Source organism: Urocitellus parryii, chromosome 1 (genome assembly GCF_045843805.1).
Source record: "Urocitellus parryii isolate mUroPar1 chromosome 1, mUroPar1.hap1, whole genome shotgun sequence".
Lineage (NCBI taxonomy): Eukaryota > Metazoa > Chordata > Mammalia > Rodentia > Sciuridae > Urocitellus > Urocitellus parryii.
This window is the reverse complement of record NC_135531.1, coordinates 168,361,821-168,433,909: the sequence shown is the minus strand read 5'-3', so window position 1 is coordinate 168,433,909 and position 72,089 is coordinate 168,361,821. Positions and strand designations below refer to the sequence as shown.

Genomic DNA, 72,089 nt, shown 5'->3' with positions numbered 1-72,089 from the left:
CACCCACACTGGATGAATGGAGGGTTTCACCCCCACTGTAGTGAGCAAGAGAAGAAAGGATAAGTTGTTAGCTCCAAGGAAATGAGGAAGGATTTTCCAGATGGTGTTTGACCACTTGGTTACACACTAGTATAATAATTTGAATTCTTTCTCACAACCATAAAAAACAAGTTATTGGGGGGGGGGACAGAATTGTTCTACATTAATTTTCACAAGCAGGAGAGTTCAGACTCCTGCGGGTCAATCAGTAAGCCCAGGTCCATTGGCCTGGAGGAGCAGAGCCATTGACCTCCTAAACAGCATTCTCTCTCTTTCTCTCTCTCTGTCTCTCATTCCCAGCCTCAGGCCTGGCTCCTCGTATGCATGTTGAACCTGGTCCCAGTGGGAGTATTAAGCTGACTTGCATGTCCCCAGGGTGGTACCCGGAGCCAGAGGTGCAGTGGAGTGGCCCTGGAGGACTCCATCTGGAACCTGCCTTGGAGACCAGAACAGTAGCAGGAGATGGCCTGTTCCATGTGGAATCCTCTCTCTCTCAGTCGGGGAAAGTTCCAGAGGACACGTGTCTTGTTCCATCAGGAACCCTGTCCTTAATGAGGAGAAGGACACCCACATGTCCATGGCAGGTCAGTTCTCCCCAAGGTGCCTTCCAGTGCTGATCAGGAAGCTGTGATGAGTGGAGATCCTTAACACAGACCCCTATGAGTGTCCAGTGGGTGCCTTTGTCACTCCTGAGTAGGGACCTCCTCAGATATACCCACTTCCCCTGTGCATGCCTGCTGAGGTCAACAAGGTCATTATTTCACAGGGTAACATGGCTGAGAGGGGTCTGTCAAAGTCCCTAGGAACCTTCCCAAATCCTCCTGCTCAGACTTATCCATGCATAACAATTGAGCTTATTCTCTTGCTTGTCAAACTTACCTAAACTGCTGGCCACAGCCACCTCTGTGACCTTGGCAGATGCAGACTCCCCCCTCCCCCCGCCCACAGGTTACAAATATTAAAAGGGCTAATAAGTGTGTGCTCATGAGGTTGTAGTTCATCTTGAGACAGAGAGGACCAAGCACCCAGGTGTGCCCTCCACATACCTAGAGTGACTGTCCAGAGGACACAGTCTGGCCCCAGCACTGCCCTGCACCGCCCTCTCCCTCTCCCAGTCAGGGAGCAGAGTACAGCCTATGCTCCAGGGTGGCCTCAGGGCCTTTTCTCCTCAGCTAGTTCCCACCTTTCATTTTTTTTCTCCCTTTTCCTGGTACCTCATATTAGTCCTTGGACATACCTGGCCTTTGGTGCTCATGGGCACTGGGGTCCACATTCTATTTTTTCCCTCAACTGGCATTACCTGCTCATTCTTTAGCCCTAACCCAGGAGCTGTCTTTTCAGAAATCACCCCACCTGTTTGCACCATGTGTCTGTCTGCTTCCCCCACATTACCCTGATTGCATGTTTGCATCCTCTCAGGCTGGGTGTGAGCCCCTGAGGACAAGCTCTCTCAGGCTTTGAACTTCCCACTGCCTAGCAGACACTTGCTCCCAAGAACAGATTGCCTGGTGGGTGTGTAAGTGAACCTCTGCAGGAGGTCATCAGGGACCACCAGATCTGGTGCCAGCCGCTTTCCCTTGTGTGGGTCACGTGTGTTGTAGATCATTAGAAAGAGAGAACTGGAATAAAGTTTGGGATTTGAGAAGATAAAAACACTTGTTAGAGGATAGAGTTCTTTTTTTTTTTCTTTACCTAATTGTCATCCTTGGGAATACAAATCTCCAGGAGGGAAAATTATCTGACTTCTCCTTAGATTTCAACAATGAAAAAAGTAGTAGAGAAAACTTGGGAGACACTGGTGAGTCAGGGCTGAGCTTAGCAAACCTCAGCAACCCTCAGGACCTCACATGGAAGGTCCTGAAATCCACATGGAGGACGTGAAGGAGAAGGGCCTTCTTCACGTGAGTGCAGGAGGTCTGCTGAGCTGAGCATTAACTCACCCTGACGACCAGCTGAGCTCCGTGGTGATTTCCTAGCCATCTGGCTGAAGGACTGAATGAAACAGCCTGGAGTGAGGGCTGCTCAGGGCCTCTTCTGCAGATGGGTGTTGGCCTCAGAGCCACTGTTACTGACCTCAGTCCCCCTCCAACTCTGTTTCTGGGACCTGGCCAGGAGATGTGCCTGGACTAGGCGCTGACACCTCACAGTTCCTGCTCAAATCTGAGAAGAGCTCCAGAGGATCTCAGTCCTCAGCCTGTCCTTAGACTCACATCCACGTGATAAGGAGGACAACTGGAGGAACAGGCCCATGATGAAGGCAGTTGGGGCCTCAGGAGGGCAGGGCAGGCAGGTGAAGGAGGGGCTCTGTGGCATCTGCAGACTGTCCCTTAGGATAGGAGTACTTACTATAGGAGCACTGGGTGTCGCCCGCATCATGTAGGCTTTGGTGAAATCTGGAGCTGGTCACACGGTACCTGCTGCGTTACTTTCCTCTCTTCAGCCTGTCCACACCCTGGTTTGACAGGGCAGCTCAGGGCCTGCCCAGGCTGGGAGGAGGCAGGGAGTGGAGGTCCTTAGGAGTGCTGGGAGGGCTAGTGAGGCTTGGGGTCTCTGCTGCTTGGTGACGTCTCCATGAGGAAACAGGAAGGACTCATCCCTATCAGCCAGGCCACCTGCAGTCAACCTAGATCTCAGCGCCATGATTCTGTATTCCAGATGACCTGTTCCCCAGGGTCAGCCCTTGAACTGTGGTGCTGGGGGTGCTCTTCAGCCTCTTGACTCTCTGCTTGGTGGTCACCAGTATTGTCCTCCTGAGAACCAGAAAAGCCAAAGGTAAGCTTGAACAAGGGGGCTGACATCATTTGTGTAGCAATTAGACTTACATGTAGATCATAAGTCTACTTAGGGTTTTTATCTTTTACTGTTGACTAGGAAAACATGAAGAGTAGGGATGCTCCATGGACACACTCTTAGGTGCTGTGTCTGAACTTCAATTCGCCTTTGTACTCACTTTACCCACTTCTTGACTCATTTCTTTCTTGATAATTTCTAGAAAACATGCTTTCCGTGCAGGATAGAGGTGAGCTGCTTATTAAGGAGGGTTCTGGTTGCTCTCCAGGACCCTGTAGCCACCCGTCCTGTCCTCAAGGCATATCACAGAGAGCTCTGTGTATGGACAAGAGGGGACCATCCACCTTCCACTGAGCACCATCCACCAACCACCATTCACCATCCACCACCTGCAACCTGCCATCTGCCATATCATCAGTTATCCACTATGTCATCTGTCATGTGTCATCTGTCCTTCATTTTTCTCCTTTTTATGCTACTACAGATTGGCACTGCGGCTTTAGGCCCTGTAGGCCAGCTCCACCTCTGAACCATACAAGAATACCCATCTTCCTTCTTTACTATTTGTCCCAGCGGCTTTCCCACTAATCTTGGCATGGCCCCCAGTTCACAAATATCTGATGTATGATAGAATGACTTTTATTAGCATTTTTCTTCCTTTCTCTACATTTGGGGTGTGTATGCATTTCCAGGTTATACTTGTCAAAATAGTCATGAGTTTGTTTTTCTCTGGTGTTCTGTAGGTTAAATGTCACATGACATTTAATTCCAAAATCTCTCTTGTCTTATAATTAAACTCCTCTCTGACTTGATCTCATAATGACCTGAACCTCATGCCTTGGGTTGGCCTTCTCTGAGACAAAGATAGCCCCAGGTAAGAGCTGTGGCCAGGGCTGCCTAGTGCACCTGCCCATGGACACCCAGTCAGGCTTCACCTGACTGAAGGAGAAAGGACAGGAGGAGGGGTCTTATGGCAGTCCTGAAGTATTCAGTCCTCCCATGGTGACATAAGTGGAGATGGACCATAGGGGAACACCCAGGAGCCCACTAAATGTCCTGCAAGGACCAGATTGATCTTAGGCCTCTAAGCACACAGATGATCCTCCTGTAGGGCTCATACTCTCCTTCCTGTCTGAAACCTCCCTGTGCTCCGTCTTAAGCTTTCTGACCAAGAGGAACCAGGGAATCCTGAGAGCTAGAGGAGCAACAGACCAGGTGGAGGGGGGGAAGTGTGGGCAGGACCACAGCCCCCACATTCCATAGAGAGTGGGGTCTGGGTGGGAAGATTGTTTAAAGGGCTAATTGGAGAGCTATTGAGTCTGCTCCTTCTCAACCCCCTGGCTTTCAGGTGGCTCTTAAACCGTCACAAAGGCCAGCATGGCTGTCATACAATCATATGGACACCAATCTGGTATAAAAGCCTGTTTCCATGGGTTGGGCACAGTCCTGAAACATACTAGATAGTTTCTACTTTGGAACTTGTGGAAGGGCTTCTGAGGACACGTGCTGAAACCTGTGGCATGGAATTCCTGCATGGAGAAGCTGTCTGAGGTGTTGGGGGATATACATGGACAGTGTAACTGACAGTGGTTCTTTGGCCATGTGGAGCCCATCTGGGGGCAAATGAGTCTGGGGATTGGATTACATGAGTTGCACTGAGGCCACCTTCTGTGGCTGATGACACCTGGGCAGGATGCACTTGGGGACATTTTAAGGTGTGGATCAGAAAACAACAGGAATATTTTTTTAAAGCTGTGGACACATGAAGTGCATTTTTCTGGACATACAGGCCCCTTGCTTGCTTTTCAAGAGGAGCCCTGCTCATTTGCCCAAGGGAGGATGAAGCAGTCCCTACCCAGTCCTCTGTCCAGTGATATCTGTCCCTTAAGGAAGTCCTCACTTTGAATTATTCCACTTATAACGTGGAATTTGTGTGTGTGTGTGTGTGTGTGTGTGAGTTATAAATTCTCCCCAAAATACTCTGGTGAGACTGAGAATCTTGAAGCTAGTTTCATACAAATCTCTGAAAACCCAGAGAATGATGTGCAGAATTTATAGATATTAATACCTATTTTCTCATCTTTGGGACTTCAGCCAAAACTTGAAAAGAGAAGGGATCCTATTCACTCTCCCATCCTATTTCCAAGTAAACACAGTTGGAAATCTAAAGGTGGTTTCCAGTTTGTGACATGGTTGTTTATTCAGAAACCTGGAGTCCTCTCTGTGCCTCTCCTGAGCTGGGCTGATAAGCCTGGGCCTGAGGCTCTTTCATCCTTGGGGCTGAGTGGTGACATGGGTCTCGTCTACTAGGGAGAGGAGGGTGCTCTCCATCACGCTTGTGTTGAGGTTGCTGTTTCTTTCCACAGAAGCAGTGGACAGAGTGAATGATGTGATTACTGAGGTTGGACAGGCAGTGTTGGACCTTTAAAACCAACATTGCCTCGTTCATGCTCTTTTATTATTATAGGAACACCAGAGTCCACATAGAATTGAATGTGCCTCTATGACCCCAGGCACGAAGCAGCCAACATATATTTCTCTACAAGTATTTGCCACAGGGAAGTTGTTCACCAATGTGCAGTGGGAGAGATGGGCTGGTTTTCCGGGAGCCGCAGAGCTTGCGTATGTCTATTAGGGGAAAGTTGGTTGTTCCGTGAACTTAGCACAGACCACCTGTTCTGTGTGGTCATTAACAAGTAATGAAGGAGGTGCCATTAGAGCTCATAGGTGTGAGGCTTGGCCTTGTCACCTGGCTGTGGAGCTGCTGAGGAGCTAACACTGAGCTGAGCTCAGAGATAAGGACGGGGCTGGGGACAGCAAGGAAGCAGCAGGACTTGTGAGGAAAGGAAGTCCCTGAACCCTGGAGTGGCTGAGCCCCTGGTTCTAGCAGAGGAGATGAACAGTAGACAGGAGACAGACTCAGAAGGCTCCAAGGCAGACTCCAGGGCACATGGCATTTTATCACTTTGCTAAGGATTTAGATGGCGACAGAACAGGGAAGGTTCATTCAGAAAAGGGCTTTTGTGACTGGAGTGACTTTGGGACATGGCATTCATTCCCTGGGAACAGGATAAGTGACTAGGGTGCAATTTTCAGGAGGAAGTCAGGAAGGATCCATGGAAGGGTGGTCCTATTGTCAACAGAGTAAATAGAGCTAAAAGTCATGCTTGATCATTCACTTGTCAGTGTTCGGTCTTCAATACGACGACGACTTCTGTTCACTCCTGGTTCATTATGAAGACTAAGTAGTGTGTAACCCACTTAAGGACTAGAGGTAGAGCCAAAGGGAGGAATCCTGTGTAACTGAGTGCTTCATCTTGCTGTGGATGGCTAGATTCATTGTTCATTCTGATGTGCCACAGGAAGGAGGGGAGCAAGTGACGATCAAAGCACCTTCTCTGGAGCAGAACTTTCTGGATTTAGGTTATATCTCTACCACTTAGTAGCTTCATCCATTTCTCAAAACATTTACAACCTTTTGCACATATTTTTGCCTTTGTAATAAGGCCACAATCATGCTAAGACGGGGGTTACAGTTAGTTTTGAAAAGATCATGCATGTCCGGGCCAGGCACAGAGCTTATAATTTGGTAGAAATTTGCAGTTATTGGGTCTGGGAATAGGAGATGGTTTTATATCTACATCTGGGACCTTGTGAGTCTAAAATGAACTTTGTGCAACTGCTTAGTTTTGACCTTTATGTGCAAGGAACAAATTGACTCATTTAAATCATCACATAGAAAACAAGGTGTCACTGGACAGAAACTTCTCTCATGTGACTGTTCCAGCTGCATAGCCCAACTGATGGTGGTGATAACACTGAGCCTGTGGCATTGCTGTGTCACAGGACCCTAGGCATCTTCTGGACATATGGAATAGAGAAGGGATTTTTGATATTGGTTACAATTTTATTTTCACTAACTCAACTCTTTTTTTATTTTTTTTAATTTTGGCTAGTTTTCTTTTCAGCTAAAGTCTCAAAGAAAAGTGATGTCTTTTTTAGTTTTGGCATATTATATTAATCAGTTTCTGTTAGGAGGATGAATCGATAGGTAACCCCATGAACATAATAATTTGTCCAAGAAATGTCAGTGGGCTAGCTTCATAACCCACAGTAAGGTGTCCTCCTAATTCCAGAGCACACTAGCCCCAGTGTCAGAGACATCAGCATGTGGGCAACAGGTTCCAGTTACCTGTCCCAGGCTTCCTTCATCAGAGCCAACAATGTAATGTGATTTTGTTTTTTCAAATTGGCCACTGTACCCTCAAATAAAGCTCCCTTTGGTGGCAGATATCAAGAGAACCTATTCCCTGGTTTTCAGAAGAAAGAGCTAATTACATGCACTGCTTCTGCAGTGACCCTAGGGCTGCTCTACCTCCCACAGTGCCACCAGGACACAATGCCCCACCATGCAGGCTGTGTCACACTCTTCAGAAAGATAGAGCTGATCCACTGCAGACCCTGCTGGGCCCTCTAAAGCTTGTCCACCTTGTGCAGCTGCATCGTGAGATGGTTCTGGGGTGGCTGCCAACTCCACAGAGTGAGCAATCCCCTCCACCAGAATCCTGCTTCTCCTACAACTTTTCCAAAGTGGGCTTCTCCATGCTCAAAAAATCTGTGAACACATTTGTGGTACATTAAGAAAAAAAATGTAAAAAAACCCCACCATCTCAAATGTTGTGTGCACAGCCTTACTTGCCTCAGACACCTGGCATAGTTCTGATCTTGGCCCAGCCCTGGGAGCTGGCGCTCTCTTAGCTGCCCCTGCCTTTTCTCAGTTTGAAGTCACACTCAGATACAGATTGTCTGTAGAGAAGGATCTTTCTCCACAAAGAAGCTGTCCACCAGCGGTGAGCTGCCTTCAGTAGGTTTGCTGGACAAAACCTCATCCAGGCTGGATGCAGCATAATCCGGGAACTGATCCCCATCTCAAAATGATGCCTCTACTTCTTCACATTCTCTGTAATGCTGCTCAACCTGTTTTCCTAGAGTTGAACTAATTCTCATGTGCAGTGAAGGAGAAGGTAAATGCATCAAAAAATCAAATCTGGAAGAAGAGACAATTTATCAATAATCAATCTAAGGGAGTCACATGAAATCATTCCTGACAAGAAGTTTTTTTCAGCAATATCAACATCATTTTACACCTCATATAAAGCATCTCATGTGCAAATATTGTATTGTACAGTGTACCACGTAGGTAGGCCATTTGGAAATAGTCCTCAAGCCTGTATATTTGATGTTCAAACAGAAATAGCAAATGTTAAACAAATGAACTGTGGAAGAACCAGCAGAGGACATGGCAGAAGGTGGATCGCAGGGTACTTCATAGGCCACATTTGGAGTTTAAATATTTATTCCATAAGTAGTGAAAATTACCAAAGGATTTGGAGTGAGAGTGGTTTAACAAAATGCGGACTAAATTAAGCTTTATTTCATTTAATTGGTGCATTACAATTATACATATAAGTGAGAATCACTGCAATATATTTGTAAATGCATGTAACATAATTTGGTCAATTGTATTCTCTAGTATTTCCACTTTCCCTCCCTTCTTTCTTCCCCTAGTTCACAGTTTCTGCTCTACTGATCTCCCTTCTTTTGTCATGCGATTCTTTTTACTTCTCTCCCTAGTTTCTGCATATGAGAGAAAATATTTGACTTTTGACTTTCTAAATCTGTCTTGTTTCACTCTCCCTGAGATGTTGTGCAGTTCCATTTATTTTCCTACAAATGACATAACTTCATTCTTCTTTATGGCTGAATAAAACTCCATGCATATATATCACAATTTCTTTATCCATTTTTCTTTTGGCAAATACCTAGACCCATTCAGTAGCTTGGCTATGGTATATATTTGGGCTTAAAAAGATTGCATTACAGAATTCTTTGGTGTGTTCAAGAGAGGTCACTGGGAGAACAATAAAGGTCCTCCTCCATGGCTGACAATGACTCAAGAAGGCAGTGAAGATGGTGGGAGGGAGGGGAACAAGGTTCTGAGGCCCATGATGAAACTAGCATCAAAAGGCCATGGTGAGGAATGCAATGTGGATAGTGCTTTGGGAGCTTATGGAGAAGGAGGTTCAAAGAATTTGTCCCTGTTTCTGGCTTGAGCACCTGGATTCATTGATTTCATTCACTTGGGTCTGCCTGAGGTTTTAATTCAAGTAGTGTCTGTTTTATATACTTAAGTGAACCAACATTTCAGACATAAATATTTATTATTATTATCTCCTCTTAAGTTTTCTTTTTACCAATATGAAGTGAATTTTGATTCTTCTGATTTACTTTGGCTTGAAGTCTGCCTTGTTTAATATGAGACGGCTACTACTACTATTTGCTTTTGTTTTCCATTTGTATTTGTATCAATTTCCATTATTTCCCTTTCAGATGATGATTGTCACTGCCTATAAGGTGACTCTCTTGCAAACAACATACAGTTAGGTCTTTTTAAAAGTCCAGCCTGCCAGCCTACATCATTTAATTGGTGATTTGAGACCATTTATATTCAATATTATTATAGAGAGATGTTTATTAATTACTGCTATTTAGATTTATTGTCATGGCCTCATTTGATCCTGTTTCTCAGTTACTTAACTACTCTTTGAATGAGATTTGTCCATTTGTATGCTCTGAGATTTGTTTTTGATTTTTTCTGTGTGTAATATTTTGTGTGTAAGTATTTTCTATAGTGCTGGCTTGAGTAATGATTTCTTTTAGTTTCTGCTTATCTTTGAAGAATTTAATTTCTTCTTTGATTCTGAAAGATAGCTTTGCTTGATAGAGCAATCTTGGTTGACAATTAATTTCTTGCATGACTTGGCAAATATCACTCTAAGCCCTCCTGAAATTTAGAGTATGTTCTGAGAAACTGGAAATAATTCTGATTAGCTTGCCTGTAAGATTATCTGATGTTTTTCTCTTGAGACTTAAATTTGCATTCTTGTTTTGTGTGTTAATTAAACATTTTAATTATTATGTGTCATGAAGAGGTTCTTCATTGTCTCTTTGGGAATTTGAATGCCTCCCTCCTGCATCTGGAAGAAATCTCATTCTCAGATTTAAAAGTTTTTTTCTATTATTGCTGAGTATGGTGGCTTACCTGTAAGCCCAGCAACTTGGAGGCTGAGACAGGAGGATCACAAGTTCAAAGCCAACCTATGCAATTTAGCAAGGGCCTGACCAATTCAATGAGAAATTGTCTCTAAATGAAATATTTAACAGAATGGATTAGAATGTGGCTCAGTGGTAATATGCTCCTGTATTCACCCCCAGTTAAAAGAAAAAAAATTGTTATTTTTTTAAGAGATTTTCTGTGTCCTTAGCCTGAATCTTGCCACCCTCCTTATTTCCGGTGATTTCTGAAATCTGGTCTTTTAATGTTGTCAAAGTATTTTTGTATATTAAGGTTAGGGTTCCTTATTTTCTTTTTTTTTTTTAACACTTAACACTTATGAATGTTCAAGGCCGATCACTTTGTCTTCCAAAATGATGTTCTGGTGCTCTGATATTCTGTCTTCAGTATGATCTACTCTATTAGCAAGAATTTTAATTGAACATTTTATTTAACTTATTATATCTTTTATTTCTAAGATATCTTTTTCAGTATCTGTGCCACATTATTGAATTTTTTATACATATTCTGTACTGAGTTTCTTAATTCATTCAGTTGTTTTTCTCTGTTATCTTGGAATTCACTGATAATTTATATAACCATTCTTTTGATTTCTTTCTCTGGTATTTAATCCACTTCAATATTTTTGGAGTCAGTTGCTGGTGAATTATAAATTTTAAGAGGTGCCGTGTTATTGTTTTTCATATTTCTTGTGCTTCTTTGATTCATTTATGCATCTGTTGGCATGGATTTATCTTTCACTCTTATCTATGGGCCCTTGAGTTCAGTTTTCTTTTCCCAATTGTTTTAGTGTGACCTAGATTGATATCCTCATAGGTGTAGTGTCCATAGCCCTTGTGTTAATTCTCTCTATTTTCACTTTATAAGTGAATATTCATGAGCGGGACCTGAGGTTCTTTTTAACCAATCCTCTGGGACCTTCTCATTTGTTTAGGGTTATTGTTACTTCTATTCTTTGTTTTCGAGGGCCAATGAAGTTTCATTGTGGTTAATATGTAGGGACCAAGTTGCACTGTCCCTTGGCCAAGTTTATCTCAGGAGCAGGTAAACTTGGAGGAGACTCTCCTTCTCTCTGACTTGAATCCCACTTGGCACTCTCTGTGCCTATTTCACTCACATTCTTCTAGGTACACCCTTAGCCACATAGTAGGTGCTTTCTGGGACAGAATGACAACATTTTTTATATTCTCCTGCAGCAAACTTCAGTGTGACCTTCTCCAGATGGCTCTCACTTAGCTTTCCACTTGCCAGATGAGCATTATTTAGACATCAGTTCACTGTGCAGCCTCTGGTTCTGCTAAGTTTAGGGTCCTTTTTTTTCCTGCCAAAATTGTTCAACGATTTACTCTCTCTGTAACATTCTTCCCCTCTACAGTGAACCAGCACCACTGCCAATGCCACTGCCACAAACGGCTTGACTGTAGGTTATGGCAGGGACATTGGCAGTGGTGCCGGTTCACTGTTCAATGCACCCAAACTTCTGAATCTCTAATAGACTCTGATTGCCACTTATTGAATTTTAGCGAATTCCCTCTTTCACTAAGCTCACTGAGAAGCAGTACCTGCTGCTTGAATACCACATGACAGAGCAATAACAAATGCAGCTCTCCTCTAATCTTCCATCTTGAATCCCATTTGCTTTTAATTTTTTTTGCATTGCTTTTGGTCTTTATTATTCATCAACTGAATTTTTACATTTTAACTTGCCTGACTCCCAAGGTTATTTTTCCACATTAGTTTTCTTTCTATTTCCTCATTTTTATCATGAGAAATATAGATGTATTTTCTTTTATTGTATCAAAATAAGGGGAGAAGTCAGTAAATAACCAGAAATAACTACTTTATTCTACTTTATAATTTACAAAAATAAATACTATTTAGCAATTCAATGATGTTATAGAAGAGGCTTATTTTCATAATAAGTATTGAAAATTGCTTTTAAGATGGGTAGAGCAGATTATGACAATACACTATAGTTTAATCCTTTTTTTTGTCATTGTGGGGCAATAATATCCTAATAGTTATTTAGAAAATTAAGGTATTAAAACTCTAACTGAAATCTAATAGGCATATCTGTCTCTTCATGTGATTTGTTTAATAAAATGAACACAATGCTATTTTAAAAATTATCATTTGTAATTAAAAGAACATAAAATCCTCTATCAAAATCTTCAGATCTCATTTTGTTCTCTGCAGTCGTCTGCTCATAGCATATGAGCTATAATTGACAGATGCCTTTCAATGGCCCTTTGTGGGAGAGTTCCTACCTTGCTGTACAGGCTGATATCCCTAGTATGGAAGGCAGACGCTGGACTAAAGTGGGTCCTCAAAAGTGTTTGCTGGCTGGGCATACTATAATAGTAGTGGCTCAGGAAGCTGTGCAGGAAAATTGCAAGTTCAAAGTCAGCCTCAGAAACTTAGCTAGAACCTAAACAACTTAGCCATATCCTGTCTCAAAATAAATAATAAAAATATCTGGGGATGTGGCTCAGTAGTTAAGTGCCCCTGGATTCAATCCCTGGTACCAAAAAAAAAAAAAATGCTTGCTGAGTGGGACAGGAAAGAGTGGCTGTGGCCTCAGGAATATGAAGACAAACTGAACCAACATAGTGGTCACTGATGAGCAGTAGACAGTGATGGACATAAGAAGCAAGTTGTACAAGAGTCAGAATATTCCGAATCTAAAGACCAGGGTGGAGTCCAGAGTGGGAACATAACACGTGCACATCAAACTCCAGAAATCTGACTCACATGTTCACTGGAATCCTAAAAAGATATAGTCAAAGACTAGGATGAAATTTATTGGAATTTCAGATTACCACTTAACCTTTATTTATTTATTATTAATTAATTAATTTATTTTTCTCTTTTTTAGAGAAAATCATTGAAGAAATTGGTAAGTTTTATCTTTTGTTTTTTTCCATGCAAATTTTGAAATTCAGCCTCCATGTCCAAAGTGCAGTTACTATCTATGTGATTGGTTGCAGAACAAAGAAAATTTTGGGGAATAGAAGGTAAGTAATGTTACAGTTCACACCACTGATACACCACAAACCATGACCTTCAACAGTCTGTGCTCAATCACCCAGCTAACAGTGAATTTGTCTACCTTGTTGCAGGTCTGAAGGAAGCTCGAAGATTTGCAAGTAGGTACACAGAGAAGGAGATGTGGTTAAGAATGACCTCATGCCTGTCCTCCAAACTCTGTGGGACAATATCATGGAGGAAAAGTCTTCCCAAATGATCTACAGGATACAAGTGGGCAAAGAAAATCCTTTGAAGTTGGATGCAGGGACCTAAGTTGGCTATGGGAGAGGTAGTCTAGTAAGACTGCCATAAATGCATGCATGAGCTCCAGATGGCACAATCACTGTGGTCTCTCCTAACCCTAACATGTAGCCTCTAGTCTGTAAGGAGCAGGTCCCCTCCATCCTCTTGACACCACCACAGGACTCTCTAGAGTGATGAGGGAGTGTGGGTTGGTCTCTTCTCTCTCCTCTCCTTTCACTTCAAGTCCTCCATGTCCATCAGCTCATTCTTACCAATAGGAACACACACGTTTATTTCTCCCTAGTTTTCTTAACAATAAATAGCAAAGTCCATTAATACAGTCTTTCCATTGGGCTGTTATCTTGCTTCTTCTCCCTTTCCAGAAAAACCTCATTAGAAAATTGTGAATCTCATTCTTAATTTGGACCCTCTGCTGTCTTCCCACCCCAGCTCCATAAACACCCACAGCCTAACAATGGCCCTCCTGGGCCTGAATGGTCCTCACTGCGCTTCTTGCTACCTCCTAAATCCACCTCCTCCCTCTTCCCCCTCCTGCTGCACTGGACAGTTTCATGCCCTCTGAATACACTGCTGAGCCTCTGCCTCTGAGCTGAGCAGCGGGAACCTTCTCCTTGACCTTTTTCGACCCTTCTATTGTGTTTTCACTCTGTCCATGGAGGGCCTGATATTCTTAGTGGTAACACCAAGGTGACCTTCTGAGAGTCAGAACATTAATAAAGACCTTTCCCAAGGGGGTTTCCAAGCACCATCCATCTCCCATCAGGGCAGGTCTTGGGAGCTCTCGGGTTACAACAAAAATAAGTTCCCCAGATGGAGCAGTCTGGAGGTAGTTTCCTGCAGGAAATGAACTTCAGATCAGTAGGTGGAATGGTGTCCTGAGTATTGACATACTTGTATTTATATTGTCTCTGTGTTTATAAAAAGGGCCTCTAAACACATGTCCCTTGTTCTGCTTCCCTCTTTTGACCTTGGCATAGAAGTTTAAGGGTCTTTTCATATTGTTTACAAGTAACTGATGTCTTTCCTTCCACAGGGAACATCATACTGGATGCAGAAACTGCTCACCCTTTCCTTGCTGTGTCACCCGATGGGAAGGTAGTTCAAAGGCTCTCTGTAAAACAACATGTTCCTGATAATCCTGCTCAATTTAATGCCATCTGTGCTGGGTCGGAACAGTTTCTCTTGTGGCAGTCACTACTGGGAGATAAAAGTAGCAGGAAAGAACAGCTGGGCTATAGGGATCTGCTTGGATTCCGTGGACAGAAAGAAAGCTTACGACTACTCTTGTCCTGAGGATGGATTCTGGACCCTCTCCCTGCAGGATTGTGATTACAAGGCCCTTTCAATGCACTCTTATAATATTGAAGTCCCAGTACCTCCACTAATAGTTGGGATTTTTCTGCAATATGAAGAAGGCTTGATCTCTTTCTATGATGTGACAGAACTTAGCATTCTCTTTACTCTCAAAAGCAACTTCACCCAGCCCCTGAGGCCATATTTCTACCCTGGACCTCTTACCCCAAGAAACATCAAGGACTTACAATCCTCCCAGTGCCAAGTGATTCTGATTCACCCTAGAGCAGTCACTACTGGGAGGTTGAAGTAGCAGGGTGGATATGTAGCTAATAGGACTCTGCTTGGAGTCAGTTATATGAAAAATAACTTGTACTTATACCTTCCCTGAGAATGGTTTCTGGTCCCTTTCCCTGAAGGATGGAAAATACTAATTTCTTTCTGTCCCAGTTTAGTTAGTGATGTTGAAGTACCCCCTAAGATAGTGGGGATATTTTTGCAATATGAGAAAGGGTTGATCTCTTTCTGTGATTTGAAGGCATCTACCATTCCCTGTACTTTCAAAAGCAAGTTCACCCAGATTCTGAGGCCATATTTCTACCCTGGACCTTTTATCCCAGGAAACACTAGTGGCCTTACCATCGTCCAGGTGCAAGGTGGGTATGATTCTCTCTGAAGCAGAATGCAGACACATTCCCCGGGGTCATCCAATGGACCATGAGGGCAGTGACCATTCCCCAGCCAGGGCGCTTCAAGGCTGAAGTGTGAGGATCAGTCAAGGGCCTCGGCTCCTCCCTGTGCTGAGGGACCAAGAATGACCCTTCTCAGTGGGCCAGCTCCACTGCTCATCAAAACCTGCCATCCTAGCTGGATTCACTACTGAAACTGATAAGCTTCATTTCTCAACAAATATCTCTCTTATGTTTCTCACCCTGCCAAACAGCCAATTAAGAGCCATTTGCTTTCAGTAAAAACCTATTGGTTCTTGAGAGCTAAGCACCAAGTGCTGATTATTTCCATGACTGTCTTTGAGCCAAAATCAGTAACTTGAACCCAGTGTTATACTCAGAGCCTTTACCTGAATAAACTTGCCCCTTGTAGCAATGGATACACCTGTACTCAAAGATCTTTTCATGCAGGAGCTGCTGTAGAAGCCCCTCCAAGCCCTACATTCTATCACATATTTTGTTATCCTCATTATCAATTTTTATATATTTAATTGACAGATGTTACTAAATCTGTGGCATACAATCAATTGGGTATGTGTGACCTTTGTGTAATTTTTACAACCATCACATTAAATAATGGACACAAGTTATATATTAAATCTCCACAGCCTGTTCACTTTCCAATATAGAGTGCATACACTTGACCACTACTCTCCATAACCCACCAACTGCTCCAGGTCCAGGAAACCATGCTGTGGCCTCTGCTACCCTCAGGCTGAGTTTTGCATTTATTTTGTAGATTCCATGATCAGTGGTCAACTGGAGCTTCCAAAAGTAGGTTAAAAGCCATGGTCACCACAGCTAGAGTGTCAGTTATGGGACTTCTCCTTCCTCTCAAAGTCACAAGACTCCATAATCTGAGCCTCTAAGAAACAAACTGAAATACCTGCCTTCAGAGTCCATGATATGAAGCTCTAAGTGTCCCAAATGCCAACCATGGACTAGTTCATATTATTGCATAACCCCAGGGAGGTCACAGAGAAATTCAAACTCGCACACATTTCAGGTTGGAGAGCAAAATCACACAGTAGCTCAGGGAAGGTTGGAAGCAGACTTTCATAAAGGTAACCAGTAATAAATTACATTTACTAACCATAAAGGTAATCTTTATTCTCCTGACCATGGACTTAGGGGTTCTTGTGACAACCCTCAGAACTCAAAGAAGCATGATGTTTAACATCCAGTTTCATCACTGGGGATATAATGTGGGAAACTCACATGCAGGAGGTCCTCAGGGCAAGGTAGGTGGGGCCCTCCCTGGTGAACTCTGGTGCACCCCTGGCAGTACCTTGCTGTGTTCACCATGTGGAGGTTACCTGGCCTGGCTGTTTCAGAGGTCATGAAAGTTTCTTCACAAAGGCCTGGCTGAGCCAGTCATTGCCCACTGGGGAGAGAACTCAGTCTCCAGGCCCCTCCTGTCCCTGGAGGCTGGGGTGTGGCCCATAGGTCAAACCCTCACTTCCCAAGCCACCCTCTCCATGTCTAAGGACAGCCAGGAGCCATCCCATTAGAATGAGCCACAGAGTGGTCAGAGGGGACAGTAAGAAGTAAGGAAAAAGAGTACTGGCACTCTTTTTTGGATATGCCAAAGCTTCTATTGTCCACTAGAGAAAACTTAAAGAACAATGTGAAGCCTGTCTTGAAGATTAAGCCTATCATTATAGACAGGTGATGACCCTGCAGGCCATTACTGAATTTTAACTAGGTAGATTTCCAGAACTCCTCTTAAATGGTCTTCTGGGGCTTTGGGAGGGATGGGAGACTTCATGTAAGAAAGAACAAGGCAGGAGTTCAGATCCCTGTTCTCACGTGACGAAGAAGGACTGGACAAAGGAACCATGAACTTGGGTTTGGCTAATTTTCTTTTTACATGATATAATCCCCAATGATTTGTTTTTGTGCTTTGTCTGAGATTTCTGTGCAGAAATTTCTTTTTTAATTTGTAGTTTAACAACTCATTCATATAAATGGAATTTTAAAAATGTTAAGTGAATTGAGGACTAGGAAAGTAGTGCACATATCTTTCAAGGCTTTTGATAATTTATTTTCAATTTTAATTGATTTTATCTGGTACATATCAACATAGATATGTATATTTTCATGTTGTACAATATGATGCTTTCATATTTTTATCTATTGCAAAATGTTAACTCAGGGTAACTATCTGTGCCTCCTCAAACACACCACCTGTCATGGTGAAGTCTTCAGTACCTTCCTTCTGCTTCTGAGAAGCACAGTGGGTCGCTATTGCTTGCAGTACTCTTGCTGTGGGCAGCCCACCACCTCCCATCACCCAGAGAGCTGCGCCCAGGGCCCACTGCGCAGCCTCCAGGTAGCTCCTCCCTCTCTCCCACTTGTGCCCATTCTGCTCTCAGCTTCCCGGAGCTCCCCCTGCTGGGGTGCTGGGTCGGAGAGCAGTCCTGCAGAACTTCTCCTAGCCTGGCTTCTTTCACTTCACCTGAGGATCTGCAGATCCCACCCTGTTGTCCATAAAGGACAGATTTCATTCTTTTTTAAGCTGGAATAACTCCATTCTGTGTATGTGCCAACTTCTCTTTAATTCAGTCACGTATTACTGGAGACCTGGGCTGATTTAGTATCCTGAATACTCTGCATAGTGCCCCAGGAAACTCAGGAGCATAGAAGTCTCTTTGGTATTGGAATTGGGGTTTCACTTCATTAATTTTAATTTTTTTAACCTTTCCACCCAGGGACACAGCACCACTAAGTGAGGACACACCACCCCCAGATTTTTCTTTTCTTTTCTTTTCTTTTCTTTTCTTTTCTTTCTTTCTTTTCTTTTTTTTGGAAAGGGGTCTTGATAAATATCAAAGCTTGTCTTGAGCTTGAGATCCTCCTGCCTCAGCTTCCCCAGTCACTGGGAAGACAAGTGTGCACAACTGTGCCTGCCAATTTCATATCCTTTGTCTATGTATACAGTAGAATCATTACTGCCTCCTGTTGTAGTTTAATTTAATTTTTTTTTTTTTTTTTTTTTTTTTGGCGGGAGGTACTGGGGATTGAATTCAGGAGTACTCAACCACTGAGCCACATCCCCAGCCCTATTTTGTATGTTATTAGAGACAGGATCTCATTTAGTTGCTTAGTGCTTTGCTAAATTGCTAAGTGTGGCCTTGAACTCATGATTCTCCAGCCTCAGCCTCCTGAGCCACTGGCATGTGCCACCATGCCCAGCCTAATTTTAATAATTTTCAGAACCTCCATGATGTTCCCTATAATGGCTGGGCTAATTAGCATCTCCACAACAGTGTGCAAGGGTTCCATTCCTCCACATCCCAACCAACCTTCTTCTCTTTGTCTTTTTGATGGTAATTGCCTTTTCATGGAAGTGAGGTGATATCTCATTTGGTTTTCTCTTGGAGTCACACTGGGAGGTGACGTTGCAGGATCCTATGTTTTTCTTGTTTGCCAAAGGCTGCTCCAGCACATTCCCAGCACGAGTGTGTAAGGGCTCCCTTCCTCCACATCCTAGCTGATGTTTCTGCTCTTTCTACAAAAGCCTTTCCACTTTGATTTAAAGGGAGCATCTCCTGGTGACTTGGTTTGCTTTTCTCAATGATTGATAAAAAATCTTTCCATATTCTTGCTGGTCATTTGTTTGTTCCTTGGAAAATGCCTACCCATATCTCTTTATGGTTTTTTATTAGCTTATTTTTCACTGTTCATTTTCCTGAGTTTTGGCCTCTGACACATCTGTGGCTGGCACACCTGCTTTCTCCTCTCTGGGTGTCCTTTGGCTTGTCTCTGCTGTATGAGCTGGTTATTTGATGGTACCCGCCGGTTCATTTTGGGTTTTATCCCCTCTACTTTTTGTGTCATATTCAAAAATTATTGGCAACACCAATTCCAGGCAGCATTTTTCATTTTCTTATAAAAATGTTACATTTTGGGTTTTACACTTATTACCTAACGCAGGTTATCTAACCCTAGTGTGCAGAGGGTCAGATTTTACTCTTCCACCTGAGGATATTCAGTTCACTCAGCTCTGTTCATTAAGCTGTGTCCTTTCCACAGTCCACATTCTTGGACCCTTGCTGGATTTATACCACAGCCTAGGTGTGGGCTGAGCTCTGGGCTCCTTGTCCCTTGTGCTGATGTGTGCCTGTGTCCATGACAGCACCTAGTGCTCTGCTCACTCCAGAACTGAGGTCCTTAGAAACCAGCAGCTGTGCTCAGGCTGCCTCACTCTGCCTGCTGGAGGGTGTCCACTCTTCATGAGCTGTGCATTTCCACAGGGACATTCAGGATTTGGAATCTATTAATTGTGAATAAACCATTTTACATTTAATTTTTTAAAAAATCAATTTAAAACACTGTGCTGTGTCCTACACAGTGTGTGCTGAAAATCACACACTGTGTAATGGTTATGTCCACTTAATTAGCAACCACCTTGCTGCACATAGTGGTCCTTGTGTGGAGAGACCTCACAGCTACACTTGAGAACACAGTGTGCCATCCTGACTTGTGGGCACATTGGTTTACGCCAGAGACACCAGTGCTCATGTTGATCTCAGTGGGCAGTAGGAACTTTTAAAAATATTAATTAATCTTTTCAATCCATAAATACTGTGATACAGTTCCTTTTATTTTTGCTTCTTTAATTTCCTCCACTAGTGCTTCACAGTTTGGGAACAAACTCAGTCCTGGTGATGCTGCCCCTGGGTGTGGATCCAGGGCTCAGCTCATGCTGCTCTGGGGCATCTCCACCTCCAGGAAGGCTCTCAGCCTCAGTGTCTCAGGCCCTGCTGCACCTTCCCAGCCTGTGGCCTTGGGATCCTCCCTGAGGAGACACATGGGGCTGGAGCAGCTCAGAGCCTGAGGTCTATCTAGAGCCAGGCAGAGCTGCCCTCCTCTCCACCTGGTGCTGCTCTCTCCAGCTCTGGGGTGAGGTGACATGGGCACAGCCAGCACAGGAGCTGGAATGTGTGACCTGTCACCCTGATCTTATACCTGAGAAAATATTCTGTCAGTATTATTTTGTAGCATAAAATTATTCTAATTGCTTTGAAAATATATTTTAAAATATATATGTAGAACATATATAGTTGTAGAACAAATATGTATGAGCATATATGTAGAATATATATCTTAATTCATCGAACTTATATTTTACTCCATTCTTTAAAGCAAAGAAACATAGTATACTCATTACTATAATGCTTGCTTTTCATCTTAATAATTACACACAATAGGTCAAGTACCTGTATCACCCATTGGCTGATTCCCTCATATCTAAAATCAGAATGATCTCTGTAACACATACACTTCTTATGGGAAATCATAATGGATTATATGAACTTACTTCCCACCCTAGGCCACTGGAAGAGCAAAGTTGAACATCTGCAGGTTTTCCTGAGGTGCCATCAGCATCTGGGCCTCTCTTGCCTCCTCTGCTAATGTCGCCAACCTGCCTGTGTTAGGTCAGCTCATGGTGCTAATGCAGCTGGTCTGCTTCTCTCCTCCGTACCAACCATGTCTGCCCCAGACTGAGGAATGACTTCATCCTGCTTTCTCTCCATCACTTGCAGGGCAATTCCAGGTGATGGGACCAAGATCACCAGTCATTGCCATGGTAGGGAAAGAGGCTGTGTTCTCCTGCCACCTCAAGCCAGCCATGGATGCGCAGCACATGGAGGTGACATGGCACAAAAATCATCAGTCGGGCCTGGTGCACGACTATAGGAATGGCCAGGAACACGTGGAGCAGCAGCAACTAGAATATTGCGGGAGGACCCAGTTTCTGAAGGGGAACATCAGCCAAGGGCAGGTGGCCCTGAGGATCCAGCCCATCCGGACTTCAGATGGAGGGGTCTACTCGTGTTTATTTGCAAGCTCCACAGGGTACAATGAAGCACAGTTCAAGCTGTTAGTCACAGGTGAGCCCTGGCATGAATACTCTGAGACATAGTGTGTTGTAGTTTTTTTCCTAACAGCACTCTGTGGTGTGCATGGCCAGAGGTGGCTGAGTCCACACAAACAGGGAGCTGGAATCCAGAATGCCAGAGCTGAGCCTCACCTGGGCGGCCCACTCTGGCTGCACCATGTCTCAGTAGAAATCCACTCTCCTCCCTTTTCTTTCTCTGTGTGACTGCTGAAGGGGAGGTGTGAGCAGGGAGCACAGTGTGTCCTAACTCTGAAATGTCCTAGAGACACTTCTTGGTCTGAAGATGTCACTCTCTTTTCCAAAACCCAGAAGCAGCTTGATGTGCAGGAGGGTTCTGAGCAGCCCACCAGCAAGCCTGACTGTCTGACCTCATTCCAATGCACACAGACGTGCCGCTGAGCAGTCGGACATGGTGTTGTGCACTCTTCTTAAACACCCTTGTCTGTTCAGGTCACAGCTGTGTTTGTGCCTTACATCCCTCTTCTACAGAGATGTGGTTTCCCTCCTGTCCTGAGTGGCTGCAAGACTGAGGAAGGTTTCTTTCCTAGACACTGGATTTGCCAGATCCCAGATGCTTCTGCTCTGGTTCAGAGGACTTCTGCCAGCAAACAGAAAACAGCTTCCCACAGCTGTCCCACTTTGTCCCTAGATCCCTTCCAAGCACACACCTTTCCCCTTGAAGCTTGGCCCAGGATACCAGGGCCTAATGCTTGCACATGTGTGTTCTGAGCTTCAGCAGTGGGTCACTAATGCATTCCCAGCAATCTACATTTTATTACATGATTGCAGGAGAGGTTCTCCAATATACTACTCCTCAGAATTTCTCCTCAGCAGAAGAAAACGTGGTATATGTTTTTGTTACCGCAAAACACACAGAATTAAAAGAAACCAGGGCCTATATTCAGCTTTCGAATTTGAAGTATGTGCATATATTAGGCACAACACACGGGAACCCACTCAACACTGTAAGAAGCCAAAGTATCTCCAGCATATCCAAATGTATAGTTGAATTTATAGTTTACCATGGGCAGTAGAAATATCCTGAACTTTATTCCCCACTAAGGACAATATCACACCCTTATCTCCCAGCTGTAGCTGTCTCACAACCATCACTATGCTTCAGATCTAGAGGACAGAGATAGCCTGAGGGGAAGCCACACCCCCTTTCTCTATTGATATTGTCTAGAGCATTTCCATTCAGACTTGTCAGCATCTGAAGGCCACTCCATAGAGCAGGAGATGGGAAGGTGCTCCACAGCTGGGTAGGCACTTCCCTAGCTAAGAAGTTCATTACCCCAGAATGCGCTGCCCAGGTAAGGCAGCTACCTCCTGCATGTGGCCATGCAGGTGCAGCTTAACCCCTATAAATCATACAGGAATGCCAGTCCCACAGCCACCTGGCTAGTGTGTCTCACACAGAGCCCTGACCTATTGCACCAGACAACAGCCCCAGGGCTTCCCCCATGAGAAGAATTTCTGCAGGAGGCCTGAGCAGGAGGAGGGTGAGTGAATGTTGGGGAACAGTTGCTCTTCAGTTCTCAACCATGATGGATGAATGGATGGAGAGTCTCAGCCCTACTGTAGTGAGCCTGAGAAGAAAGGATGAGTCATGAGTCCTAGGAAAGGGGGAAAGAAAATGGTCCAGATGGTGTTTGACCACTTGTATATGCACTGGTCTAACAAATTCAATTTCTTTCTCAAAAACATAAAAAACGTCTTTTGGATGCACAATTTTCATACTCCAGCTTTCACAAGCAGGAGAGTTCAGAGCCTGCAGGTTGACCAGTAAGCCAAAGTCCATTGGCTTCAGGGGGCAGAGCCATTGGCCTCCTAACACAACAGTCTCTTTTTATCTCTCTCTCTCCCTCTCTCAATCCCAGCCTCAGACCTGGATCCTCATATTCATGTTGAAACTGGTCCCAGTGGGAGCATCAAGCTGACCTGCACATCCCCTGGGTGGTATTCGGAGCCAGAGGTACAGTGGAGTGGCCCAGGACAACTCCAACTGGAACCTGCCTCAGAGGCAAACTCAGAAGAAGGAGACGGCCTGTTACGTGTGGAGTCCTCTCTCTCAGTAGAGGAAAGTTCCAGAGAACATGTGACTTGTTCCATCAGGAACCCTGTCCTCAATGAGGAGAAGAAGGGCCACGTGTCCCTGGCAGGTCAGTTCCCTCCCAGGTGCTCATCCAGAGGTTCCAGTGCAGATAGGAAGCTGTGAGGAGCAGAGACCCCTGACACAGACTGCAGTGAGGGTCCAGTGGGTGCCTTGTCACTCTTGAGTGGGGACTTCCTCAGATGTACCCTTGTGCACTCCCGCTGAGGTCAACAAGGTCATTATTTCACAGGGTAGAAGTGGATATGCCAAAGCCTTCAAGGGTAACAGGGCTAACAGGGGTCTGTCAGAGTCCCTTGGAACTTTCCACTGCCCGGACTCACCCTGCACAACAATTGAGATTCTTCCCCCACTTGTCAACTTTACCTAATGTGCTTATCACAGCCACCTCTGTGACCTTGACACATGCAGACTGGTTTGTGCTCAGGTTCCAACTAGTAAAAAGGGCTAATAATAGTGTGTCCTCCGTGAGGTTGGAATGAGGGTTAATGACATAGTTCTTTTCACAGGCAGAGAGGACCAAGCACCCAGGTGTGCCCTCCACCTCTGCAGAGTGACTGTCAGGGAAACAGCCTGCCCCCAACTCTGCCCTGCACCACCCCTCCCTCTCCCAGTCAGGGAGCAGAGTGCAGTCTGTGCTCCAGGGTGTTCTCAGGCCCTTGTCGCCCCAGCTCGCCCCACCCTTCCTGGCACCTCACATCAGCACCTGTACATACCCACCCTCTGGTGCTCATGGGCACTGGGGGGCACTATCTTTGTATCTCCCCTGAAGTGGCATTTCCTACTGGTCCTTCAGTACCTAAATCAGGAGCTCTCTTTTCTGGAAAACTCCCCCACCCAGTGTGCACCTGTGTCCCTTCAGTCCTCAGCCTGCCCTTAGACACACATCTATGTGATGACGAGAACAACTGGACAAATGGACCCATGATGAAGGCAGTTAGTACCTCAGGAGGGAGGGGGAGGGCAGGTAAAGGTGTATTGAATCTGCAGTCTGTTCCTCAAGAGCCGGCCCCAGAGGATCTCACATGATTCTGAACTTCCTGCGGATCTTACCCCAGGTGGGCTCTGCGTGGAAGCACTGTTAGGGGCATTGGGATGCCCTGGCACTTCCCTCAGGCACCCTGAACAGCTCAGCCCTCGTCCCAGGCAGGCCAGCGCCATCCTCAGAAGCCCTGAGCAGACAACTACCCAGTGGGCTTCCCAGCGGGAGCACTGCATGTGGAGCTGGTCTCACAGTGCCTGCTGGGTTACCTTCCTCTCTTCAGCCTGTCCACACAGCTGCCTGTTTGACAGGGCAGCTCAGGGCCTGCCCAGGCTGGGAGGAGGCAGGAAGCGGAGGTCCTTAGGAGTGCTGGGAGGGCTGGGAAGGCTTGGGGTCTCTGATGCTTGGTGACGTCTCCCTGAGGAAACACAAAGGACTCGTCCCCATCAGCCAGGCCACCTGCAGTCAGCCTAGATCTCAGCGCCATGGTCCTGTTTTCCAGGTGACCTGTTCACCAGGGTCAGCCCCTGGACTGTGGTGCTGGCTGTGTTTGACGTTCTTGTGGCTATCAGCTTGGCGGTCATCGGTGCTATCCTCATGAGGACCACAAAAGCCAAAGGTAAATGGAAAGAGTGGGGCTGACATCATTTTTGGAATTTTCATGGGATTGCTATAAAGGTAACAGGGAAATGGACTCGGGATCCTTTATCATTACAATTGCAGAGGAATCACCTGAGGAGGAAGAGGTCATTCACCTGCACAATGAAATCTTGTGCTTGACCTCATCTTGGACTGTGTGCTTGCTTTAGTCTGCCCATGCAGACTAGGAGAACCACTTGTTCAGGAGGGATTGAGTCCTCTCCAAGACTTCTCAGCCCTGCCTCACTAACTCTCACATCACATGGAGCTCTGTGCATGTGACAAACCAGTCTATGTGATATGGTTCACAGCAGCCATGACTCCCTCAAGGTCACAGTGCATGGCTCTGTGCTTGTGACCAGATGGGGCCATGTGACCTTATTCACTGCAGCCATTCCCTAACATAGAGGAGTAGTAGACCTTGGTTGCAGGTGAGGGGCTGCATTGGTGGGACCAATTCACACCCTCATACATTGGGAGAGCTGGATCTGTGATGTCTGCTTAAAGAGCTAATGGGCAGAGCTGATGAGTTTCTCATCCTGAACCCACAGGATTTCAGGTGGTTCCATAAACCAGTCACAGAGGCCAAATGCCTGTCATTTAGTCACATTCATACAAATCATTAACATTCTTCTGAGGATGGCACTGGCCTGCAGAAAATTTTATGTGTAATTCAAAATGAATAGAATCACTTGCTAAGTCTGCAGGGGAGCAGAGGTATTTGTTCTCTGTAGCCCATGCTCCTAGCACTGAGCTATGATTGACAGGTGTCTCTCAATGGCCCTGAGGGGAAGAGACCCTATTTGCTCATGGTGATGTCCCTAGTACATAGGGCAGCAGCTGCACTGAAGTGCGTCCTCAATAAGTGTGTGCTGAGTGGACAGCAAAGAGTGGCTATGGCCTCAGAAATGCCATGGAGATAAACTGACCCAGAGCAATGGCCACTGATGAGCAGCAGACTGTGGTGGACATAAGAAGCAAATTGTAAAGGCTCAGGGCATTCAGGATTTTAGGTGCTGGGCATGTCCAGTGTGGGAACATAAGACAAGGTGTCCTATCAGTCTGTGCCCCTCAGAGTCCAGCAACATGGCCCACACGTTCAGTGGTCCCTTCCCATCACATAACAAAACCCAGGATGAACTTGATTGGCATTTCAGAGACTCATCTCCATTTACCTCTGTGTTTTCCCTTTAGAGACTCTCTCTGAAGAACTTGGTAAGTTCTATGTATCTGTTCTATGCTCATGTAAAATTCCAGCCATTTTGTCCTCCAAACACTGATTTCTCCCTGTGATTGATTACAGAGGAACGAAGTTCAATAGAAGAGATAGGTAAGTGAAGCCCATCCCCCTTGTCCCGCATGCCCATTACTGCAAAAAGTCACTGTCCCCGTCACCCAGCTAACCCTGGATGTGTCCATCTCATTGCAGATCTGAAGGAAGCTCGGAGATATGCAGGTAGGTGCACAGAGAAGGAGGTGTGGCTAAGAATGGCCTCATGCCTGTCCTCTAAGCTGTCCGGGATTCTATTGTGCAAGAAAATTTCTTCCCAAATGATCCAGAGGATGCAAGTAGGCAAAGACAGTGCTTAGACACTGCATGTAGGGACCTAAGTTGGTTAGGGCCCAAGTCCCGCTATGGGAGAGGTGGTCTAGCTAGACTACCATAAATGCATGCATGAGCTGTGGGCAGCACAGACACTTCTGACCTGACAAGCAAGCTCTGCTCCATGAGGAGCAGGTCCCCACCATCCCCTTGTCACCACCACCACAGGACTCTCTAGGATGATGATGAAGAGATGATGAAGGATTAGGTCTCTCCTCTCTCCTCTCCATTCAAATCAAGCCCTCCATGTCCCTCAGGTCATTCAACAGGAACACACCCTCTTTTTCCTCCTTAGTTTTCTTAACAATAAAGTAAACAGCAATCTCAGTTAACCCAGTCTCTCCTTCGGGCTGTTTTCCTACTCCCCTCTCCCTCTCCAGAACAGCCTCATTTCATACTTGTGAATCCTCCTTCCTAATTTGTACCCTCTGCTCTCTCCCACCCCAGCTCCACAAATACCCACAGCCTGACAATGGCCCTCGTGGTCCTCAGTGTTCCCCACCACCCTCCTGCTGCCTCCTAGCTCCACCTCCTCCCTCTCCCTCCTCCTGTGGCACTGGCCAGTCTCCTGCCCTCTGAACCCACTGCTGAGCTTCTGCCTCTGAGCTGAGCAGGGGGATCGTCTCCTTGACCTTCCCCGACCCTTCTGTTATGTCCCCTCTGCCCATGGAGGGCCTGGTGTTCCTAGTGCTAACACCTGGAGACCTTCTGAGTGTCAGAACCTTGGTAAAGACCTTTCCCAAGGGGTTTCCATGCTCCACCCATCTCCTACCAGCTGAGGCCTTGCAAGCTCTGAGGTGACAACAGAAATCTGTTCCCCAGATGGAGCCGTCTGGAGTACTTTCCTGGAGGAAATGAACTTCAGATCAGTAGTGGGGATGGTGTCCTGGATATGGACAGAGTGGTGTTTATTTTCTCTCCGTGTTGAAGAAAAGGGCCCTTAAGGACACGGGCCTTGTTCCTCTTCTTTGCTTTGACCCTGGCTGAGAAGGTGAAGAGTCTTTTCTTTTTTTGTTATATTTTTTTTTATTTGCTCCTTTTAGTTACTCATGACTGTAGACTATATTTTGACAAGTTAAACATACCTGGAGTGTAACTTCCCCTTCTTGTGGCTGCGTATGATATGGAGTTATACTGGTCATGTGTTCACATATGAACACAGGAAAGATATGTCTGATTCATTCTTCTGCCTTTTCTATTGCTACCCATGCTCCCTCCCCTTCATTCCCCTTCATGTAATCCAGTGAACTTCTCTTTTCCCTTATGTTGTGTTAGCATCTGAATATCAGGGACAACATTTGGCTTTTGGTTTTTTGGGTTTAGCTTATTTCACTTAGTATATCATAGTCTCCAGTTCCATCCATTTACCAGCAAATGCCATAATGTCATTCTTCTTTATGGCTGAATAATATTCCTTTGTGCATAAGTACCATGTTTTCTTTATCCATTCATCTTTTGAAGGGCACCTAGATTGATCCCATAGCTTAGCTATTGTGAGTTGAGCTGCTATAAACATTCATGTTGCTGCATCACTGTAATATGCTGATTTTATGTCCTTTGGGTATAAATGAGGATTGGGATAACTGGGTTCTGCTCTAAATTTTCTGAGGAATCTCCATACTGCTTTCCAGAGTGGTTGCACCAATTTTCAGTTCCCCAACATTGGGTGAGTGTACCTTGTCTCCCCACACCCTCACCAGTGTTTTCTCTCACATGTATTCTTGATAATTGCCATTCTGAGTGGAGTGAGAAGAAATTTCAGTTTAATTTTAATTTTCACCTCTCTAATTGTTAGAAATATTGAGCGCTTTTTCAAATTTGTTGACTGATCATATTTCTTTTTCTGTGAAGTGTCTGTTCATTTCTTTGCCCATTAATTGAAAGGGTTATTTATTATTTTCATGTTAAATTTTTTGGGTTCTTTATACATCCTGGAGATTAGTGTTCTATCTGAAGTGCAGGTGGCAAAGTTTCTCCCATTCTTTCTCTTCACATACCTGATTGTTTCCTTTGCTGAGAAGAAGCTTTATAGTTTCATATCATCCTATTTATTGATTCTTGATTTTACGTCTTACACTTTAGGAGTCTTACTGAGGAAGTCTGTTCTTAGGCCACCATGATGGGCCTACTTTTTCTTCTAGTAGGTGCAGGGTCTCTGGTCAAATGCCTATATCCTTGGTCCACTTTGAGTTGAGTTTCATGCAGGGTGATGAATACTGTCTTAATTTCATTTTCCTGCATATGGAATTTCAATTTTCCCAGCATCATTTGTTGGAGAGGCTATATTTTCTCCAATATATGTTGATGGCACCTTTGTCTAGAGTGAGATAACTGTGTTTCTTTGGGTTTGTCTCTGTGTCTTCTGTTCTGTACTATTGGTCTTCGTGTCTGTTTGGGTGCCAGTATCCACCCTTTTGTTAATATAACTCTGTAGTGTAATTTAAGGTCTGGTACTTTGATGCCTCTTGCTTCTCTTTCCTTACTCAGGATTGCTTTGGCTATTCTGGGCCTCTTATTTTTCCAAATTATTTTTATGAATTCTTTCTATTTCTATGAATAATGTCATTGGAATTTTAATAGGAACTGCATTCAATCTGTATAGTGCTTTTGGTAGTATGGCCATTTTCACAATATGAATTCTATCTATCCTGCAGAATGGGAGGTCTTTACATCTTCTGAAGCCTTCTTCAATTTCATTTCATAGTGTTCTGAAGTTTTCATTATATTTCATTGTCCTTCATCTCTTTTGTTAGATTGATTCCCAAACATTTTCTGAGGCTATCGTAAATGGGGTAGTTTTTTAATTTCTCTTTCAGTTGATTCATCACTGATGTAGGGAAGCAATTGATCTTTGGGTATTAATTTTTATATCTCGCTAATTTAATGAATTCATTTATGAGTTCTAAAAGTTTTCTGTTGCTGTTTTTGGGGGGTCTTCTAAAAATAGAATCATGTCATCAGCAAATAGTGGTAGTTTGGGGTTCTTATTTTCCTATTCATAACCCTTTAATTTTTTTCTTCTAATTGCTCTGGCTGGGGTTTCCAGGATTGTTCAATAGAAATGGGGAAAGAAGGCATTCCTGTCTTGTTCCATTTTCAAAGGAATGCTTTCAGTTTTTCTCTTTTGGCATCTATCAAGTTAACCATGTGATTCTTTTATTTAAATGTATTGATATGATAAATTCCATTTATTGATTTCCATATGTTGAACCAAAGTTGAATCCCTGTGATTAGCCGCATTTAATCATGGTGCACCATTTTTTTAAAATATGTGTTTGTAGGAAATTTGCCAGTATTTTATTAAGAATTTTTGCATCTATGTTCATCAGGTATATTTTTCTGAAGTTTTCTTTCCTTCATATGTTTGTCCAGTTTTGGTATCAGAGTGATACAAGGTTCATGGTATGAGTTGAGAGGGTTCCCTCCTTTTCTATTTCATGGAATAATTTGAGGAGGATTGGCGTTAGTTCTTCTCTGATGGTCTGGTAGAACTCCACTGAGAATCCATCTGGTCCTGGGCTTTGTTTTGTTGGTAGGCTTTTGATGGCATTTACAATTTCATTGCTTGAAATTTATCTGTTTAAATTTTCTATGTCCTGATTCAGTTTGCATAGGTCATATGTCTCTAGAAATTTTCTGATGTCTCAAGACTTTCTATTTTATTAGAGTATCCATTTTCAGGATAATTTCTGATTATTATTTCTATTTCAGTAATGTCCCCTGTGATAATTCCTTTTTCATAGCAAATAATTAATTAATTATAGCAAGTAATTTAGTAATAAGAGACTTCTCTCTTTGTTAGCTTGGCTAAGGGTTTATCATATTTATTTATTTTTTGCAAAGAACCAACTTTTTCTTTCATTGGTTTTTTGGGGGGATTTTTTGTTTGTTTAGAGTTCATTGATTTTAGCACTAATTTTAATCATTTGATGTCTTCTAGTGCTTTTGATGTTGATTTGTTCTCTTTCTAGTGCTTTAAGATATAATATTGGGCTATTTATTTGTTGACCATCTATTCTTTTAATTAACGAGCTTAATACAATGAACTTTCCTCTTAGTACTGCCTTCATAGTGTTCCAGAGATTTTGTATATTGTATCACTATTCTCATTTATGTGTAAGTATTTTTAATTTTATCCCTGATTTCTTCTGCTACCCATTGGATATTCAATAGCATATTATTTAAATGTCTCCAGTATTAGAGTAGCTTCTATTTTATCATTGATTTCTAATTTTAGTCTATTATGATCTGATAAAATTCCAGGTATTATCTTTATTTTTTGTATTTTCTAAGAGTTGCATTGTGGCATAAGATATGGTCTCTTTTAGAGAAGGATCTGTGTGCTGCTGAAAAGAAAGCACATTTGGTTATTGATGGATGAAATAGTCTATATATGTCTGTTACATCCAAATTATTAATTGTAATTTTTTGTTCTATAGCTTCTTTATGTAGTCTATGTTTGGGGGATCCATCCAGTGGTGAGATAGGTGAGTTAAAGTCACCCAGTATTATTCTATTGTAGTCTATTTGATTCTTGAAATTGAAAAGGGTTTGTGTGATATATATATATATATATATATATATATATATATATATATATATATACACTTCATTGTTTGGGGCATAAATGTTTCTGATTGGTATGTCCTGTTGATGTATAATTCCCTTTAAAAGTATGAAATTTACTTATCTGTCTCTTCTGGTTAACTCTGCCTTCAAGTCCACTTTATCTGATATGAAGATGGAAACCCCTATTTGTTTACTAGATCCATGTAAACAACATGTTTTTTTCCCATCCTCTGACCTTTGGTCTGTGGATGTCTTTGCCTATGAGACCAGTTTCTTAGAAACAGCACATAGTTGAGACTTATTTTTTAATACAATCTGCTAGTCTATATCTTTTCCTTAATGAGTTAAGGCCATTTACATTCAATGTTTTTACTGAGAAATGATTTTTCCTTCCTTATCATTGTGATTGATTTATGATTTTTAATTTGAATTAGTTTCTCCCTTGATTTACTATTTCTTTAGTGTATTTCCCTCCTTTGCTAGTTTTCACTTTCATTTTTTATTTCTTTTTCATGAAATACTTAATTGAGTGTGTATTGTAGTGCAGACTTTCTAGTTGTGAGTTCTTTTAACACTGTTTTTCATGGAAGGTTTTATTTCATCATCAATTATAAAGCTTAATTTAGCTGGGTATAGTATTCTTGGCTGGCATCCAATTTGTTTCAGAGATTGGTGTATGTCATTTAAAGACCTTTGGTGGATAAATTGAGGGTCTTGGTGGATAAATCAGCTGAGATCTGGATTGGTTTCCCTATAAATGTGAGCTGTCATCTGGCTGCCTCTAAAACTCTATCCCAGTTCAGGTTGGCATTTTCATAATAATGTGCCTTTGGGGAGGCATGTTCTAATTCTGTATATTTGTGGTTCTGTTAGACTCCTGCAGGTGATTTTTTATTTCATTCTTTAGATTTGGGAAATGATATTACTTCTTTGAAAAGATTGGGCATTGTTTTGGTTTGAACCCCCCGAGGCATTATCTCCTTATACATCTTAAATTTGGTCTTTTCAGGTTATCTCATATTTCTTGGAAGTTCTGTTCATGGTATCTTAATATCTCTTCTCCATGGTCAACTATATTTTCAAGATTACACATTTTGTGTTCATTGCCTGAAACTCTGTTTTCCAAGTGGTCTAGTCTGTTGGTGATGCTTTCCATTGAATTTTTAATTTGTTTCCTGATTCCTTCACTTTGAGGATTTCTGCTTGATTTTTCTTCTCAGAATTTCTATGTCTTTATTGAAATGATATTTCACTTTCTGTATTTTTCCTCTGATTTCACTCCTTACATCATTCTTTACCTCATAGATCAACTTAACTATGTACATTCTGAATTCTTTTTCTGACAATTCTTCCACTGTGATGTCAATGGATTTCTTCCACTATGATGTCAATTATTGAGGTATCTTGGTTTGTTTGGGACAACAAGTATCTTGATTTGTCCCATTGCTTTTTCCTGTTGTTTGTGTATGTGTACAAATCTAACACTATGGATCTGAGGCAGTAGAAATTCTACCCTATGAACTTATAGTGTCCCTGAAGGTTTCCAGTACCTCACCATTAAAGGGGAAACAAATAATAACAACAAACAATGCAAACAACATACAGCATTAAAACAAAAGTTCCTGCTATGACTTCTAAATGTTAATTGTCACAATAAATAGAAATGATACATTATTGCCTACACACAAAAAACCAATAATTTTGCAAAAGAGTTTACAATTTTGAATATGGTGGACAGGGAGAGAACAGAAATGATATAAGATGTGATGCCTATGAGGGAAGAGGAGAGAAGATAGAAGTAAAAAATTAAAGGAGTCATGAAAGAGAGAACAATAGAGCTTGGCTGTTAGCAGAAGAAAAGAGAGAAAGAGAATCCAGGGAAAGAGAAAAGGTAGAAAAAAATATATTTTATATAATATATATTTAATATATTTATATATATAAATTAAAAATTCCATAAATAAATATAAAAGAAGATTTTCAAAAACTGAAATATACTAATCAAACATCCTAGTCTTCCTAAAACTAATTTATGAAAGATAACTGGCTTCAAAACTGGTATGAATTAGAAAAAACTCACAAATATGAATATGTATAAATGTCCATGAATTATTAAAATCACAATTATACAGAGAGAAGGAGAAAGGAAAAAAACTCAATGAAAAATTACAGAATTTTTCTGTTGCAGTTCAAGATTCTCACTCCTTTCTCAGCAGTGTTAGGTGAGGTCCTCTGGAGTGTGATGCTTGCTCCTCCCTCAGGGTGGGGTTGCTAGAGTGACAGAGGCAATGCCATAGGTCGAACTCCTAGAGGCGGGGTTTAGGCATGGGGGGGCTCCAGGCCCTTCCCTGCATGCCAGTTGGTCTGGAGATTTTAAATCAGGCATCTCCAGGGCCCAGCAACTGCCTGTCCATGCTGGAAGTCTGCACCCCAGGATCTCCCTGGGTTCCACTCATGTGATGGAGAAGCCAATTCTCAGTCCACTATGTCACCTGCAGACCTCACATTTCCTGGTCTTGGGTTCAGTCTCCAAACTCCCTCTCTCCAACCCCACCCTATCAAATTCCTAGCTAGGTGGGTCTCTCCAAGCTTGTCCTGCAAGCAGCAGATTGGAGGGGGAGGGGAAGAGCTGGGTGGGTTTCAAGGACCTATGTCCCCTTTGAAAACCTTTCTCCCAGTTTGATTTTCTCCAGGTTACTTAGGCACATTTTTGTGTAATGAAGTGTGGGTTTGCCAGACCTATATTTTGGGATAAACTCGAGTTAGCCAGGAATTGGTGCCCTCAGCTGCTGCCCCCATGCCATAGCTGCAAAATGATTCTTCTGTCCTCTTCAGGTAGGTAGGAGAGAAGGGGCTTCTTTCCCATAAAGGGATGCAATGCAGTGCAACTTTTAGTTTAGCTGGATAGTGTTTTTGGTGTCTAAACTCTTTGGACCCAGACATACCTCAGGCCTCCTTATAATGCAGGTTCCTTTAATTCTCTTCTCCCTCCACTTTGCTGGTGGAAGGACCACTCTGGCTGGTGCCTCCATCCCCAATAGTGGCTGCGACACTGGGGATTTCTTCCTTATTTTATTTTATTCAACCTCCTGAGTCCTTGATCTGCTTTAAATTCCAATTGAACCCCCCCACACACACACACACACCTTATTTTGTTCACCGACCTTGCTGAGAATCTACCTGTGTATTTCTTGGTCTCACACCACAGAACTGCCAAGAAAGTGACCCTCTCTATTCCTCTATCTTAACTCCCCCCCTCCCCCAGTGTCTTTTCTTATTGCTCACAAGTGACTCATCTCCTTCCTTCTGCAGAGGACATCACACTGGATGCAGACACAGCTCACCCTTCTCTTCATGTGTCACATGGTGGGAAACATGTCGAAACCCTGCCTATGAAGCAAGATGTTCCTGATAAATCTGCTTGATTTACTCTTGCCCCATTTGTGCTGGGCCAAAAGAGCTTCTCTAGTGGCCATCACTACTGGGAGGTTGAAGTACCAGAGAAGTACATGTGGAATGTAGGGCTCTGCTTGGATTCAGTTAAACGAAAAATATCATATAATTACACCAGTCCTGAGAATGGTTTCTGGTCCATTTCCCGGATTGATAGGAGGTATGATGCCCTTTCTGTGCCACGTTTTGTTGTTAATGTTGAAAACCCACCCCTTAAAATAGTGGGGATATTTTTACAGTATGAGAAAGGGTTGATCTCTTTCTATGATGTGAAGGCATCTTCCGTTCTCTATACTTTCAAAAGCAAGATCACCCAGCCCTTGAAGCCATATTTTTCCCCTGGGCCTCATATCCCAGGAGGAAATCAGGCGTTTAAGATCCTCCAGGTGCCAGATGGTTCTCGAGTCTCCAGGGGTCATCCTCATAGACAATGAAAGCAGTGGCCATTCCCCAACCAGGATGCTGCAGGGCTGGGGTTAGAGGACCACCAAGGGCCCTGGCTTCTCCCAGTCTTGGGGGACTAAGGGTGGTCCTGCTCATGTGGCCAGTTCCATGCTCATTAAACTCTGTCAACCTAGCTAATTACTACTGAAACTGATTAGCTTCATTTCTCAACAAACATCTCTTTGATGTTTCTCACCATGCCTCACAGCCAATTCAGAGTATTTTACTTTCACTAATAACCTATTGGTTCTTCAGAGCTAAACATCAAGTGCTGCCTATTTCCACAAATTTCTTTGATCCAAAATCAGTGACCTGAACCCAGTTTTATACACAGAGCCATGACCTCAATAAACTTGCCTCTTGTAGCAACTGACACACCTGTACTCAAAGAGGTTTTTATTCAAGAAGCACCATATATCCCTCTCCAAGTCTCTACATTATAGAACACATTTTCTTAACATCATTATCAACTTTTATATATTTAATTAACAAATGTTATGTAAATTCCTGGCATATAGTCAATTTGATATTGAGAATCCATTGTGCCATTTTTACCAAAATTACATTAAGAGCCACGGGGTGCATATAAAATTGCAAGGAACTATTCACCTTCCAATATAAAGTCAGTAAACCTTGAGCAGTACTTCACAGTGCTCACTGACTACTTCAAGTCCATCTAGCCATTCTCTGCTCTGTGCTAACCATAGGCTGAGATTCTTATACATTTTGTAGATCCCATGGTAAGTGGTGAAACTGAGCTTCCAAAAGTAGATTAAAGGCCAAACTGGAAGGTCAGTTCCAAGAAGGTCAGTTCCCCTTCCTCCCAAAATCACCCAGCTGCATAAATGGAGCCTCTGAGAAACAAAGTAAGACACATACCCCAGAAACATTGATAGGAAGGTCAAAGTGTCCTAAATGCCACCCACAGATTAGCTCAGGTAAGCAAAACCCCAGGGAATTAAAGAGAGATTTGAACTCTCACACATTGCAGTTTGGAGAGCAAAGTCACACATCAGCTCAGGGAAGGTTTGTGGCATATTCTCATGAAGGTAACCAGAAGAACATCCTATGATCCTCATAGTTACATGTTGGAAGGAAATGAAAACATGTGAACACATGAGCAGGCACTAAAACTTCAAGCAGCCTTATTAATGATATCTAGTACCTGGGACCAACACAAATGACTCTCACTTGAAAACTGTATGAATAAATTGTCATTGATTCACAAAATGAATTTGAAAATTTGGCAATTTGTTTTTTTTTTTTAATTTTTGTTTAGTTGTAGGTGGATAAAATATCTTTATTTTATTTAATTATTTTTATGGGGTGCTAAGGATTGAACCCAGGACCTCATGAGTGCAAGGCAAGCACTCTACCACTGAGCTACAATCTCAGCCCAAAATTTGACAATTTGACATTTTAGAATCAAAACCCTGACACATTCAACCAATACAGGATTATCAAAGACACTGTGCTAGATGACACGATTGAGGTGGAAGAAAACTGTACATAGCCATGTATGAGGGTCTTAAAAGGCTTATCAGAAAATGGTCATGGTGTCAGGGAGGGCTACCTAGAAGGGGAGGAAGGACAGTCTGGAGAGGGACATTCTGCTCCCCTTATGCAGGGGTGTGTGCATGATGTGAACCCAGGGCACAGTCAGCACCTGCCCCCTGGAGGTCCTGGCATCCAGTGCTGGGCACCATCCCCCAAGATGGCCTCTCATCATCCTTGCTTCCTGGGGTCCTTGCCCTGATGTCCAGGTGCTGCTGCCTTTGCTAAGTGAGGGCTGACCCTCCAATGATAAAGATAACAGTTTGCACATGCAAGGTTCATCCTCAAGGGCAGGTCCACCCGGGTCCCCAGCAGTGCGTTCTGTGAGAAGATGGCACCACACCATGACTACAGTCACGTGGTCCTAGAAAGGGGCCAGGGAATCTGAGTCTCTTGCACAGAGCCCTGTGAACCAGAATCCTTGAATTGATTTTTCCAGTCCCATTGAGACAACCTCAAACTATCATGTAGGGACAGATCCAGGATAAAGCTTCTGACCAAGGCCCAAATCCCTGAGCTGCATCTCTCCATGGCTGGTGCAGTGCCCGGGGCTTTCTCAACTAACTCAGTCTAAGGAGGGTGTTCCTAGCTGGATGGGAAGGGTGCATGGTATCTGTGGATTGTGTCACAAGCATTGTAAATAAACTCAATTCAGTAGGTTTTGTCTTTGAAGCACTATAAGAAATTCTCTGCAGTGTAGGCTTAGAAAAATGAGAAAGTATATTAAAGTTAATGAAATCTGAGTTTCTCATAGGTGGAAACCTTAGTTTCCTGTGAATCTGAAGTGTTTCAATCACTTTTCAGTGATTTTTTTCATATACAAATATGAAGGGGAAGGAGAACATGTGCCCTTTTGTATTCTGGATTGAAATGGAGGCAAATTTCTATGTTTCTATATGTATATATGTATATGTATGCATATGTATATATATATCCCCTCTATGAAAGAGTAATAGATTATCAACTAACAGAAATGTATTATTATTACCAATTCACTTAATGTAGACAGGAATCATGAATATGAATGTGTGTTCCATATGCACATGCAGATACCTGTTGCTTAGAAGGTTTCAAACCTTTGAAAGCTCAGTATCAGTGAGCACACCAGTGACCAGAGATTGATCTGTAAAATATCATCATTTAATGAAACTAGAGGTCTTGAGAAAAGAGGTGATTTCTAGGAATGAGCAAGTCAATGTGTGGGTTGGGCTTCTTAGGTCTTGTTGTAAAGAAGGGAATCTCTCTAGATAGTCCTGTTTATTGAAGTATAAATTTTCTAATGATGCCTCTGATTTTCAGAAGATATGTGATGTTAATTCATCTTACATTTCTACTTTTGTTGATTTGGCTCTTCTCTCTCTCTCTCTCTCTCTCTCTCTCTCTCTCTCTCTCTCTCTCTCCCCTCCCCCACAATTTATAATTAGTTCGGCTGAGGGTTTACAAATATTGTTTGTGTTTTTAAAGAAGCAACTCTTTAATGCATTGAAAATGCAAATTGTTTTCTTTCCTCTTTCATTAATTTCATTTCTAATCTTAATTACTTTCTGTCTTCTACTGATTTTGAAATTAGTTTGTTCTTTTATTTTCTAAAGACTTGAGTTGGAACATAAGCCTATTTATTTGGGAACTCCCTATTTTTTTTAAAGTAGGCACTCAATGCTCAAAAATTTTGCTTTAGAATTGCTCTTCTCTGTCCCAGAGATTTTGGTCTATTGTATCTATGTTCTAATTTGTTTCTGAGAATTTCTCAATTTTTTATCATTTCTTTTATGATCCATTCTTCATTTTAAGAGAGTAGTGTTCAATCTCCATGTGTTTATGTGTTTCATTTGGTTTATAGCAATATTTGGGTCAGAAATATTTTTATTGATCTTATATTTTGCTGGTGGCTATGTTTTGACTGATTATTCATCTGGAGTATCCATCTCTCAGTTCTTTGTGTTGAAATGTTGTTGAGGCTCACATAGGGCTAGATGTTTTGTGGAGTGACATTCCCTGTTACTTGGTTGAGTTGTGAGAATTTCCTGGCACCAGGATCTCTGGTCTGTGAGTCTGAAGTGTTTCAATCACTTGTCAGCCTCTCTTGGAGAAAGGGAGAGCCAAAGGTAGCATTAATGTTGGCAACCGTTGTATAAACTTAAGATAAATGTTTGACATTCATAGCACCAATTGTCATTTGTATAGGAATGGAGGGGGTCATCATAACATCTGAACCAACAATAAAAACCTGAGCTAGATCAGGCATTGAACAGGGGCATCTACTACATCATCCACCATATTAACAATCACTACACAATTAGGGGAGGAATTATACTAATTACTTAACTGTATCAGAAAGTTGTCAAGTGAAGGGAAAATAAACCATTGAGGCAAGAGAAAAATCTAAAATATTTAAAAAGTGAATGGAGGAAGACAAGAGAGAAGTAGCAGACAATGACTATAAGGATAGAGAAAAAAGGTAATAAAAAATGAAAAAAAAATTTAGAACAGGGAATTTAGCTAATAGTGTAAGAGAGATTAAAGGGGTGCATTAATAAGGACAAAAACCAAGGTACAAACAAACACACAAATGTATGATCAAAACCACTCAAACCCATGGATAAATTTTACCCAACTAAGTCAAATTAAGGCTACATGATAAATGAGTCAAGAACAAAGCAATTAAGTGAAAGTTAAGACTGTGGCTGCTGTCACTGCCACCACTGCTGCTGCCAGCCCACTGGCACCGACACCCAGAGGCCTGCAGCCAGGTGCGGGCAGGTTGATTCCATGCAGCAGCTCCATCTTGGGATGCATCAAGGTCTGGGGGAAGAGGGCCCAGGAGGTTTGCTGCCATTGCCATCTTGGGGTGGACCCACCTTTGCCTGTGGGGATGCAGGTCCCGCTATGGCTGAGGTCGGGCTCGCCCCTCGCTGCCCTTGTTTCTCGAAGGTTACAGGACCGTCCACGTTCACCCGTGCAGGTCCCAACTACCACTGTACCTTGACCCGTTTCGGTCACCAGCTGTCCTGCCCTCAGCACTGTGCTGCACAGGCAAAAAGACAGTCGTGTCCTTTTGATCTTTTTGCTGTGTAAGTTCTTTGGTCACATTTTAGAAATACAGTTTGGTCAACTTATAAAACTTTAATGTCCGTGTGTATGGGTTTACTCATCTCATGTATTTTTTCTCCCTGGGTGGGGCTGAAGGCCACCGCTCTAGTTCCAGTCTCTGATGCTCACCGAGTGGACCCTCTGTGTGGTTAAGGAAGGAGTGGGAGGTGGCCTCATCATACAGCCCCTCCCGTCCCTTCCAGGGCCTGGGGTTTGGGTCTGGAGAGCTCTGGCCTCTCCTGGATCAGCACAGGGAGTCCACAGCAGCTGGCCCGAGTTGCCCCCCTGGGCGTGCTCATGCGCCGCACAGGCTCGGGGGCCTACGTGCTCTGGTGAGGTCCCCATAATGCTCAAGCAACGGTGTGATCCGGGAGAAAGCGCAATGTAGGACGTGATCTTCCTCTCCTTGCTCCAGAGGGTTCCATGCGTGCTACCTGGATACTACGGAGACTCTGGGCCGGGTAAAATGCCTAGGTGACAGGATCTGGGTTCATACCAGCAAAGGAAAGAACTTATTTAGGCAACCAAAGAGGCTAGGGATCCCAATTATCTTCTGTGGGGAAGGCCAGCCAACACCTCCTCCGCTGGAGTAGCTGGAAACACGCAGAAAAGCCAGGTTTCTACTCCTAATAATGATTACACTGACAGGAACACGTGTACACCACACATTTACAACATTATTCCTTGTCAATAACATTACACTTAAAAAATTGAAAAAAAAAAAAAAAAAAAAAAAGCAGGAACCCCAGGAGCATGCCTCTGTGACACACAGGCTGTACATGGAGACACAGCTCAGTGCCAGGCCCCACACTGCAAGGTCAGCTCAAGTGGCTGCTCTGAAATGCCCCACCTGGGCTACCACCCAGACAACTGGAATTCAGCCAACTGGCAGGACAGGTTTGAAGACTTGGACTGGGAGACCTGGGTAAGGAAAGTGCTGGGAGCCACAGCAAAGCTCAAGAAGCAGCTCAACAACAGCCATTGGTCTGAACCAGGGGCATTTGCAGGACCTGAAACTGATCAGGGAGCCAGAGCAGACCCTCAAGGGGCTACCCCAGAACAGAGGTCATGGACATGCCACCCTGTCCACACCACCAACTGCTTCAGTGGATTTAAAGATAGCTCAGATGGAGGGTCACACTCAGATGGTGCTAGGAGGGTTGAAGGGCAGAACTCCTGCTATTTACAGTTCTACAGGGCAAAGGGCAGCCAAGAAGGCCATGCCGATTGCTCCTGGGGTCTGGAAAGAGGCAGCCAGGGCTGTGGGAAGTGGATTATGCCCCAGCAGGCAATATGGCTTCAGCCCAGGGCTGCTAATGTGGTTTCCTGTGTTCTGGGGCAGAGGGCTGTCCCTGGCTGTCTGCTGCCTGGCCCTGGGATGATTAGAGCTGGTGCAGTAGCCAGGAGTGTGAAGTCCAGGTAGAAAGAGTGGTCAACGTAAGAGATTCAAGGAAGGGAACTGACAGTGCCTCCTTACTATAAAAATCACCAGTGTATACCATGGAGGAATACCACAACACACCTTGAATTTTCCCTGAAATAAAAAATTCTAAAATCTCCAAGCACTGATGAATGTTGGACAATGGAAATTCTCATAAGTAAGCTGGTCATCCTCTCTGGAACTGTGAGGTTGTCTGGGAGATTCAGGTGTGCTCACATGGGGTGCACACCAGGTTGCTCCCAACACACCTTTTAAATAAGCCCCAAACTGAAACAGTCACACTTGTCCATTGTTGGTGGGACTGCAGACCAGTACGACTCTCTGGGAAGCAATATGAAAATGCCTCAAAAAAACTGGGATGGACCCACAATAAGACCAGCTATCCCACTCCTAGGTATTTCCCTCAAAAGAACTGAAATCAGCCTACTACAGCAATGCAGCCAATTCACAGTAGCCAAATGATGAGATCAACCCAGATGCCCATCAATGCAGAAATGTATTAATAAAGTGGTGTATATATACGATGGGGTTTTCCTCAGCTGCAAAGAAAAACAAAATCATGGCATTGGCTGGTAAATGGAAGGAAATGGGGAACATCATGCCAAGTGAAATAGGCCAGATTCAGAAAATCAAGGGTCAAGTTTTTAAAGGAAAGGAGAAGGGAAGGGTAGCACATCACAGAGGCAAGGGTAGATCAGTCATGCACAAGAAGGGGAGCCAGAGGCAGAACACAGGGCCAGGAAGGGCAGGAAATGTGGAATGGATATTCACTCATTCAGTGAATATATACACACATGTTACGTGTGCAATGTGTGTATACAAATACAGCACAGGGATCCACCTTTATGTGTGAGTAAAAAGAACCAATTGAATATAAATAAATAGAAAAGCCAAGTCCAGCAGAGCAAAGGAAGGAAAGTGAGGTAGGGAAGGGGAAAAAGAGGGCAGGGGAGAGGTGAACTGAAATCAAATTCCATGCATTTCTGATTTTGTCAGGATGAACCCAGCTACTAAATATAACTATAAAACTCTAAAAAAAATAGCGCCAAACCCAAACCTCCCAAATTGTTGAAAAAAGTAAATAAATTTTTACATATTTATGTGAAATTATACAATGTTAAAAGAGAAGAGTCTTCAGGTACCTTTTTTCAGGTACCAACAGTAGGTTCAAGGGCACATTTTACAACTAAAATATTGAGTGAAATTAATCTCTCACAGAGGAATACACATTTCCTGAAAGTTCTTGAACTACACTTTATTTTAAGGAATGCATAAGTGTTAGTCAGCTTTTGTGTCATTGTGACCAAAATACCAGAGAAAAACAACTCAGGGAAGGAAAGTTCATCTGGGGTCACAGTTTCAGAGGTCTCAGTCCATAGACAGCAGCCTCCATTGCTCTGAGACTAAGGTGAGGCAGCACTATTTGGGGAAAAGGCCCAGAGGAAGAAAGCTGCTTGGCTCAGGGGAGGTCAGGAGGCAGAGAGGGGCATGGGCACACACATCCTTGCAGGGCAAGCCCAGGGACCATCCATCCCCACTGCTACACCTACCATCACATCAGTCCAGTCAAACTAAGATGGAGGGCTAGGTTACATCTCTCACAATCCAATCACCTTACCTCTGAATATTTCTGCATTAACAGGAGCTTTGGGGGACACCTCACATCCCCATGGTAACAGCATATTTGCTGCATAAAAATGGGGAAAAATGGGAATGTTGAATATATCAACTAAAGAAACACATTCATGAAATAAGTGTCTGATTTACCATATCTTTTTAGAAGTGCACATTTTTTTCATACTTTTCCGGATCTATGTCACTTGTAAAACTAAAGAAGTCCTCATATTTGTTTATTTCTGGAAATAATCACAAGGTTATCTAATGACAGTGATTGGGCCTGGTCATGAAGTTCTCATTTCTGGTGCCTGAAGGTTTGAACTTCTGCTGCTTGTTTAGGGAGTTTTCTTTTACTGCATGTGTAGGAAGTAAAGGATGTGTCCCCCTAGGTGCCAAGAAACTCAAATCTCAGAACTCTGGTCCTGCCCACAGCTGTGAGGGGATGGCCATGCTCATGCAGTGGTGGCTTCTCCTGGATGTCTAGGGGGGTGAAGTGCCCTGCCATCACTGATGGAGAGCCACCTTGTTTACAGCCACCTCCCAGGAAAGGGTCCCGAGTTTCCTACAGCCCCTAGCTGTGCCAGATGTGCATATGAGAACTCAGAGGTGGGAGCAACCTGAGGGCTGTCAGAGGTGAAGGAAGCACACCAGACAGCTGAGCAGAGCAGCAGTGAAGCAGGTTTGAAAAAAGGATTAATTAGTGGAAAACTTCTGATGATTTCAACCTTGAGTTTATTCCTCTCTGCTCTCAGCATAAGAACATGGCCAACCTTGTTCAACCCAATGAAAACAAAAAGTAAGAAGAAGATCTCTTCCCCCCCCCTTTTTTTCAGTATTTTGAAGTAATTGAAACTTATTAGTTGAAGTCTTCCTTCATATCCTAAATTCAAGAGCATGAAATGTCACCAGGCACATGTTCATGTGTAATCTCAAGGAATCGGGAGGCTGAAGTAAGAAGATCACAGATTCAGGGCCAGCCTCAGCTGCTTAATGAGGTCCTCTCTCAAAATATAAAGGGTGGACTTTAGCTCAGTGGTAGATCATCCCTGGTTCAATTCCCAGTACAAAGAAAAAAAAAGAGTGGTCAAAGTCTTAATGAGTTAAACTGATTTCAACACATTCCTTTATTCCATGATTTTTAAATTATAAGTGACTCCATAGAGTCACTTATATTTTTATAGTGACTAGCAATGAAAGCATTTAATAAATTCCAAAACACTTGTCATTTTTATAATGTTTATATTTAGAAAAAAATCTACTTGCAATTTTGATATTTATCTCCAATTTATCTTCATGCTTCTCTGAACATCTTTTTTAATTCTAATTTATTTTCTCAGTGATCAGCTCAGTGGTGGATATCCTCTAATATTGTATCATTGGACCTCATCTCTTCCACCATCTTCTCTTTCTGTTAGTTGATTAGGTGTCCACAAGATCAGCTGCCTAAAATGTGCTCATAAATTCTGACAAACATCCAAAATTTATGTCTTCTCCTGCAAAACTCAGATCTAAAACATTAGGCACTCAGTTCACTCTTTAGGCACCTGTAAAATGCATATATTCTTACTTTCCCAGAAATTCTGTTTTGCTCAACTATTTATCTCTTCATTTATTCACCCATACAAAATGGAGTTGCTGATACTGCAAGTCACACCTCATGGGCTTAATATTTGCAATACTGCATGAGGAACACACCTGTAGTCCTGGATCTCTTGGAATGATTTTTTAGTTGGAAGGAAGCATAACACAGACAATATGAAATATTATTAGTGTTGAAATATTATTAGTGTTCTGTAGCCAAGAACTGTGCATGACTTTGGTGGAGGCAGGTTCCATTCCCCTAGCTGTGAAGATGGTGATGTTTGCAGAAGAGACTGTGAAACTCAGGGCATGGAAATACACAGGCTTGGGATTGAATGTAGCTTGAATAGCCCACAAGGAGGGAATCCGAGGTGCCTCATAATCTGAGAATCACTTGGCCTCCACTGTGAACCCAAGCCCAACAGAGATGCAGCACAAAAGGGAGGGTGAGGAGTTGAGGTTTCCTCCTGGTCTGGTCCTGGGGGGACCCTGGGGGAGCACTTGCCCTTCTATTGGTGAAGTCTGGTGGAAGCTCCTTCCTGTCTTTCTATGTCACTGCATAATTGTGCTTTTCCACCAAAGTGCACAAGGGCTCTAATTTCCCCTCCTCTTCCTGATACTGGCTACCCACGTACTGTTATTTTCACATCTAACTGTTTAACTCTGACTAATTTATACACTTCTAGGATAGTGAATCAAAATATGGACTAAGCATTCAGGAGGTGCTAGCAATTACTTTTTAAAATAATGTTTCAGGCCAGGTGTGATGGTACACACCTGTAATCCCAGCTACAGGAGACTGAACAGGAGAATCACAAGTTCAAAGCCAGCCTCAGCCATTAAGTGAGGCCCTAAACAACTTACTGAGACCTCATCCCAAAATAAAAAATAAAATTGACTGGGGTCAAAGCTCATTGGTTAAGTACCCCTGGATTCAAATGCCAGCACCACAAAATAGGAGGAAAATTTTAATGATGTATGTTAGGTAGCTTCAAATTTTGTAATTTTTTAAAATTATTTTTTATTCTAATTTGTTATATATGACAGCAGAATGCATTACAATTCATATTATACATCTAGAACACAGTTTTTCATATCTTTGGTTGTACACAAAGTGGAGTCACACCATTCATGTCTTCATACGTGTACTTAGGGTAATGATGACCATCTCATTCCACCTTCTTTCCTACCCCCATACCCCTTCCACTCTCCTACCTCCCCTTTGCTCCACCTAGAGTTTGTCTAAACCTCCCATGATCCCTCACAACCCCACTGTGAATCAGCCTCCTTATATCAGAGAAAACATTGGCATTTGGGTTTTGGGGATTGGCTAACTTTATTTAGCATTATCTTCTCTAACTCCATCCATTTACCTGCAAATGCCATGATTTTGTTCTTTTTTAATGCTGAATAGTATTCCATTGAGTAGACATATCACATTTTCTTTATCCATTCATCAACTGAAGGGTACCTAGGTTGGTTCTACAGTTTAGCTATTGTGAATTGAGCTGCTGTAAACATTGATGTGGCTGTGTCCCTGTAATATGCTGTTTTTAAGTCCTTTGGGTATAAACCGAGGAGTGGGATAGCTGGATCAAATGGTGGCTCCATTCCCAGCTTTCCATGTATTCTCCATAATGCTTTTCATGTTGGCTGCACCAGTTTGTAGTCCCACAGCAATGTATGAGTGTGCCTTTTCCCCCACATCCTCTCCAACTCTTATAGTTGTTTGTCTTCATATTAGCTGCCATTCTGACTGGAGTGAGATGAAATCTTACAGTAGTTTTTATTTGCATTTCTCTAATTGCTAGAGATGTTGAACATTTTTTCATATATTTGTTGATTGATTGTATATCATCTTCTGAGAAGTGACTGTTCAGTTCCTTCACCCATTTGTTGACTGGGTAATTTTTTTTTTGATGTTAAGATTTTTGAGTGCTTTATATATCCTAAGATTAGTGCTCTATCTGATGTGCCTGTGGCAAAATTTGCTCCCATTCTGTAGGTTCTCTATTCACCTCACTGATTGTTTCTTTTGCTAAGAAGAAGCTTTTTAATTTGAATCCATCCCATTTATTGATTCTTGGTTTTAATTCTTATGCTATAGGACTCTTATTAAGGAAATTGGAGCCTAATCTGACATGATTGAGATTTAGGCCTACTTTTTCTTCAAATAAGCGCCATGTCTCTGGTTTAATTCCTAGGTCCTTGATCCACTTTGAGTTGAGTTTTGTGCATGGTGAGAGATAGGGGTTTAATTTCATTTTGTTACATGTGGATTTTCAGTTTTCCCAGCCCCATTTGCTGAAGAGGCTATCTTTTCTCCAATGTATGTTTCTGGCACCTTCGTCTAATATAAGATAACTGTAATTATGTGGGTTAGTGTGTCTTCTATTCTATACCATTGGTCTAGAGGTCTATTTTGCTGCCAATGTAATGATATTTTTGTTACTATTGCTCTGTAGTGCAGTTTAAGGTCTGATATAGTGATGCCTCCTGCTTCACTCTTCTTGCTAAGGATTGTTTTAGCTATTCTGGGTCTCTTATTTTTTCAGATAAATTTCATGACTTTTATTTCTTTTTCTATGAGGAATGTCATTGGGATTTTTACTGGAATTGCATTAAATCTGTATAGTGCTTTTGGTGGAATGGTCATTTTAACAATATTAATTCTGCAAAGCAAGAGCAAAATAGATCTTTCCATCTTCTAAAGTCTTCTTCAATTTCTTTCTTTAGTGTTCTGTGGTTTTCACTATAGAGGTCTTTCATCTCTTCTGTTAAATTGATTCCCAGGTATTTTTTTTAGGCTATTGTAAATGGGGTAGTTTTCCTCATTTCCCTTTTAGAGGACTTGACACTGATGTACAGAAATGCCTTTGATTTATGTGTATTGATTTTATATCCTGCTACTTTGCTGAATTTATTTATTCATATTTTGTAATTTTTAACATTTTAAAGTTAGTTTTTCTTTTATTGCTTATGTAAAATAGTTATCATAACTCATGGTAATGGTGCCACCTATTTCATATGGTTATCATAAGTTTACAACTAACACCCTTACTATTTTGGGAGATTACTAGTGCATATTATTTACTACGGGTGCTAACAGCTAGTAGATAGTACTTACTAAAGGTTGGCTAAGGCGATAAGGTCTAAGAGGGTGAAAACCTACCTCCTGCCCTGATGGTGGAGGGACAGTATTCTGCAGTTAGTGGAGCCAGCCTTGACCCACTGATGATTTCTCTGGAGGTCCCTGTGTTTCTCATGGAGGTTGTGTTTGCAAGTTCACCTGTTCAATTTGGAAAACTTTTACTTTTCTTTTAATTACAGAGTTTTTCTTTTTGGTTGCATAAATTGATCTCTGGAGACCACCGTTCCACTTGAAGCCCTGCCTCTAGGGAAGTCACCGTGCTGAACCTTGGCTTCCCTCCTGCTTTCCAGCTCCAATAACCTGAAGACGAACAAGATCACAGACTTCACGTCAGTTCTTCCCAGAGGCATGTGGAGAAGGCACACCACTCCCAGGAGACTGCACTTGCACGCACACACACACACACACACACACACACACAGTTGTAATCTCCATAAATTTGTTTTCTAATATTTTGAGACTGTCTGAAAAAGGAAATAATCTTTAGAAGCATTCCCACTGTTGTCCATACCCAAGTCATGCACTTAAAAATAAAGAGAACTGGAAGCAATGCCCTCAAGCACTCACAAACTTCTGATACACTGTAGCGGGTGAGTAGATGTTCTTTATTCCCATTTCCTCTTTATATTCTCTCTATGGCTGTGACTCTCTGCTCTCTTCCATCTGCTTTCACTTATTGAGGAACCCATGCAGAGTTTTCTGATTGACTAGAAGGAGCTGCATTACCTCTCCACCTGTGTTCAGTCTCTGCCAGACCCTGCTGTACATCACGGCACACAGTGATTGCTTACAGTTAAGCTAGCTCTATGGGGACCACAGGAGGAGCTTTTTCTAGTGACATCCTGTAATCAAATGTTGCTTTGCACTTCTCCATCAGCCATTCACATGTCCTCTTTCATGATCACAGGAATGAAACTGATTGCAGTTTTTCTCACCACATCACTTTACTGACACGTTCAGTGCTTATTAATTAAAATATTGAACTCAGGTTAATGTATTTGGAAAGGTCATTAAAAAGGATTATAGTACAAACCTCCATTTTAAACCAAATCCTTTTTCTTCCTTATATCCTGAAATGAGAAAAGATATGAGGAAGAGAAATTCCTATAAGAAATTTATCTGCACATCTACTTGCTTTCCAGTGTGCTATAAATATGTAATAATAAAAGTGAATTAAAGAACAAACTAATAAATATTTGTGTCATACAAGCATCCAAACCTAAAACCTAATTAGATACAAAAGCTTATCTTGTTTGCAGCACGGGCATTTGTGATAAAATTTTCCACTAGCCTCTAACACACTCATCCATCACTCTATGGAAAAGTAGCAACAAAAATATCCACTCTCCTAAAGTCAGCTTTGTCAAAGCTTGTCAGTATCAATTTTTTGTTTGTATTGCAATTTGGGATTTGAAATCATGCCTCATTTCAAACTTCTACTCATAAGAGTGGATAACTTCAGTTGATTAGCTTGATAATATAATATAAATATTTCTAAGTGACAACTTAACACACACAAAACTGTCTGCAACAGGTTCCTGTTTTCTCTGTACTTCTGGCCCTTGATTTCTGAACAACTGCATAATCTTAGCTTTTTGTTGTTACTCATAAGAAAAGCAAAATCCCAGAGGTTCAACTCCTCTACCCCTCTTCCTGAACATTTGCTTTATCTGTCTGAATTCCAAGATAAGAATAAGCAACAGTGCTATTTTTAAAAGTTGTATTTTGCGATCTTTTCCCTTACTTCTGAATGCTCTATTAACATTTAATGCACAATGACATCAGATTCCATGGAGAGTTGGCACAAGGCTGACTTTAACTATTTTAGTGGTCAATTTGACAGTGTTGGTTGGTGCTCAGGGGTCATCAACCTATTATGTGATTGTGTATAGTTGTGTTTTTTCAATATTTTTCTTTCTCATTGGTAATAAAATAACTTTAAAAGACACTTTGTATCTATGCACTAATGTAGAGTTGGTCGTGATTGCAGCTGTGCTGGTCAGCACTGTAAATGAATACTTGGCCTCTGAGAGGGTGAGGGACACTATAGTATGTCCATGCAGTTGTCCACAGGTCTTGAGAGCCCTTGGATTCCCCATCACAAGAGGTTCACAGCTTTCCTAAGGAGAGGTGGAAGTTGTCATAAAGTCCTTGAGACTCATTCCTATTAAGAGGGCATCTCAGCTTTGAGCTCTCTTATCTTCCCTGGCTCATCTCAGGGCCTATTTGAACACTGGAAAATAATCATTTGCTTTCATTATGATTCCCTCCATAAAAACAAAAGGGGCTTAATCCATGTAGATAGGATGGGTGCCTCCAGGGGACAACGAACCCCTCTTTCCTTCACTACAGGTGGAAGTGGAAGCTGCATGGATGGGAACAACCTGACCAGGGTCACTGAGTTCATCCTGCTTGGGTTTCAGAATGAGAAACCCGTGAACATTCTTCTTTTCTATGTGTTCCTGCTCATGTACCTGACATCTCTGGTTGGCAACACCCTGATCATCCTTCTAGTGGGCTGTGACCGTCGCCTGCACTCACCCATGTACTTCTTCGTAGCCAACCTCTCCTTCCTCGAGGTGGCCATCACCTCCACGGTGGTGCCTGAGATGCTGGCCAACACTTTCTCCCTCACCAAAGCCATCTCCTTTGTGGGCTGCCTCACGCAGTCTTTCTTCTACTTCCTCCTGGGGTCCACCGAGTTCTTCCACCTGGCAGTCATGTCCTTTGATCTGTACGTCGCCATCTGCAATCCACTGCGGTATGCGCTCATCATGAACAGATGTGCGTGGCGCTGCTCCTGGGGTCTTACATGGGTGCCTTTCTGTCCATCCTGGCGCCGTCAGTTTTAACGGCCCCCCTGCCCTTCTGTGGGCCCAACGTGGTGAACCACTTCTTCTGCGACAGCGCCCTGGTGCTGAAGCTGGTCTGCGCGGACACCTCTCTGGCCGAGCTGGCGGACTTCGTCTCCTCGGCGGTGCTGCTCCTGGGCTCCCTGCTCCTGACCGGCATGTCCTACACCTGCATCATCATCACAGCGCTCAGGATGCCCTTGGCGCAGGGCCGGCGCAAGGCCTTCTCCACCTGCGCCTCGCACATCACGGTGGTAATGCTGTACTGTGGTAGCTCCATCTTCATCTACGTGCGCCCGCGGAAGGGCGGTGTGATGGACGTGAACAAGTTCGCCACCGTGCTGAACACCATCGTCACGCCCATGCTGAACCCCTTCATATACAGTCTGCGCAACGAGAAAGTGAAAGGCTCGCTCAGAGACGCCCTGGCGAAATGCCCTAGCAGACTAGGGTCAAACATGTGCCCAAGGTGACACTTCCACGAAGGTGCCCTCAGGACGGGCTGCAAAAGCATTTGTCTTCTAACTGCACAGAGTTAATTTTCTGACCTCTTAATGCCCGTCAGACTCTCCAACAGAGGCTGACAGATGAGAAATAAGACACGTGCTGCATTTGTCAAGCATGCTGTAGCTTGTGACAAAAGAAACCGCAAAGCTACAGCGTCTGCATTTGGTGGGTTCAGTTGCTCCTCTTTGCTCCTCGTCTCTTGAGGATCTAACTGATTCCTCATTGTGAACTGCGAATGCCCTACGCTTCTCCGATTTTGAAAGTCTGACTCTCCTCTTCTAATCGGAAGAGTGAGTCCTAATAATCTTCCTCGTGTTCCTGGTCTTCCCAGCAGTGTCTGCTCACTTGCCAGCAAGCTTCTAGGGCACATCTGGAGCACTCTCCTAGAGTTCAATCATGGCTGGCCAGCGGAAGGGAGCTAGAGTTCCCCCAGTATAACGTCTGGAAGTCACCGTTTTATTCTGCTATGTTGTCATGAGAAAAACCTGGGAATATGATTAGTGATGAAGTTAGTGGGCATGAACTTCCGAAGAAAAGCCTCTCTAGAGCAGCTGGCCAGATTGCAGATGGGGATGATGGCAGTCAGGCAGCTCCTGGTAGCAGCTCCCTCCCCCTCACTGTCCCCAGATAAGGTGGCTCTCCACATTTCCCGGGGAATTGCATGTCCCGGACCTCCTGTATCAAACACTACTTTCCTTTACTTGAAATTGTATTGCATCCCCTATTGCGATCGGTTGGTAAACTTCATTGCCTATGATACAGAATTTGCAGAGTAGGTCATTCCTGTGGCTGTTTTACTTATATTTCTGTTGCTGGTTGTCTTGGTATGCCTCCATTAGTTGAGGAAAACGGGAGGGATTAAATAATATAATTTAAATAGTTTCTGATTTGTTAATGCAACTGAAACAATTCTTTTTGTTTTTATTTATTTATTTATTTATATTTTTTTGAACTAGGGATTGAACTCAGGGGCACTTGACCACTGACCACATCCCCAGCCCTATTTTGTATTTTATTTAGAGACAGGGTCTCACTGGGTTGCTTAATGCATTGACGTTGCTGAGGCTGGCTTTGAATGTGCGATCCTTCTGTCTCAGCCTCCTGAGCTGCTGGGATTACAGGTGTGCACCAGCATGCCCTGCAGCATCTGAAACAATTCTTGTACTTGTAAGTTAGATTCATTTGTGAAATATCTTCTGTAAATGCATACTTTTGTATTACTCACATGTGGGTATAACAATGTTCTGGGGAGAATTTGAAAGTGTTCAAAAATGTGTTAAAAAGTTCACATTTTTTTTTTAATTTTCCCTTTTCCTGAAACTTTCAAATAAAACTCAAAAGCATGCCAAAGTAAGATTACCATATAACTTCTTCAAGGTTGAAGATAAGTTCAGCTATTTGTCAGCAGGATAACAAAATTGTATAGATGAAAAATATCTAGAATACCTTATTCTAACTTCTTACATGGTGGAGATAAGAAGGGAGGTCTGAGGCCACAGCGTAAGCAAGGCAGGGGCTGCATAGAGCTCAGAGATTCAGTCATTATTTCTCAAGCTTAATATGTATTTTTATCCTGTTAAGTGCAAGGTTACTCAGAGTTAATGAGAGCCAGTGTAGACAACCTAGGTAAATATGAAAAGAACATGGGGAAGACAATAAATGGTTTATTTGTCAATAACCTTACCACATTTTTTGCACATAGACTCACATGAAGGTTCTAAATTAGTATATATATATGTCTTTTTTTTATACAAAAACTGATCCATACATGATCCATTCATGATAACTTTACTGGGGCAAAATTCACACAACATAAAATCTGTGTTTTCCCTGTTGCAGGGCACAGTCCAGTGGCCTTAGGTGCATTCACCTGTGGACAGCTGTCCCCACGTTCCCTGTCCAGAGACATGCATCCTCTCAAAATGGAACTCCACGCCCCCTGGGACAGAAAGTCCTCAGCCCTTGCACCACCTGCCTCAGGGGATTTGTGCTCCTCCAGGCTGCTCCTGTAAAGATGCCAGTCCTCTTGCATCCAGGTCAGGTTACCTAGCATACAGTTCCAGGTTTATTGCTATTGCAGCACACATCAGAATTTCATTTCTTTTACAAGGCTAACTAATCTCTCTCTCTCTCTCTCTCTCTCTCTCTCTCTCTCTCTCTCTCACACACACACACACACACACACACACACACACACACACTCCTTTGCTAACCTGCTCTCTGCCAATGGACTTAGATTCCCATAGTCATTCTACCATTTGGTTAAAAGGAATAATGGTTTTATAGTCATTGGTTTACAAATATCTGTTTGATTTCAATTCCTTTAGGTATATACCAGTAGTTAAAATGACATGCCATAAGGTTTAATCTTCTAAAATTGATAGATATTTACATTTAATTTTTGAGGACCCTCATACTGTCATCACTAGCAATGCTCAGGGGCTTTAATTTATCCACATCCTATGAACACTTGTTATTTTACAGTTTGGGGGCCTTTTGAATAACTGGCATCCTTTTGGATATGTAGTGGTGTCTCATTGAGCTTTGGATTTGCATTCCCTCAATAATGAGTGATGTGGAATAGGTTTTGATGTGTCTATTGGCCATTTGTATATCTTCTTGGGAGAAAGTCTGTTCAAGTCTTTTGCCCATTGTTGACTTGGATAGCTATTCTTAGGTTGACTTGTTTTCTTTATTGTTGAGCTTTGCAGGTTCCTTACATTTTCTTAATATGACTTCTTTACCAGACATATGATTTGCAATAATTATTTCCACTCCACGAATTGCCTTTTCACCATGCTGATTGTGTCTGTTGATGCACAGTTTTTAATTTGGTGAAACACAATTTACTTCCTTTGTTCCTTGTGTTGCCTGCTATTTTGATCTTATATCAAGAAATCCTTGCCAAATGAATGTCATAAAGCATTTCCCCGAGGATTTTAACGAGTTTCATAGTTATACACTTGGAAGCTAAAAAAGTTGATTTCTTAAAGGAGAAAACAGAGTAGTGTTCATAGAGGATGGGTAGAGTGTATGAGTTCCTGAGTTCCTAGTGTGGTTGATGGTTACTCAGCTATTTCAGTGGGGGGTGTGGGTGGGGGATAGAGACGCGGTGTCAAAGCAACACAGGGATGCTGGGAGCTGGTGAGAGCTGGCAGGTGACAATCTCAGTTGACCTCCAGGCCAGCTCGTTTATTTTTGGAATGCATACTGCTGTTATAGGGTTCAGGTAGGGTGTGCCCGCCAATCACACATAAGCACCTTAACATCTATAAGCCAATCATCTTATGCCTAATGTAACCACACTATGAGGAAGCACTAAATCTTGCTGTCATGATGGAAGGCAGGCTGGAAGGGTCTTTGACCCTACGGGAGAGGGACTATGATTTGGGGAGTTACATGCCCTGAAGCACTTGACGCTTGGTTTCCTGACCTGGTAGTCTGGTAGCTTGACAATGCTGACCACAAGTGCTGATGATGTGGATTCACAGACGGCTGGCTAGAGCAGGGTGCCCTATCCTGCTGGTGTTCCTGTCAGGTCTGTACTACCTAGCATAGGTTTTCCTAGCACTCTGAGCTGCTTGTAGCTGCTAGCTGTGAACCGAAAGTTATTCCAACAGTAGAGCAGGGAGGAAAGTGGGGGCTAGGATAATGGGAACCAAAATAGTTAGAAGGAATAAGTTCTAGAGTTCTATAATACTTCTCTATACTACTTAATAAATAACAACCTATTTATTAAGTATTTTGAAATGAACTAGAAGAGAATAGTTCAAAGCTTATCAATACAAAGAAAGGATAAACATTTAAGGATAAGAGGCTAATTGCCCTGATCTATTACTCATTGTACACATGTAGTGAAATATCACAGTGTATCCCATAAATATGTACAATTAAAAATAAAATATCCTTTTTGGAAAAGAAGAGTTTCTAGTTTTACCCTGTGGTGAAAACAATCACACATGTCTTGCTCCTGATTGTAATGGAAGAGGTTTCTGTCTTGCACCATTGAGTAATATGTTGACTGTGGATTTTCATACATGTCCCTTATTACAAGTTGAGGAAATTTCCTTCTATCCCAAGTTTTTTGAGTGCTTTTATCATGACAATGCACTGAGCATTGTGAAATTCACTCTTACCGGGTGCCCAGCACCAGGGCCCGGGGCCTCTTCTGGATGTTTTTAATGACCTATTTGGTGCAGTGCTTGACATCACTGTCCTAATTGTTGGGCAGGCTCCTCTCTTCCAAGTATTTCTCACCTTCAGTGAAATATTAACCACAGCCCATGCTGTTCTGTGAGGTTAGCAGGCTTCCTTCCAGCAGAAAAGAGCCTCATTTGCTGGGTGCTTCACCCAGTCCTGTTTACTTTCTTTCTGGAGGCTCTGAGTTATTCCCTTGGCTGTCGCATCCCATGACCACTGTGTGGCCATTTGCAGCCCCTTTCAGTACCCTGCAAAGAAGACCAGTTCCTTCTATCCACCTCCTCGTCCCCTCTGGGGTGGGTGGCTCTCTCCTCACCCTTCCATTTATCATCCTCAAGGTAGGGCTGCTGCTCTGTGGTCCAGGTTGACAGATCACTCTCTCTGTGGAAGCGCCGCTCCTCCCTTGGACTTGTGTGGACACTGGTGCCATGAGCCCCTGGGCTTCCTCAGTCCCTTGTCCCTCTGAGCAAGTCCTGGCATTCACAGAGGTTCCTAGGTCCACACCATCTCCACCATTCTGCAGGGGTCCTCGGGCTGAGGCCCAGGGCAGCCCATGGCAGCAGCACCTCTCTCTGCTCAGTGGTCTCTGTGGCTGTGGGACCCCCAGCTTTGCCTGAGTCATCCCCTCTCAGATGAGCAGCCTGTCATGGACAGGAAGCTCCAGGGTCATGGCACCTCTCCCAAATCCCTTCACCTTCAGCCTATGCAATGAAACCACGAAAGACCCACTGGAGGACACTTGGCTGAGGCCAGACATCCTCCAGGGACGAGGCTAAGTGACAAGATCTTTGGGAGTGGACCTCAAAGTACAAGACCCTCAGCCCCACAGAGGGCAAGTTAAGGATCTGTCACTACAGCTGGGAGAGGGTGGCTGTGTTGTGTTCCCATCATCTACGCTCACAGTCACATGGTGAGATTGTGTTTGTATATGAATTACTTTAAGATGACTAAAGATTAAAAAGCACTTTGATGGTCACAGGGACACTACAGAACTGCACATCGTAGAGTATCAATGTGTGGGGACAGCACGCTCTGTAAGATGGTCACAGTGATAGTTTGCAGTCACATTGCCTCCTGTTGAGTGTGGTGGTTTGCTGAGTTGACATTATGCAGAAAAAGGAAGCACTCAGGTGTTCAGGAAGGGAAGACTCATACCACACACACACACACACACACAAACACACACAGAGGACATGGTCGAGGGTTCACTTAAAACAGAATCTGAACTCCCCACGTCCGTTAGGAGCATCTGAGACACACCGACCTGCTGTTTCAGCTTGGCCACTATCCTGTGTGCCCTGAACCTCTTTCTTCCATCGTCCCAGCCCCAGAAGAGCGAGTTCATGGATGGGGGGGCTGTGAACTCTCCACACTGCCCTCCAGTAATCCTTCCTCACCTACGGCATCCTCCATTTCTCCAGGTACCCTCTCACCTGTCGAAACTTTACGAAGTCTTTGCTCGACTTTGATCAAGGCCGGTACTTTGGCTATTCTTTATTTTACCCTGCTATAAGTCATAGTGCTTATCACTGCATGGTAATGCATTGTGATGAACACATGGACAGGTGAGGTGTCTTTGCCCCTTCAGTTATATGTTTCATGAGCATCTTGTATATAATCGGAAATTTGCCTTTGTTCCCTCTAATTTTGTCTGGAGATAATTTGATGCTCAAAAACTCAACTTTTAAAGGGAATGGGCAATAGTATCAACAAAAAACAAACAGTTATTTTTATTAATTTATATGGAATTAAGTAAATTTTTCTGCCTGTGATTCAAGTTTGTTAAAGGGTTGTTATGGAAGTCCACCCAGGAGCTTTATTTTGCCAGTGTTCTTTTTTAAAAAAAATATGTATATATATTTTAGTTATAGGTGGTCACAATATCTTTATTTCATTTTTATGTGGTGCTGAGGATCAAACCCAGTGCCTCACACATGCTAGGCAAGCGCTCTCCCACTGAGCCACAACCCCAGCCCTTGCCAGTGTTCTTGCTTTGGAGAATGGCATATGTCTGACCACAAAAGAGTTATCCACACTTAAGTAACATAACATTTCTTTGTTAATTGTATTACTTATATTTATAACATAATTGAATTTACCCAGGATTTTGCAAAATTTCTGTTCAGAAAATTTGTATGTCTTAAAATATGTCATTAACATATTAGTTTTAAATTTTTTGAATTTAAAATTCCAAATTAAGATGTTCCTCACAGAGAAGTAACAAAGTCAACACCTGGAACCATCAGTAGGAAATTAAAGTTGCATTAATGAGCTGTCTGCATCAAAAGTAAGAGGCACAATAATTAATTAGTTTTTATTTTTTACATGAAGTTAACTGGTTCCCTTTGGGATTCAGCTAAAACTTCGGCTGTTAATATATTTCACTTAACTCACTGAAGTCTCTACTCCAATTTATAATGCCTAGAAAGCATCTTTCCTTCACTTCACTCTCATTTCCTTGCAGTGAATGCAATATAAATTTGGGGGGGAGTAAGGAAGGGAATAAGAGGATGTGAATAGCTTATAAACTTGACTAAGAACGAGAAATGGGCTTTGCAGATTATTACAATGGTCCTCTCATTCTTTGCAACCTGAGTTCCACAGTGCTGAGAAGCACCTTGTGAAGAAGAGACAATTTCTAGCTAAGCTTAACTGTGAGGAGCCCCAGTGGCTGACAAAGCTGTGCTCTTCATACCACCTCTTTAATAGGTAAAGATCTGAAAATTTGATCCTTTTCAGGACAATTCATTTACGAAGTACCAGTACCAACTATGAATGAACATGTTGCCTAACATCTAAAATCAAGCAAGTATGGAGACTCCTCTCCCCAAGTGCCTCCCTCCCCGTGGGCATCCTCCAGTTCCAGCTCTCCCTCTCTGGCTTCATCTGGGCCTCTGTTTCCCTTTTATCCTCCCCCACCGTGTGGCTTGGTGTCAAGTAGTCCTGCTCATTGTTTGATGCAGGCTGTGCAAAATGGAAAAACACTGAGAAGAGAGTAGATGGAAAAATCTAGAAATATCCTTCATAAAGAATCAAACAGGGAAGCTACAAAAGGGGGGATTTTAAACAGGACAAAGAGAAAAATAGTAGAAATAGAACTCAGTGGAGAAAAGAGTGATGTCTGAGTTTATGTGAATCTTGGGCTCCATGATTTATGATTTCTGCACTGCTATAATTCAAAATATTCTCAGAGCTGGGCAGAGTGAAACAAACTTGTAATCTCAGCAATTCAGGAGGCTGAGGCAGGAGGATCACAAGTTCAAGGCCAGCCTCAGCAACTTAGTGAGGTCCTAAGCAACTTAGGGAGGCCCTGTCTCAAAATCCACATTACAAAAAAAAAAAAAAAAGAATCTCAGGAACAGGACTGGGAATGTACTCAGTGGTAGAGTACTTGCCACTTGCCTAGCAGGAATGAGGTTGTGGCTTGGATCCCCAGCACTGGGAGGAAAAAAAAAATATCTCAGAAGCTCTGTTTGTTTCCCTTTGGTGCTATGCTGCATGGTAGCAGCAGCGGACATTGGCATATGTGTGTCTTAGAAGACGATCTGCACTTCATGTGACCTGTCCACAGCTTCTGTTTCAGCACAAGCAGGAACATGAAATTCATATTTTCTTAAAGATTATAGAAAGTGTATTGCTGTAGATGTGGGCATATTTGGGAAACACAGTCCGGTAGAGCCAATCCCACATTGCTTAGAGTAATCAAAAGGCCTAGGTTTGAAATGACAGTATTATGTACTCGGAGATCATGACTAGAAATTCCTAGAAATTCAAAAGCTCCATTGTTTGGATAATTAACTATATTATTTTTACTAACACTAAGATGGTTGAAATAGACCAATTAGCTGTAGTGTTCCACAAATATGAGATGATAATTTATTTTCCTTAGGGATCAGGAAGAAAAAAACAAACCTTTTGTCATGATAAGGGAAAACTATTCTGTCATTTCTGTTTTTACTGTAGTTAGAGGAGAATGGAATTATTTTCAGCCTTCAAATTTTCAATGTGTGATGTTGGACAAGTCACCTTATTTTATTGAACCTAAAACATTTGATTGGCAAAATATAGGGATGCACTGGATACATGGAAAATAGTGAGCAGAGGTGGCTGAAGTGCTCAGCTTGAAACCTAAAGATCTGCCTTGCGTCATATATGTGATTAAAATAAATACCCAAGTAAAGTTCCGCTTTGCCAGAAGGCAGGCCACGGGGTGAGAGTGCTGTGCTCGAGTGTTCTGCTGTCCAAGGAGATTTCACAAACGGTTGCCACTTCTGTTTAAAACGCACTGACTTTGGCAGTGGAGCCGAGTGCAGGGGGACTGGTTCGACCCCAGGGTTCCTTCCTCAGATGCTGCTTTCTCCTCCCTGCCACAGGCATTGGTCAGTGGCGGCCATGAGACTGGCCAACGCCAGCGTTGTCTCTGAGCTGGTGCTTGTGGGCTTCTCCAATCACCCCCAGGCCGAGCTCCCCCTGTTCCTCCTGCTCTCTCTGGTCTACCTGACGTGCTGCTTCGGGAATACGGCGGTTGTCACCTTAGTGGTCCTCGATGTCTCTCTGCAGTCGCCCATGTACTTCTTCCTTTGTCACCTGGCTTTGCTGAACGTCCTCTTCAGCACGCTGGTGGTGCCCAAGATGCTCTTCAACTTCCTCACAAGCAGGAATGTCATCTCCTACGCCTTCTGCCTTGCTCAGACCTACCTCACCCTGTTCCTCGAGTGCACGGAGAGCTTCCTTCTGGCAGTGATGGCTCTGGACCGCTACATGGCCATCTGCCACCCGCTGCGAAACCTGCTGCTCCTGAGCTGGCCCGCTGGGCGCCTGGGCGCTGGGTTTTTTCGCTTCGGTGGTGCCGCTCTCCTGCTTCGTCCTCCCACTCTGCGGTCCCTACGTGGTGGACTACATTTTCTGTGAGCTGCCGATCCTTCTGCATCTGTTCTGTGCAGACACGACGCTGCAGGAAGCCATGATGGCGGTAGGGGGCGCTGGAACCGTGATGGTACCCTTCCTCCTCATTCTGCTCTCCTACCTTCGCATCCTGCTGGCTGTGATGAGGGTGGACTCCGCGGAGGGCAAAAGACCCTTCTCCACCTGCACCTCCCACCTGACTGTGGTGACCATTTACTACAGGACGGGGCTGATCAGGTACCTGAGGCCCAAGTCCCTTTACTCCGCGGAGGGGGAGAAGCTCAACTCCTTGTTCTACGCAGTCATCAACCCCATGCTGAATCCTTTCATTTACAGCCTGAGAAACAAGGAGGTGCAGGGAGCCCTGGGGAGGGTGATAGGGAGATACCGTGCAGTGCGAAAGCCACAGGCTGCGCTCCTTAGACATTAGCCACATGCCCACTTTCCTTCTCAGCATGCTCACATCCAAATTCCATCATGGAAATCCAGTCTGGCAGATTGGCAGGTGAAGATCACCACTGCATTTTTGCAAACGTTCCCTAGTGCTTCCAGCTCAATTTCTCCTCTGCAAATGGACATGCTAGGTGTTCACCTAGGGAGTCTTGGAGCATCGCTCTGCTGGTTCGGATGGCATACCTGTGAACCTCCTTTAGACTCTACCCTTGCATAGCATTTGATTCCGTCTTTTCTGTCTTCCTAAGCCTCAGGTCTCGCTGAGGTGTGCATTTCTGTTCCCCACAGCAGCTGCCTGGTGGGGTCTCAATGTGAAGGTGAGTCTCAGCTCCTTCAGAAGCAAAAGAATGACAATGAAAATGGAGAAATCCATATTGTTTTCAACATCAAGAGATGGAAATATATTTAAAGCTATTAATGATCATTTTTAAAGGAGCATAGATTCTGTTAATTTTTATTTATCTAAATTTTTGCCCATTTTGAATAATTTTAGAAAACTATGTGTTTTCCTTAACTTTAAAATGAAAAGAAATTCTCTATTCAGTTTGTTCCCCATCAAAGACAGCTCTCATAAATAAAAAATAACAGTAATTCCATTAATTTACTTTTTATATACTTAAATAAATTTGCTACAATATAATAACAAATGTGGAATTTCCAAGGGCTACATACTAATTTGTTAGTTACTAAGATTGCTGACTTTGGAGGCAGACTGCAGATTTAATTCCAAATCACAACAATTAATTGTTCTATGTTCTTTACAAATAACTTCTCTGTGCATGGATTTCTTACTTGAAAGCTCAGGAAATGCCATGTAAACTTATGATTTTGTACAGGTAGATGAACATTGTCCCCTTAGACCCAATAACACTGATTTAGAACACCATGCAGTCTAGATCCTCTGCCATCTTCCATCTGCTAGTGAGAACAATTTCATACTGAAATTGTGATTGTACTTCCACTAAATAGACATCCTATTTATTTATTTATTTTGGTACTGGGGATTGAACCCAGGGGCACTGAGCCAGATCCCCAGCCCTATTTATTTATTTACTTATTTATTTTTATTTTGAGACAGGGTCTTGCTAAGTTTCTTAAGGCTTTGCTAACTGCTAGGGCTGCTCTTCAGTTCTTCCTCCCTCAATCTCCCCAGTTGCTGGGGTTACAGGCCTGTGCTATATACCTAGCTTACATAGACATCATTTTAGATGGACTTTACTGACCACTGTTGGGAGCTGATGTTCCTGTTGAAGTGGATATTGTTTTCTAGGGCCAGGTAGTGTACTAAAAAAAAATGAGGCTCTAAATATAAGGTGACTAAATATAAGATCCAAAGAACTTAAAATGTGTCTAGTTAACCCATGCACATCTGTACCCTGGGGATAACTAGCTGATCATAACAGTTCATCCCTGTGGGAACAAGTGCATAGAGTACTGCATACCTGGCGTCTATTAAGGGTGTCTGAGTGGCAGGCCACTCCCCCAAGCTTGGCCAGTTAGTGGCAAACGGAAGGAAGGCACAGCCCTGGGCGTTTGGCCTCCTGTTGCAGTTGCTGTGCTTGCTCCACAGCCGGCTCCTCCACTGGTCACTACAAGGACAGTTGCATTGCATTGGTGGCTGCCTGAGATCTGCTTAGCTGCTCCCTGAGTATATATACATGGTAACTGCACAATAAAATCAGACCTGCTCCCTGATTGGTCTGCAAAGATCTTGATTAGCGACTCTGCAGCCACACTCTCCTCTACCCTGTTCCGTGGATCTCCTCACTGAATGAGATAGAGCCCACACACATCCCTATTCAGATGGACATAGATTTCTTTTGAAGACATTTAATACTAAAATACCCAAGAATCTGGACTTGTTCCTCTGCCATAAATTTTAATATATTTTATATGCAATGCCACAAGAGAAAAAAGAAGCAAATATTAAGATGGAATGAGACAGTAGGTTCTTCATTGATACATCTATGCCTCCATTGCAACATTGTACAAACATGGTTTTGTGTGTCCCCAATTGTATGCTTTCATTTTACAGTAGCTATATGTCTATGGCTTTTGTTGAAAGCAACAATGTTTCTGTGGTGACCCAGAGCCTTGCCATCTTACTGATACAGTTGAACATGACATCTCTTCTTGCTCTCAAGTGCATTGCCTAGCCAGTGAACAATCCTGAGGAAAAACACTGTGTATAAAATCAGAGGCCTATTAAATCCTGACTCAAACCAAAGTTAGTAAGCATTACTGTCTGTTTTATTCATCTTGAATTTAATAACTGCATTACTCTTAATTCATTGCAAATTGATCATTTTATGGTTTTAATAAAGTTTCCCAATTACTTACATTGTGCAAAGAAAAAAAGCAGAAATTTTATATGAGACTGTGGTAGGGGGTAAATAAACCTAGAGTTGGGCTGGGGATATAGCTCAGTTGGTAGAGTGCTTGCCTTGCATGCACAAGGCCCTGAGTTCTAATCCCCAGCATCACACACACACAACCCAACCTAGAGTCAACAAACTCACAGTGAAAACATTGTGGCATTTCTGTTTGATTTAATTATGTGTTAGGTGAAATGAATTTCACAAAGCACCAAATTAACTGTGAACTCATAGACTTGGTTTAATATAAACTAATAATAACCCTGACTGAAAGATGACATTTTAAGAGAGCCCATAATTATAGATCCCCATGTTTCATCTTAAATTCAATAGTATTAAATGTTTAGCTACTTCTAAATGAAAAATCCCAACAGCATGGATTCACCTATTTCTCAGTGATTCACTCTGCTCATTAGTTTTCTGGTTTCACATAAGAAACACAAAATACATCCATTTAATACTTGCATGATAATTTATGTTAAAAAAAAAAACTTTGCAAAACTACCTGAATTTGACTAAATTTTGCACTTTATCATGCAAAGACTTAATTAGTTCACTCTTCAGTTTTGATTAGACCAGACCCTGAAACTACATGAAAAGTAAACCTTAGATTGGTTACTGATAAGATGAGTGTGTGAAAATTGAAACAATTTTGCAAATCAGTCTGTTCCTGGAAAACAGACAAGAAGTGGGTAGAGGGAAAGGTGTGTTTATGGGAGGGTAGCACAGGGAGAAGTCAGTTCCCTGAGTGACTTCAGGTTCAAGGATGCTCTCAGTGCTCCCAGAATTTTAATGAGATCACAGCAGAAGGTGCTTCTTGATTTTGACTCATCATTCCCAACACATAAACGAAGATGACTTTTTAGGGGTCTAAATGGGATACCTGCAACTTTAAACAGAATCAATTTGACCAGTTGAGATGAGCTGAATAATCAAGTAAATTTGTTTATTTATTAATTACATTAAGAAAGTTAAAAGCCCATTAATTTTTTTCTCTCTAGCATACAAAGAGGACAGATATAGTGTGTGTGTGTGTGTGTGTGTGTGTGTGTGTGTGTGTGTGTGTGTGTAAAATATATGGTCTTAATCAGTTCTTTGTTGTGGGTTCTAATCAAGTAAGAGTTTGATATGTCTTAATACTTAGAAGCAAAGAAGAAAGAAGTCTCTGACAGCATTGCACTACAAATTAGAAGTAATCATCTTCTTCCCAAAGAGTAACTATGTTTAGTCACAAGAAATCGTGTATCTCTTCCCTCCTTTTATTTTCAATAAAATATTTTTGTTTTTAATAAAATGTTTCAGAATTCATCCTTCCCCAGCTTGAATATCACACTTGACAAGTGAAATTGTAGAAATTTACTGTACACAACTTGATGCTTTTATATATGAACATACTGTGAAATGATTAAACCTGTGTTTAAACCTTGAAAATTCTCTTTTATTTATATATGTGAGAATGTTGAGCCCAAAACTAAGAAATTTCTTCCCTATTATGCTAGATGTGGTAGTGCACACCTATAATTCCAGCAGCTTGGGAGGGTAAGGAAGGAGGATCACAAGTTCAAAGCCAGCCTCACCAATGGCAAGGCACTAAGCAACTCCAGTGAGACACTATCTCTAAAAATAAAATACAAAATAGGGCTGGGATGTGGCTCAGTGGTAGAGTGCCCCTGAGTTCAACACCAGGTATTTAAAAAAAAATAAAGATTTCTGGGAAAACCATGTAATCATTAATTAATGCAGAAAGTTTCCCACATATGGTACTTAAAGAAGCTGGCTTCCCTCCATATCTTCCCACAATTATACTTTTTTGGCCTTGTTTAAATTTGCTGTGGTTCCAGGAACAGAGTTATTTGAAAAATTCTTTGCATTTTCCACATCCACATATTGTCCATGGCCAGTCTAACATTCAGTTTTGTTTTTTGTTGTGGGGGGAGAGTGGGTATAAAGAATTGAGCTCAGTGGCACTCGACCACTGAGCCCCATCCCCAGCCCTATTTTGAATTTCATTTAGAGACAGTGTCTCACTGAGTTGCTTAGCACCTCACTTTTGCTGACGCTGGCTTTGAACTTGCAATCCTCCTGCCTCAGCCTTCCAAGGACATTCAGTTTTAGTGTGATTTTATTCAGGCCTCTGGTTCCACACCCAGGTTTCCACACCCTTAAAACTGCCACAGTCATCCCTTGGATGTGGGCTGTCTTTAAGTGGTGACATTAGGTCCTTGGGGCTTCATACTTACCTAGAATGGATAGAACCTCTAAATTATTATGTGCACAGTGCCTGGTCTAGAAAGAAGAATTTTAATTCCATGGAAGCATCAATTTCAACTATGATACATGCAGCAGTCAGACAAATTGTCCTTTTAGCACCATTTACTTGGGGCTTCCCCTGGCTAAAGCATGGACCACAAGAGCAGGACATGATGTCATGATGTCAGTGTGCACTTGCATATGTAACATGGTGTCATTTACGATCAACAAGGTGGCAGCACAGCTCTCAACAGATGTCCAGATGCAGCCACTGCAAAAGGAACCCACTAGATTGGAGTTTGGGCCCAGCATTTATGTTCATGTTTCTGCAGCACTGAGATACCTGCTGCAGGAGGCATCATAAACTAGACACACAACCTGTTTCCCTTGTTCTCTGGCGACATCACATGTGAAAATCCAATGAAGCTCCTAACTGAAGAATAAATCCAGATGCTTGGAGTGTTTCAACATTGAATGTCTTTGGAAGAAACCAGAGGTCTTTCACTGGAGAAGCAGCTGGAGGGCCCTGGATCCAGGTAACACTAAGATAGCTATGGATGTCATGTTCCCAGGGCTTCGCATGTACCTAAAATATGGACGGAACCCCAAATTACTCTCAGTGTACTACCTGGCCTAAAAAGAGGAGTTTCAATTGCCGAGAGTGGTAATAAAAGTCTGAAAAGTTGTCTACTTGGTTAAATTGCGTATTTCTCTTCTTTTATGAACTTACAAAATTCAGCACAGAACACTTCCTTTGCATTTAGTAACAGATGAAAATGATGGTATGGAGTGTGCTCCGGGTCCTCACTCTGCTCTAGCTATCTTGTTTGTGTTTACTCGAGCAGTGTCCTGTAGGCTGCATCACCTGGTCCATCCAGTATGAAAGTGACACAGAGTGGTTTTTTGATGAAAGATGGAAAAACCCAGTTGCTGATTTTGGAATTATCTCCGAAGTCTGCCTCTAATTTCAGCAATATCAGAATAATTGGCATCTGGCTCCTTGAAACATCAAAATTGCAAATGTTGTAACAAATATATCTTCCTAAAAATTAAGTATATAAAACTGCTATAAGTATTTAGGCATCTAAACTATTTCACATATGGAGCTAATGTATATGTAATTGAGAAGAGTCTCTTTCAATTTTAAGTTGAATCACATTTTTTTTTCCCCTCACAGGTAACATTTTTCTTAAATGGACAAAACAAAAATGAGAATGCCTACACATCTTTTAAATATTTTTATTAATTACTTCAAAAGATATTTTCCTCTAGTAAAGTTTAAGGGTATATGTATTTCATAAGTTGGACGACTTTTTTTCTTTTTTACTTTTAACCTTGGTATTCACAGAGGATTGACTTTTGCCCCAAAGACACCAAAATTTACTGATTCTCAAGTCCTTTACCAAAAAAAAAAGCATAGCATTTGCATATAACTTACACATATTCTGCAGACACTGCGCACATCAACTCTAGATTATATAATACTTAATACAATGTAAATGCTACCTTAGTTTAGGGAATAATAAGAGAAAAGTCTATATGCGTTCATTACAAATGCAATCTCTAAAATATATTTTCAGTGTGAAGTTGGTTGAAGCCATGATCCAGAAACCATCCAGAGTGAAATTGCTGGATCATAGGGTGTATTTTAAATTTTCATTTTTCTCAGCAACCCTCAAATTGTTTTCCATAAGGGCTTCAAAATTTTACATTCTACAAGTAGTACACAGGTTTCTAATTTCTCTCATTTTCAATTAAACTTATTATTTTATGAAATAATAGCCAAAAAAAGCTACATAGTAAAAAGGACTGGGGTATAGCTCAGTGGTGAAGCACCCCTGGAATCTATCCCCAGTACATAATAATAATAATGATGATGATGATGATGATGATAATAATAATAATAATAATAATAATAATACTTTGGACATATAAAAGTGGATATATTTCTGTTTTGTTGCTTTGTCTTGCTAGTCCTTTACCAGCTTCTCCATTCCAATGGAAAACAACATGAAGTTTCCTCAAAAGTTAAAGAGAAAATAGAACTACAATATTATCCAGATTACCCTCTTCTCCTTAGAATGGAGAAAAAAAATTATAGTATTAAAATGGAATTGTGTACACCAGTGAAAAAAAGAAATTAGTTTCACTTCTACACATGAGTAACTATCTTTTTTTTAAAAAAATATTTTATTTATTTAGTTAGTTTTAGGTGGACACAATATGTTTATTTTATTTTTATGTGGTGTTGAGGATCGAACCCAGTGCCTCACGCATGCCAGGCGAGCACGCTACCACTTGAGCCACATCCCCAGCCCACATGAGTAACTATCAAAAAAAAAAAAGAACTGTAATTAAAAAGGGTAAGGAAATGTAAATTTATTTATAAGAGTTTCTAAAGTGGGGAATTCTATATATATATAATATTCTGCTTAGGCATACATAGATAGTGAAATCAGCAAAATTAAGCAAAGGGAAGGTTATTCCAAAATTCAGACTAATAATTATCTCATAGAGCATAGAAGCCATATTCTTCTTTAATCTAAACTGAGATCATGGAGTGACTGCACTTTGGCTCAGAGCCCAGAACAGAGCTGGGCAACTGTGGAGGGCACTGGGCCCATGGCATTCTGACCAGATGTTTTTGGGTTGTGCCAGACCACAGAAACCACTACACCCTGGACCCTCACTTGCTCTTCCTGCATCTGCAGTGGCTGAGCAGTGATAACTAGTGAACTTGTGGGCTGTGAAATGGCCATTCCCTGAGAACGTGGGTCAGTCCTAGAGTGTCCCTGAGTTCGATTCCTGGGAAAGAAAGAGAGAGAGAGAGAGAGAGAGAGAGAGAGAGAGCGCTATACACATTTGGAGCTATTCCTTGAGGCATCATACAGATTTAGAGATGGGAAAGAAAGGTTATAAATAGATTTTTGGTTAAAACAACAGCAAACATGTGAAGAGGGTAAACGATTACAAACCCAGGAAAGAATGTGGATTCACATGCCATTTAGACTCTAAGATCAGGCAGTCATTTTCCTCTATTTTGATCATAAACTCTTTTTCACTGTTGAACCACTCAGCAAAGAAAAGACCACTGATTCCAATTTTAAATCAAATTAAGCAAGTTTATATTGTGTACACAAAGAAAGCAGGCCAGGACTGTCTCTCCCAACCCTGGGCTAGAGATCAGCACCCCAGCTCTCCAGAAAAATTTTATAGCACAAAAAGTTGCAAAGGGAGGTGTCTTGAGAACTTATAGCAAACAGGATTTTGACAAGCATAATACAATGATCTGCATGGCTTAACATTTCAAGGTAGGGAATAAATTCAGATCCCAATATCAGAATTTATGAGGTACTGCTGAGGTTTAAGAGAGGGTTGCTATCTGGTCAGGGAGACCCAGGCATGGATGAGTTCAAGGCATGGGCAGGCATTCCAAACAAGTTGAGAAATCTCAGGAATTTATAGTAAAACAGAAATGAACTTTTCATGAATTTGTGAGGAGATGGATCCCAATCTTAAAATGGAATTAGGCTGAGTTTATCAGTCACTTGGTGGTTCAGAAGTAAATGGAAAATAGAGGTGATTTTCATGAAAATGGAATAGTTTATCTATTCATCAGGAAATTGAATGTCAATTTTCCTTTTCTACACCATCATTAAATTGTTGGTCATGTTGACAACTTAACCAAAAGAATGGTATTCATATAATAAATGCATTCTTTCCATTCTATGTGCACAATAGGTAATGTACCCACGTGATTCAGTTTGTTACATCACAGTCAGAGAACTGAAGCATCCTTTAGGCATTAGTAAGGCTCACAGTCACAGGAATTATTTTCAGCATGGGGTGAGCTTTATTCTAACTCCTATCTATGTTGTACCTATGACAGAAACACTTCAGGTATCTGAAATGACACCTTAAAAAGTTGATACATTTATTTAGTCAACAACTGAGAATCAAAATAAATAATAATTTTAAAACACATATTATTACTCATATAACACTGTACAATGGTCCAGTGATCTTTGGAAAAGTAACTGAGGAATAAATTGCGCTGAACTTCAGTTCCATTAAACCATCTCCCACCAAAGACCGGACTCCGTGAGCTGGCACTTGCACAAGCCACTGAAGCAGGAGCGAGGTGTGGGGCGGAGTGACAGCTGCTGCGCCCCAGTGGCCTTGCACAGCCTGGAGGGCACTCCAGGCAAGGCCACTGCTGGGCAGAGGGCAGGGCTGCATGCCGACCCCATCGCGCCCACCCCGTCCAATGGAAAGCTGAACTCTAGGACTCCTTCTTTCTCAGGAGTGGCTGAGGAGCCTGAGGAAGTCCTTGCTGTACCCTGCTTAGTCCCGGGTGTCCTCCCACACTCCCTTTTGAAAACCTCTTCCTTGGAGAATCTTGCTCCTAAGTACAAGAAGCTGTCTTTCCAGATTAAGATCAACCCCTTTGCCCTGGGCTGCTCCCTCTCATTTGCAAATGACTCTAAGGCAGGTCTTCTCACAGCCAGGAGCCCTGCAGGGACTGACCCCTCCCCACTTCACTATGCCCAGCACCTCAATGTTCCAGCAGCCACACCTTTGGCTCTGCATTCACTCCAAGCCAGACAATGCCTTAAGTTACTGATGGAAGACACCAGACCCCTAAGTATCACTTCCTGTCAATCCAGGTAGCTTGGGTAACCTGGTTAGACCTGCCTTTAGTTTTTGCTTTGGATTTCTATCCTTGGCTTTGCTTACTAACTGACTCTTCATTTATCTTCTTGGTCATCACTGACTTGAAGTCCTTCCCTTTCTTGTTCCGTCTCCAGCTGTGCCCAGAAGCTCAGCCTCAACCCAGGATGAACCCTGTCTTTCACCATAATCCTAAGGTGCTGAACCCACAGGCAGTGCCACATGAACGAATGATACCACCTTCACTGGGCAAACTGGGTCTGGGGCACCTGTAGCCCTCCCTTCAAGCCGGAGGGTGCTGCTGTCTGTGGCACATAGGCGCCACTGACCTTGTCATAAACATAAGCAGGATAGGGCTGGGGATACAGCTCAGTTGGTAGAGTGCTTGCCTCGAATGCACAAGGCCCTGGGTTCAATCCCCAGCACTGTTACCGCTGTTGACCTGTGACGAGTTCTTGCTCCCCGATGTTGAAGAATAACACCAAAGAAGCACACGCCGAGGCAAGGTCAGAGTAGAAATTAGAAATTTATTAAAGGACAGAAGAAAAGACTTCTCCCGGAGGAAGAAGGGGACCCAGAAGGTGGAATCCCTGGAAGTGCAGTTGTCTCCCCTTTTTATAGTTCTTTCAGTAATGGAATGTAGGTTGGAAGGCCCAAGGGGTGGGACACAGGTGGGCCAAAGAAGTAATCTGGTCATTTCTGAGTCAAGTTTGCTGTTCATTAACATTTCTTTGGGATGAGCTATCTCCAAATCTGTTGGGGGCTGTATCCTGGGCTTCATTAACATTTCTTTGGGATGGGCTGTCTTCAAATCTGTTGGGGGATGTTCATTAACATTTCTTCCAGGTGGACTTTGGCCTAGGGCCTTTTCGGAACTTTATTAACATTCCATGAGTTGTCCTGTTTTCCCTGAGTCATTCCCAGCATGGCCTCCATTTTAGATTTCACTCGATATTAGACCCGATTTACCTAACTACACTGACTACCTAACTTTAAATCTGGCTTCAGCACCACATACACAAAAAAGTAAATCTTACTGTATGTTAATTGTATCTCAATAAAAATTGACACAACAATTAAAAAAAAAAAAAGCAGATGAGCCCTCAGGTGAAAGTGCCCAATCCTATCTCCATTTCTAAGACCTCATCCAAGGAAGACCTCTGCCTTCTGCCCCTGGAGGCTGAACCAAGTTCTCTCCCTCTGAGCACTGCCACTTCACACTTGTCCTGGAAACTGTCCTGCCCAATCCCAGGCTTTCAGGTGCTGCTTATACTAGAGACCTCTCAGGCTTTTGTACACTAATGGCCTTCCCCACCTGCGTTGGAATCAACCCAGGTGCTAACATCTTACAATTTATAAAAACACAACTACACCTCCCTTGAGATATTTGGCTCTCACCCCTTCAACACTACCCTTCAGGAAAACTGTTTGCAAACACAGCTGCTCCCTTCCCTCCTGAGTGATATACCTAGCCTAATTATCTCATTAGATTAGAAGCCAGCTTGTCACAAGTTATGAAGGATTCATTTCTGTTTTCTGTAAAAATATCAGGATGTCTGTATGGCCTGGCCATTAGTTGATGTTGTAAAGCTGATTGGAATGCCTGCCCGTGCCCTGAACTCACCCAAGTCCGGTTTTCCCTGACCATATAACAACCCTTTCCTAAACTTTAGTGACGCCTCATAAATTCTGGCCCTCCCTGGCCAGACAACGACCCTCTCTGAGTCTCTAAGATCTCCATAAATTCTGATGCCGGGGCCAGCAAAAATGTAAACTTGTGTTATGCTCTTCAGAATGTTGTTATCTGTAACCCCCCCCCCATTTTGTGTAACTTTTTGGGCTATAAAACTGGGCCACAAAGAAGCCTCGGGGCTGTCCTTGGCTCCCACGATTTTGAGGGGCAAGGCAGCCTGGCCGGTCGAAATAATAAGCTTGCTTTAATTTGATTTTAATTGGAGTCAGTGGTCTTTTCTTGCGTCGTGGTCTAACATTTTGGAGTTCCCCAGCGAGATCAAACTGCAGGACCAGACTGCAATATCAGGCTGCTGGAAATTCTGAAGTCGGACCTTCGCTCCCGGGCTCCGGGCTGGAGAGCCACTCTAGGGGGTGCGCACCTTGAGACGTTCCAAGGCCCCAGGGTGAGCCTTTGGTCCTCGGAGAGCTGGAGTGAACTGCCGCACTAAAACAATTAGCAAGCATCTGGTGGAGGAGGCCTCCATAGGTAAGTGGCGCCTTTATAACATCTGATATCTGGTTAAGGGAGATCTCTTCTGAAGACAGAGAGGTGGCCTGGCGAGGCTCACATATACTCCTGTCCGGACAGTAACGAGAAATCGTTCTGTCTTCTGTTCTGTTCTGTAGGGAATTCCTCTGGAAGGGTAGAGAGGTGCCGACGGGCACGCACGCACTCCTACCCCGGAGCTTTGGCAAGACGTTGCATTGCTCCTCTGTTTTTCTG

The 72,089-nt window shown here is 42.7% G+C and overlaps 1 pseudogene; it reads left to right on the top strand.

The window, feature by feature from the left end:
• Positions 1 to 59,369: 59,369 nt before the first annotated feature.
• LOC144249086 (olfactory receptor 10A7-like) lies at positions 59,370 to 60,312 on the top strand (annotated as a pseudogene).
• The last annotated feature ends 11,777 nt before the right edge of the window (positions 60,313 to 72,089 follow it).